Raw genomic sequence first — 72089 nt, forward strand, 5'->3', positions numbered from 1 at the left:
ATTCTTCAAGTTTGCAGTAGAAAACAAGGGCCGCTATGCATTTGCGTTTCGTACATGTTACTTCGTATATATTGTTTCGTATAAAATGTAGAAAACATAGTGAATTATTCTACAAACTTGAAGGGATCTGTCTGCAGTCTCGATAAAATGGAATGTATGTAAACCACTCCGTCACGAAAGCGCAACAGCGAAAACACCAGAAAGAAATAGTCATAAATCCCACGTATCTCATAAACCGTTCGACCTTTCGAAACGAGATTTTGGCTAATGATAGCAGACAAAGTGCAGAGTATTTTTCCATATGATTAATATGCGACACATTCATACCCGCCGTGATAATGAAGCAACTACAGATTTCTTAAGGACCTCAATTCTTAAGGACCATCGATAGCTGGTGAAACGAGAATTATTGTAGGATTTGTGACAGTAAAAATGAAGAAGTTACATTTTTATTTTATTCTTAGAATGGGCTGTTTCATAAACTCTTGAGCTGGTTGCCGTCAGTTGCTAGTTTAATAACACACTATTTCATGGTTTTGTCGCAATTTCAATAGCATCAGAATGTTAGTGAGACGGATATTTATAAACTATGTTGTGTTCTGACAAAAGAAACAGATTTTAACTTAGTAACAACAGAAGTTACGTATTGCTCGTCATAGCCCTTGGTGAATCCATCTATCCCAAACTACCTTCTTGGTATGACTGACAACTCCAGATCTCTTCCGTAGTAAGACGGCCGCTGTGACCCAGCGGCTTTAGGCGCTTCAGTCTGGAACCGCGCGACTGCCACGGTCGCAGGTTCGAATCCTGCCTCGGGCTTGGATGTATCTGACGTCCTTAGGTTAGTTAGCTTTAAGTAGTTCTAAATCCTAGGCGACTGATGATGTCAGAAGTTAAGTCCCATAGTGCTCAGAGCCATTTGAACCATTTGTCCCGTAGTGTAACATTTCCAATGGCTTCTTCTTTCAGCATTGTAACTTCACTGAGCGTATTCTCAGTCGCGTTTAAATTAGCGTGATACGGACGGAGGCTGATTACACTATGTCGTTTAGCGTATGAATGCAGAATCTCGCGGCGATAACATCGAATAAAATGTTCTCGGGTTTCCAACCGTGTCAATAGCTTAAAACTACACGAGCGTTCGCTCAAGCACTCCTTGGCCATTGTCAATTGTTATGACTGCCAGTGGGCTGTTGGTGCACCCTTATATACGCTAGCAGCCGACCATGACGTCACTGATGCCCGTGACATTGCCATATATGGGCATGTTTTGAGTCGGCGTTCGATGTGCCCTCTTCAACCGCGCGATCGCTGGATCCCACGCAACGCGGAGCTGCAAGCAAGGGTGTTTGCGGTAATTTTTATTTCAATAGCTTCCTTTATTAAACTGTCCCAGAAGTTGTTAGTGAGAGCCACGACAGAGGTATCGTCAAATTTGATATGGTGACTGTTTTCTAACGCATGCTCAGCTAACACAGATTTCTCTGGATAGCGTAGGCGATAATACCTCTAATGATCTTTCCTGCGTTGTTCCACAGTGCGCACTGTTTGTCCGATGTACTTCTGGCCACACTCACAAGGTATTTCGTAGACTCCAGATGTTCTGAGACGTGCTCTTATGGCCTGGAACATGCAGTTATCAATAACACTCACAGCTTTGGACTGGGAATGGGTCGGCGCTGCTACGGTTTCTCAGCGGACGTCTACGCAGAAACGAACAACAGAGAAGCAGAATGGAAAGTTCGGCCGCCTTTCGCAACAACGACATGGTGCGGACCACAGATCTTCAGAACGTACCGTCATCAACTTGACGGCGAGAGATACAGACGCGGGTGCAATGTCGGCACTTAAGAAAGGACTTAATTTCGCACAGGTCTGTCTGTGAAATAATAAGCTGTGTTGAACAGACAGTCCACAAGCTCCCACATGTAAATACGGTGAGAAACCAGCGGTATACTGACAAAAGCGAAGTTACCAGCATCCAACATGACCAGGGCTGAGCGCAACGGCCTCCGAGCACTACGTAATAATGAAAGCATTGTAGTACCTCCTGCTGACAAGGGCAATGACGCCGTAATTATGGATTTCGAGGACTATGATACGAAGATCTGTGCGCTACTGAACGAAGATACTTATCGGAAGCTCCCACGCGACCCGACATCAAGAATAGTAAGAAAAACATCAGAACTTCTTAAGCAATCTTCAGTGGAAGACACAGTGTTTAAGAATCTTCTTCCACAGGCGCGTAGTCCACGTACTGCTTATGGTTTACCGAAGATACACAAGGACGGGACGGCATTTCGCCTTATTGTCTCCACAGTAGGTTCTCCAACATACAAGCTGGCGAAGAACTTGGCCAAGCTCCTCGCTCCATATGTGGGACACTGCGAACATCATATAAGAAACTCAGCAGAAATTATCAGTAGAATCAACCGTCTACGCCGTAGTGAGGACGATATTATGGTCAGTTTTGATGTAGTGGCGCTGTTTACGAATGTGCCTATCAAAGACGCTTTGGACCTAATTTCCCAGTACTTTGTAAGTGACGTGGTCAAGCTATTTAGGCACACTCTTACCTCCTCCTATTTCGTGTACAACGGCCGGTATTACGACCAGACAGACGGCTTAGCAATGGGTAGCCCGTTGGCTCTAGCTGTTGCAAAGCTCTTCATGGAGAATATTGAGGATATTGACAAACATACTGCGCCACTGAAGACGAAGTGTTTCTTTCCATACGTTGACAACACGTTCGTCATTTGGCCACATGGACGCGAGAAATTAGACGAGTTTTTGGAACACCTCAATGGCATCAACAGTAATATCCAGTTCACCGTGAAGGTGGAAAAAGATAATGCATTGCACTTCCTCGACGTCCTTGTCCACCGTAAACGAAATGGGTGCCTTGGCCACAGCGTCTACAGAAAATCCACCCACACAGGCCTTTACCTGCACGCCACCAGCCATCATCATCCACCACAGAAGCGCGCGGTATTAGAAACATTGGTGCATCGTGCAAGAGTAATATCAGACGACGACAACCTGCCCCACGAACTGAGCCACCTACGCAAGGTTTTCAGGAGTAACGGATACAACGACCATCAAGTGAAAGAAGTGATCTCTGGGAAATATCAGAATAATACCACCGACGAAGAACAGGAAAAGGAACTTGCTTTCCTGCCATTCTGTGGCTCTGTGTCCGGTAAGATAAGCCGCCTGTTGAAAATACATAAGATCAAATCCATCTTCAGGCCTCCAACGAAAATCCTTCAATTACTGAGAGCAGTTAAAGACGCAGTAGGTCTCAGAACACTTGGAGTCTACGAAATACCTTGTGAGTGTGGCCAGAAGTACATCGGACAAACAGTGCGCACTGTGGAACAACGCAGGAAAGAACATGAGAGGTATTATCGCCTACGCTATCCAGAGAAATCTGCGTTAGCTGAGCATGCGTTAGAAAACGGTCAACACATAAAATTTGACGATACCTCTGTCGTGGCTCGCACTAACGGCTTCTGGGACAGTTTAATAAAGGAAGATATTGAAATAAAAATTACCGCAAACACCCTGAATAGAGACGGTGGCTTGCAGCTCAGCGCTGCGTGGGATCCAGCGATCGCGCGGGTGAAGAGGGCACATCGAACGCCGACTCAAAACAGGCCCATATATGGCAATGTCACGGGCACCAGTGACGTCACAGCCGGCAGCTAGCGTCTTAGTTTCTGGCAACCTTTGACACTGCTGAAGCACCCATACTTTCCGATCCTTCTCTGAAGACATTTCAGGCCTGAACGTCGACTGAACATGATCGCACCGAGACCGTTGTTTGTGCTGTCGTGTACAGTCTGGAAACACTACAGTTCAATTCTTTTATCTTGGCGGCTCGCGCATGCCCGCCTAGACGCGGGAGATTGCTGCGTTGCCAGTTGCACACGACGCATGCGCCAATAGAAGCAGCGCCATAGTATAGCATAGTTCGCAAGCTTACGTTTAGGGGGGTGCGCGCAGTTCGTGAAGTAAAGCCACCACGGCCGCATTAACCCTTTCGCTGCCAGAAAGACGTGCTCCCTGCATTCCGCGCTGTGAGCGATTTTGTCACTGCACTGCTCGCCTGTGCAGACACATTGTGTTCCGACTGCTTTGACACTCTTTTATCATTCGATTCCACAAAAACTATTTGGCTCAAAAATTAGATTTTTACCTATCTTCTTGACTGATACCTTCCCCCCATAAATGACATAATTTTGTTTCGATGTTCAACGCAGTTATTAAGCAGCATTAAATATAGTAAACCATTGCAGGAAATTTTGAAAAGTTTGCAGAGGTAAAAGTCCATAGAGTATACTTTCCGGATGGTCGATTTTAGTTGCCACGATGTTGAGAATGAAATGTGGACAAGATACCTATATATTTCATTTAATTTAAGTATCACATAAGTGTCGTATGTAATATTGAGAAATATTCCAACTTTCGCGACTGTAACAAAAGTTTTACTTACACTGGGCACGTTTGGCTTTATTTTAAAGCACTTCAATCAATCAAAAGGAAGTAGACAAAATACATTAAACAAAACTGTGGACTTACAAAAACATTAGGACTTGACTATACCGTCTGTCAGTGAAGTGCTCAGAGCTATGTCAAATATAATTTTTTGTGTGGCACATACAAACAGCATTTATTTGCTAAAACACTGATGAGCCAACACAAACGTTGAATATTGTGCTACCGCAGCACAGAACTACGAAAGGTGACTTGGCAATGGAGGACACAAAATACATGATGTTTCAAAAGAGAGAAACGCGTGTGGTCTAAATAAGTCGCTTATTACAGTTGCAGAAGAGGGATATATTTCAATACCATTGGTAAAACTGCGACTGTGGAACAAAAACAAGAAATATAACATGAATACCATTGTGTATGTGCCATACCTTTCACCGATGGAAGTGCTTTAAAATAAAGCCAAACGCGCCGTGTGTAAATAAAACTTTTATTACAGTCGCGAAAGACGGAATATTTCTCAATATTACATACGACACCTATGTGATACTTAAATTAAATGAGATATTGTTATACAGTAAATATTATATGAAATTTAGGTATCTTGTCCACATTTCATTCTCAACATTGTGGCAACTAAAATCGACCATGCGGAAAGTATACGCTATGGACTTTTACCTCTGCAAACTCTTCAAAATTTCGTGCAATGGTTTACTACATTTAATGCTGCACATCAAAACAAAATTAAGTCATTTATGGGAGGAAGGTATCAGTCAAGAAGACGTGTAAAAATCAAATTTTTTGGCCAAATAGTTTTTGGAAATCGAATGATGTGTCAAAGCAGTGGGAACACCATGTGTCTGCACAGGCTAGAAGTGCAGTGATGACAAAATCGCGCACAGCGCGGAATGCGGGGAGCACGTGTCTGCAGCAGCGAAAAAGTTAATGAAGAGGCAAAGCACTAGAAATTTCGTTCAAACGAATAAAATTCGTGATGTAAGCCACTCCAATATTGTTTTTAAATAAAGAAAATATTAAGCACCGCACAAGGATTGAACTCATTACCTTCCACTTGGCTGCCCAACACCTTAACCGTTCCGCTATCTCACCTCATCAGGCGGTGTAACTCCAGAAGGACTCTCACACCTCACGCAACTACTTATAAACACTGTTGGTATGACTATGAATTACTCACGCTTCGTCGAAGTACGATAGGAAATAAACAATTACCGCTGTTGTTTATTGCGAAAAAGCAGTTCGTGAGATTGAAACAAACACCTTTCCTTGCTAACTTCTGAATTGGGAGTCTTATTGCTTGTTTGGTTTAATTAATAGAATATGAAGCAATTGGTATAAAGAATGCTTTTTCCGAACTTTCTATAAAAGAAAGTCTGCTATCAAGACATTGCTTTTGTTCTATTACTTTATTTATGACTGAACGTTTCTAAAACTGAAGACACTCGTCCGTGCTCTGCACTGCAGTCGAGATGTGGCAACGTCGTTCTCTGTTCATTGGCTGACTCTGTTTTGTGACGTCAGATGCACAGAACGAACCTAAACTCGGCCGCCAAGATATATGACGCGCACTTTAGGTACTGTTAAAGGCGTTCTATGAAATTTGAAGGTGATTTGAGGCAAATAATGGTTCTGCTACACCATAGGTGGCAACCATAAACTTTTATTAAGAATTTTAAAAATGTTCTTGTACAAAACTACGTAGGTGTCTGGAGGCAGCCAACCACTTTTACAATCCGCTACTACCGGTTTCGGCTACTGCCATGTTCGGATCTGTTACAAAGAAAAGACCGTGGTGTAACCAACTAAGTTCGACTAGCTGAAGCAAAATCTATAACAAGAGTGGTGATACATGGGAAAAATAAAATGTTTGTATGATTAACAGCCATACATACCATAAAATATCCTAATGAATGTATCAACATTAGCAACTATACGTACGGATGCATACTAAGTGCTTCTGATGGCCAGGATGTGTGGTGGGGCGGCGGGTGGAAATTTATATTTCTTTTGTATTGTTGCCGTTCTCCACACAGGCTCTCTAACTACAATGTTGGCAACCAGACAGTGATTAGCAAAAATGTGATGCCTGAAATTAAAATTCACTGTGTCCTCTCTGATGGAGAAATAAAGTTATTGATCATTGAAGTTCACTACTCTGAGGATTTATGCTGAAGTCTGGGATTCATATAAAATGCAGTTTTCTATAACAATTTTCACTATATTCTGAAAACGATATGGCGTAAAGTTTCAAATAAATATTTAACCATCCAATGCTACCATCAGCTACTGTACTATCGGAGCTATTCAGAGTGTATTGCGCGAATCCTATTATCCCTAGATGACGAAACTGTTCAATAATCGTTATCGATGTAAATATTCAGAGTTAATGCTCGCCAAAATTTGATATTAATACCCATCAATTGCCACGCTAGTAATAATAGAAGGTCTGTCCAACTGCGACACGTGAAAATACGACATACTCAAACTGAGAATAAATCACTGGAGTCATTCCGCAATTAACACTTTACCCCAATGCGAACTCATTGTTACGTGCATACCGATTTACGTAATATGGCATCCAAGGCTGTTTCTCGCAACTGCACAAACACGGCGTGGGTTCTGACACGGAGTGCGTGCTGATACGAATCTAGAAGAGAACTAGGGCCTGGCTCTAGCTCGCAGCGCTCTTATTTACGAGGGCCGTTCAGAAAGTAACCTCCAGTTGATTTAGAAATATACACCAAGTTAAATAAAAATATTTTAATATATACATCTTACAACTACATCTTTGCACTATTTCTCTACATAGTCTCCATAGCGATTGAGGCACTTATCGTATCTCTTCACAAGCCTTGAAATTCCTTCTGCATAAAAATCACCCGCTTGTGCCTGGAGTCAGCCTGTGACCGCATCTTTGAGCTCTTCGTCGTCATCAAACAGCTGTGACCCGAGCCATTTCTTCAAATGCATGAAGAGGTGATAATCACTTGGTGCCAGGTCTCGGCTGTAAGGTGGATGGTTGATAACGTCCCACTTGAAGGACTCAAGAAGGGCCATTGTTCTGCGAGTAGAGTGAGGACGGGCGTTATCGTGCAAAAAAACGATACCGGAAGTCAGCATACCACGGCGTTTGTTCTGTATAGCTCATCGTAACTTCTTTATTGTTTCACAGTACACGTCTTGATTAATGGTCATACCACGTTCCATGAATTCAACCAACAACACCCCTTTGGCATCCCAAAACACCGTTGCTATCAGTTTTCTGGCAGAAAAATCTTGCGAGGCTTTTCTTGGTTTGGTAGGCGAAATTGAATGTGCCCACATCTTTGATTGTTCTTTTGTCTCAGGTTTACGTACTTAATCCAGGTTTCGTCGACGGTCACGATTCTGTTTAAAAATGGTTCTCCTTCGTCCTCATAACGTGACAGAAAGTCTAATGCAGCGGCCATTCTTTGAGTTTTGTGGTGGTCGGTAAGAATTTTGGGCACCCATCGTGCACAGAACTTACGGTAACCCAATCTTGCTGTCACTATCTCGTACAAGAGAGTCTTAGAAATCTGTGGAAAACCAGTAGACAACTCCGACATTGAGAAACGTCGATTTTCACGAACTTTTGCATCAACTGTCTGAACGAGTTCGTCAGTCACCAATGATGGTCTACCACTCCTCTCTTTATCATGAACATTTTCTCGTCCACTTTTAAATAAACATACCCATTCACGGACAACTCCTTCACTCATAACTCTTGGTCCGTACACGGCACAAAGGTCACGATGAATAGCTGCTGCAGAATATTCTTTGACTGTAAAAAACCTTATGACAGCATGCACTTCACATTTGGCGGGGTTTTCTATTGCAGCACACATTTCAAACTGCCACAAAAACTAAACTAGCGCAGGTACGACGTTCACTCGACCACGGCTTGATGCCGACTGACCTGTTGAGTGCGTGAACGCACAGATGGCGTCGCTACTCCCCCCACAACCCGCACTGTGACCAATCGGAGGTTACTTTCTGAACAACTCTCGTATATTGCCGCTGCGCGGACCGCCGAAGGTGCAGCCGACAACATTTGCCTTCCTGGCTAGCCACTGGGCTAGCAAAACATCAAGTTACTAAATAATTAATTGCTTCATTCGCGGAAAACCGATGAAGCTCTCAATTTAATTGTGCTATCAGCACACAGGTATGTATCTCCAGTAAAATTCTGATGCGGCTAGGCTAAGTACTTTTGGAGAGAGAATTATTTTTGATGCACTGCACGCAATAGATGAGCTCTGAAGTTTCCATTTGCAGAGACGCTACAGCTATAGTTTTATAGCTACCTTTTGGAAACTTCTCACATCTTTGTTATTATGGGGTCTATCTCCACTCTACCTAAATCTAAACATTCCAGCTTTATCTAATCACTAAATTAATCTATCTTCCTTCCATACTCTTAGGACACAGAAACAGAAAATCATGAATTTCAACTAAAATATTACTTTGTGAGATCCAGCATGCTGTTTCTATTAAATTACAATGAAAAAGGAATCCGAATATAAGTTTTGAAGTTTCTAGCTCTCTCCTGTTGCGGCAAAGATTTTTACCTAAAACGTCCAAATTCCGAAAACCGTTAAAGTTACTAAACTGAAACTTAACACATTATAAATTTAGCATCACTCCTGACACGCTATTAACTTTTCAGATTATTTACTTTACTTTTAAGGTATTGTGCAAGATTCGTGATGTCGTAGCTAGCTAGGCTGGACATGGCTGGCACACAATGGAAAGCATATATATTCTTGTAAGTAGGCTGTTTATGTTTTCTCTATGTAAGTAGGCCGTTTAGGTTTTTTTATTGGTAACGCCACCTCTGTATGAAAATCACTGGCTGTGCTGTGGGCAGTCTGTGTCTGCTTTGCATTGTTGTAATACTCGCCATTGTAGTGTTAGGCAGCTGGCTGTGAACAGCGCGTAGCGTTGCGCAGTTGGAGGTGAGCCGCCAGCAGTGGTGGATGTGGGGAGAGAGATGGCGGAGTTTTGAAATTTGTCATGAACTGATATATTTATATATGATGATATCAAGGTAAATACATTGTTTGCTCTCTATTAATATCTTTCATTTGCTAACTATCCCTATCAGTAGTTAGTGCCTTCAGTAGTTTGAATCTTTGATTTAGCTGGCAGTAGTGGCGCTCGCTGTATTGCAGTAGCTTGAGCAGCGAAGATTTTTGTGAGGTAAGTGATTTGTGAAAGGTATAGTTTAATGTTTGTCAGGGCCATTCTTTAGTAGGGAGTTTTGAAAGTCAGATTGCGTTGCGCTAAAAATATTGTGTGTCAGGTTAAGCACAGTCCTGTATGATTGTTCAAATAGGGGACGTTTCATATGTCGACCCTTAGCCGAGGATACCTCACTGGAATCTTCTGATTTTTCTTGTAGTTTGTGTATTTAGTGTAGCTTTTGTTTATTGCTAGCGCGTAATTGTAGAGAGAATCTCCTTTGTAGTTGTAGTTTTCATTGTTGTAGAGTAAAACAGTTGTGGCATGCATGTAGATTTGCACCAAGTATTTCGCAGCTGCAATTAACTAGACATTATTTCCATTGCTACGTTATTTTATTTTGCTCTTCAAATTGTGTTTTTCTGTGTTGTCGTGTGAAATACTGTGACAATAATGGCGTGTGAAAAACGTAATACTAGGCTCCAAAGTAAACTGAGAAATGACAGTGAAGACGAAGGCAGTGTGTTAGCGCCGCAGAGTAATGAATTAACTGATGTTCAAAGTAGTAATTTGGTAATCGTGCATAGGGAAATGGAGCGGGCGGCAAACAATGGCACGGACAGTGAAACAATTAGTGAAGAGGGAAGCATTATCGATCGATCGGTCGGCAACAGCTCGCCTCAGGAATCCGAAATGACAGGACACAATTTCGCAAATACTGTAGATTCAGGTTTTGGGTCATCACCGTTTTCTCAAATAAGTCAAGACACATTTTCTGCTTGTCAAAATGTGAATGTTGTCGGTGCAAATGCACTGCCGAAAAGCGTAGAGAAACAGATTCCAGACACTAATACATTATTATTGCAATTAATGCAACAAATGGAACAAAATCAGAGACAAACACAGCAAAAGCTTGAAAAGTTAGACACAATGGAACAAAATCAGAGACAAACACAGCAAAAGCTTCAAAAGTTAGACACAATGGAACAAAATCAGAGACAAACACAGCAAAAGCTTCAAAAGTTAGACACAATGGAACAAAATCTTAAAAAGTTAGACTCATTGGAGCAAACTCTTGAACGAACACGTGAGGATTTAACTACTGAGTTACATCACATTGAATCGAAATGTCAAAAAGTCTGTAATGACGTAAAAACTCAAATTTGTGAGCATTTTCAACCTATTTTTTCGCGGCATGAAAATGCATTACAGAAGCACGAAGCAGCCATAAAAGAACTGCAAACTATTGTTCATGAAAATCATGAGACCTTGCAAGCTAAAATTGACTCAGTTGCATCTACCGATTCGGTTAGGCAACTTGCAAGAACTCAGGAAAACTTAAAGAACACAGTAGATACTCTGAAACTTGGTTCAGAAAAACACACTGAAGAAATAAGTACACTATCGGAGAAAGTAGCCGAACTTTCGGATCAGGTCACTAACTTATCTACAAAGGTAGATGATGATCTGAATGACACAAGACCCGTAGCCTTCACTGACACAGAAGAGTATGAACAAATAAGAAAATTCAAACAGAATCAAAATCAAATCAATACACAGTACAAAAGAGAAATCCGGGAAGTACAAGATCAGCTGACACAGGTAATACAAGAATTACGTATTTCAGAGGACACTCGCGCTCCAATACGGGAAGAGGGACATAGAAATACGGAACAGCCACAAAATAATAACACAGGACACTTCGGAAATTATGAAAGAAATTGGCAAGGCGCATTGGATTTTGAGATGGAACCGCCGAAACGAAGTAACAATGACCGACATGCGACTCGCCGACATGATGATTTTGACTATAAGCTGTTCATTACTACACGTAAATTCAAAACATTTAAAAATTCTGGCAACGACATTCATCCACAAGCATGGCTCCATCAATTCTCTCATTGTTTTCCTCCCAACTGGTCATTGGAGCACAGATTAGAATTTATGTGTGGCTACTTAGAGAATGAACCAGCTGTAAGAATGCGATCGGTCATTCACGATTGCCACAGTGAAGGAGAATTTTACCATGCCTTCCTCTCAGCATATTGGTCTCAAGCCACACAAGATCGAGTAAAACATGGTATCATAATGATGAAACATTTCGAACAATCTGAATTCTCCAGTCTTGTGAAATATTTGGAGACATGTTGCACAAGAATCAGTACCTGTCAAACCCATACAGCCCCTCAGAACTCATCCGCATTTGCTTAATCAAATTACCTGAACATTTACGACATATTATTTTGGCAGGACGTTGCAAAGACGACATTGAAGCTTTTCAGGGACTGTTACAAGAACTGGAAAGTGACACTGACAATCGCGGAACGCAGGAGCACAACAATTACAGATCACATACGTCACAATTCCGTGATGACAGAAGTAATAACTGGACACGACAAGGCTATTCTCACAACACAAATCGTGACCAAAATAGACACCACCCGTATGACAACCGTTGGCAGAGTAGTAATAACTACAGGGAAAGATCACCTCTCCGTAGTAATGACTATTACAGAGACAATCAGAGAAACAGACAATATGGGAACCTAAACAATTATTATCAAGGGAGGCAGAATAACTTCAGACGCAACAGTTCGGCGCACAGTTACGATTCAGGGAGAAATTCTCCACCATGTGACCGACAAGAAAGAAACTATGGAATCTACCGACATGACGACAGACGATATGATCGTAACGACAGACCTGAATTGCATCAGAACTGGCGGGATTCAAACAGAGCAGGGCCCTCTCGTCACGGTGAATTTGTAGAAGTTAGGTCTCCAAATCCCAATAACGACGCGCGCCAACAAAGAGACAGACAATGACTCGCACCGCAGGCAGCCGCGTGCGCCGGCTGGCTCAGAGAAAAATAACAAAGACGCGAACCTTGAGAAAAGATTTAGCATTCCTTACCGACGTGTAAAACATGACAATTGCTTTGAAGTTGAAACTCTGCGTACTAGGAAGAGTAAAGGTTTACACCACATTTCTCATGTAAAACCATTTATTGACAGATAATCTGCCTTTTAACTTTGTCTTTGCCATAAAACGTTTCACTTCACGTTACTAGTATGCTTTAGAAACTGTTACCATGCAACAATGTTTGAAGTTAAATATCCAGCCAAGAACCAAGAGAAATTATTTTAACAGAAATTACGAATGCATTGTTATTGCGAACAGACGACACAGTGTAATTGTGTGTGTACATTCTTGCTTGTTAGTTGCACGATTAGAACATTTACCAGTACTGCTAATGAGATTTTAATGCAACATTTTGGTTTACTTGAAAATACATTCCGGATTTAAAGTACTTTCTGTGAGATACCAGATGAGACAATAGTTAGTTTATGTGACAGCTACACGATTTTATCACGACGCTACTAATGAGTGACAATTTACAATGTTGCTTTTGCAGTGTATCTGTTTTATATCTGCACAGTTTTCTGAATTCTTCTGGAAATCAAAACATGTTTTATTAGTAACTTTTGTGGTATAGCTACAAGGAGACAGCCTTTTCCATAGCACAACAATACGTTACAGCACAGTACTTTCATCATCACAACAATAAGCGTAATAACTAAGATATCTATACGCAAAGCATTTTACTTTTGTTTCTGATGGGGTAAGTACATTGACTTCTGCAGAACTTAGCTTTCGGAGGACGATAATTACGACACTTCCACAGAATTATCTTACAGCAAGACGCACATTTAGCGCTACAGGACACGCATTTGAAAGATTTTGTACTTAAAACATTTATTTTTAAAGATTTTTTAATTACAAAGAAAGTTTTCCGTGATATATTTCATTTCATTGCTGTAATCTGTAACACCTGAGGGTATAATTACATAAATCCTCAGGGGGGTACACACTTACTTTGTGTACCATGTGTGTGGCGACCACAAGGAACCCTAGCTAATATGGTATTTGCTTATACAACTTTACACATCGGTACCATATTTCTCTAACACAGAATTACACAGCTATCTGATTATTTGACAGAGAAACAAACATTCTTTTTACTATGTCAGTGACACATGTTTACGCAATTACACCGTTGGATAACTTCACACTTATGAAACTGTATTTTGTCTGTACTTTGTAAACTGTTCATATTTTTTCGGAATCATTGTGATACTATGAGAGCTTTGAATGATGTATTTGGTATGAGATCATGATTTTTAAAGTACGTTTGAGGCAGCTGACACTTTTACATGAGCAGAAAATTATTTTAGGCTTAGAAATTATTGGAGGAAGTTATGACGATTTTGAAATTTGACTGAAGTGTTATGATGTTATTATTACGACGACGATGTGTATTATGTTGTTGAGGAATGTTTATTATGCTACGTATTTCTCACGATGAAATATTGAAGAAGTGTCGACGAATATGTATATGTATAATGAGGTAAGGAATAATGAGTAGTGTTTAGGGACTCTGATTTATGAAAAGGATGTTGGAAACCAAGAAACGTACTTTAAGAGTTATGAAATGTGTGACTGTATCACAATGCTGACGAATATTTTTTTTTGGACACTTATATTTATAGGATTTTGTTTCTACAGATTTGCAACGCTAATTCTTGACCTGTGAAATATTTTTAAATGTGACTGCAACGGTAGCAGAAACTGCTGTCGTAAATATTTCCGTACGAAAGTTAAGTGACCACCTGCACGTAATGCGTCGCGGGCACCCAGCTGTGTCAGACGCCTGGAGAAAAAGCCATTATTGCGAGCCCTTTTCAGCGGCACAGGTAGAAAAAAAAAGGGGACGTGGGACGTGTCAAACACCTGGAGAACAAGCCATTAGGGTGTGCCTTTCATCGCTAATGCGACACCCTCGTTACTTGAAAACATATGATTACTCGCACTTTGTGCTAATTACTGAAATGCTTATGAATTGATGGGAAATATTCGTACATCTGCACACCTGATTACGACAAGCGTCTTTCTACGAGAGTTCAGAGCTACTAACTTATGAAATGTCACATGACTACTGAATGATATTTTTATGCTTTGCTTTTCATAGTTGCTTATTTCATTTGACACCTGTTTTCCAGCTGTGTTGCAGCATTGCTTTTATAAAATAAAATGCATTTGCTAATGTGAACACTTTCTGTCAACAGATCTATTAAATAATTATTTTATGATCCACATTCTTTAAAAAAGGAGCACTTGGAAAGGAAAGAACAATAAGAAGGAACTAGTAACTGCATTCATAATTTTCTTTTCAAGTAATTGGTAACTTTTTGGTAGAATAACTTCTTGTGGTGCACCACTTTAATTACTTAGACATTAAGATGTGATTATACATTTCCCTTATCTGCATTGTTATCTTTAGTGTACTATTTTCTCTGCTTGAGCTATGTCATGTTTAGGTATAAGTTACTGCTGTTTGCCAGGCATAGTGTTACTGAATTTTAATTTGTGTTACTCTGCTAAGCCAGATTTAATTTTTTGTTTACTGCGCATTGGCTCATATTAGTTGTAATGTTGCATTGCTTGTTAATTTAGATTTACTGTAGCTTGCTTTGCAAATTTCCATTTTTTTTCTCATTGCTGTTTGTGTTAATTGTTATGTGATGCTGCATTGCCTCGTCCCTTAGTTTACTATCTGAGCTCAGTAGATTTAAGTTAGCTTAAGAGGGGGTAGTCTATAGAAGAGAATGAGTTGCGATGAATTGGAAGAAATGCATTGAGAATCTATACGAAAAACGTACAGAAAGCAGGTATAGGTAGGATTTTCTTGGAAATAAATGTTGAGGTAAGAAATGTGTGAACATACAAACACAGAAAGCATGCTTAGTTAGAATTTTTTTTGGTGGAAACAAAGGATGAAATAAGAGGAAAGATATATGAAGTTTTGGGTTGGACTGCAGTACCAAATGTTACACTGAAAACGAACCCTGTCCTTTCCTATTGGTGTTATCCCACTATGTGTGTGTGTACCCTTGTGTATTTGTTTTCTTCCTGTCTCTGTGTAGTTTCATAGAATTTTTTCTTCTTTTAATATTAAGCTACATTCACTATGATGAGGAATACTGTTATCCTCAAATATAATTGGCATTCATAATATGTTATTTACCTTATAAATATGCTTACACATTATTTATTCTGTTTAATGCTCATGTGTGAAGTTGATGTTTCGAAAGTTATTGTGATCTTTTATGTATGTACTCATGTCATACTTCCTGTAACATTGATGTATATGTTATTTCGATTCTTTTGTAACGCCTGTTTTACTACAAATGTTATCTGTATTATTATGTTTTTAATTATGTATTTTGTACCTTTGTAATTGTATTCTTATGTTATAAAATTGTAATTGTCACCAGTTCATGATATTATTAACTTGTTAGTTACATTTCACTGCACACGTTTCTGTTGGTCATAGTATATGGACAATATGTGAGAAGTTGGGACTGTTAATGTTTGCACGTGTGTTACTAATTCAGCAAGGGACTGGATAACAGCATTGCTTGTTCTAAGGACAATTTCAAAAACTTTGTGAGTGCACAAGTGGTGGTTTATGGACTTGGTATATCATCCGCAAGACCCTTCAATGGTGATTGTGCACCTGCACAGTCGCCACAGATGGCTGCTGGCCATTTCTACAAGGACTGCAGTGGGTCTGCACCTCTGGTGGCCCACCAATATCGTAATCTCTACCAGGACTACGGTGGGTCTGTTCTGTGATGACCTACCTACCAATATTCTTCCAAACTTCGAATGACTCTGCTGTGGGTTTGCTCTGTTGTGGCCCATTACCTGTCAGCATGTCGAGAGTCAGCACTGTCTTTCCATTGGAAGGACAACACTACTTCTTCAAGACTGCATGGAAATCCACTACTTCCGTGTGCATTTTCTTTTACTGCTTGGACTTTGAGAAAAACTCTGCATTTTTACTGTGATGAACAATGTGGACTGTCTTTATGGACTGTGAGAAATTTTGATCTTTTGACCAACATAATATTAATAAGTGTGTGCATTTTATATCTTTGTTACTGTAATTGTGAAAAATTTTTGTCAAATCTGTATTGGCCAGTGCCCAACACCATTTGTCAAAATTTTTGTGGGGAGCATGGGGGCTATGTAAGTAGGCTGTTTATGTTTTCTCTATGTAAGTAGGCCGTTTAGGTTTTTTTATTGGTAACGCCACCTCTGTATGAAAATCACTGGCTGTGCTGTGGGCAGTCTGTGTCTGCTTTGCATTGTTGTAATACTCGCCATTGTAGTGTTAGGCAGCTGGCTGTGAACAGGGCGTAGCGTTGCGCAGTTGGAGGTGAGCCGCCAGCAGTGGTGGATGTGGGGAGAGAGATGGCGGAGTTTTGAAATTTGTCATGAACTGATATATTTATATATGATGATATCAAGGTAAATACATTGTTTGCTCTCTATTAATATCTTTCATTTGCTAACTATCCCTATCAGTAGTTAGTGCCTTCAGTAGTTTGAATCTTTGATTTAGCTGGCAGTAGTGGCGCTCGCTGTATTGCAGTAGCTTGAGCAGCGAAGATTTTTGTGAGGTAAGTGATTTGTGAAAGGTATAGTTTAATGTTTGTCAGGGCCATTCTTTAGTAGGGAGTTTTGAAAGTCAGATTGCGTTGCGCTAAAAATATTGTGTGTCAGGTTAAGCACAGTCCTGTATGATTGTTCAAATAGGGGACGTTTCATTCTATATGGCGTGAGTAGGCTGCTTCCCTACAGTGTCTCGTATTTACACAAATAACTGAGACCATAAAAGGGCACTATAGCTAATAAACATGACTAAGTTGTGTCGTAAATTTAATTGTTAACAGGTGGTGTGCGTAGTTATTAGTTAAAATTACTTCACATAACACCATGAGCGTCTGACAAAAAAACATTAACTTACATACAATAAGTGGAATTGGATTAATTCTTAAAATCCGCATAAATGGTGTAAAGAGAAGTTAAGGGGAGCTCTTAGCTGGCAAATTAAGTAACACACAATCGCGTGGAAGCCAAAATGAAAAGTCTAAAATTGGCATTACGTCTATAACCTGGTATCTTCCATCGTGGCCGAGCGGTCTGGGGCGTCTTGTCACGGTCCGCGTGGCTTCCTCCGTCGGAGGTTCGAGTCCTCCCTCGGGCATGGGTGTGTGTGTGTGTGTAGTCCTAGTGTAAGTTAGTTTTTAAGTTAGATTAAGGAGTGTGTAAGCTCAGGGACCGGTGACATCAGCAGTTTGGTCCCGTAAGACCTTACCAAAAATTTTTTATTTCCTTCCATTGTGGAAAATGAATTAAATCTTAATCGTTAGTGTAGAGTTATAAAAGAGGGACTATTAATTAAAAACTTGATTTCCCAGAATGAAATTTTCACTCTGCAGCGGAGTGCGCTCTGATACGACACTTCCTGTCAGATTAAAGCTATGTGCCGGACCGAGACTCGAACTCCAGACCTTTGCGTCAGCTCAGATGGTAGAGCACTAGCCCGTGAAAAGCAAATGTACCGAGTTGGAGTCTCAGTCCGGCGAACAGTTTTAATCTGCCAGGAAGTTTCAAAAAGTTGATTGTTTGCCAAGTAGGAGTTCCCCACTGTTTCTCTTTACACATTTTATGTGGACTTTAAGTAAGGATCTAGTTCCATATATTGTGCGTTAGTTTCTGTTTTATTGTCAGATGCGTATGTTGCAATGTGAAGTAATTTTGATTAATTTTGTGCCAGGAAGGGTCCTCAACAGCTTAAGTGTCCAGCCTTCTCGGAGTGAACCAAAGCGATGTTGTTCGGACATGGAGGAAATACAGAAAGACAGGAACTGTCGATGACATGCCTCGCTCAGGAAGCCCAAGGGCTACCACTGCAGTGGGTGACTGATATCTACGGATTATGGATCGGAGAAACGCTGACAGCAACGCCACCATGTTGAATAATGCTTTTCTTGCAGCCACAGGACGTCGTGCTACAACTCAAACTGTTCGCATTAGGCTGCATGATGAGCAACTTCACTCCCGACGTCCGCGGCGAGGTCCATCTTTGCAACCACGGCACCATGCAACGCGGTACAAATGGGCCCAACAACATGCCCAATTGACCACTGAGGATTCACATCGCGTTCTCTTCATCAACGAGTGTCGCATATGCCTTCATACCGAATTTTAACTGTTAAATTTATACACTTGCTAATCATGTTCCTTAGCTATAATGCCGTCTTCTGGCCTCAGTTGTTTGTATCAATACGAGACGCATCCTTGTCATCACCACCACTAGGTATGTGCCCACATATGTAGTTTTTGACGTTGTCAACGACACCAGACTATTTTATGGTACGTATGGTTTCTCTCATGTATCACCAGGCCTGTTATAGATTTCGATTCAGCTAATCGAACTTAGTAAGTTACATCACTGTTAATTATTTGTAATAAAATAGTGGATTGTAAAAAAAATTGTGTGATCAAGACGGACCTTTCGAAATACAGAACCACAATATGAATGTGGACTCATTTAGAGACTTTGTGTCTTCACCTGACACACTTGACACCGTTCTAAATTCAGGCGACTACCCGCAGGCACCTAGGACTACTTCTCAGGTCGTCTCTGTAAAAGCACATTTTTAAAATTTTTAATAAAAGTCGACGGGTACCCCGAGATTTTAGTTTAGGAAACACATTTTTAGCCGTAAGATAAAATATATCCAAACACAAATCACAGGCCACAACAGGATTTCAAATGAAACAAACGTCGGTTTTAACCTAAAAGTGAACGCATAGTGAAGCAAGTGAACATCGTGATGACTGTAACAGATTAGCTACACGTGTTGTTGTTGTTGTTGTTGTTGTTGTGGTCTTCAGTCCTGGGACTGGTTTCTTGCAGCTCTGCATGCTACTCTATCCTGTACAAGCTTCTTCATCTCCCAGTACCTACTGCAACCTACATCCTTCTGAATCTGCTTAGTGTATTCATCTCTTGGTCTCCTTCTATAATTTTTACCCTCCACGCTGCCCTCCGATTCTAAGTTGGTGATCCCTTGATGCCTCAGAACATGTCCTACCAACCGATCCCTTCTTCTAGTTAAGTTGTGCCATAAACTCCTCTTCTCCCCAATTCTATTGAATACCTCCTCATTAGTTATGTGATCTACCCATCTAATCTTCAGCATTCTTCTGTAGCACCACAAATCGAAAGCTTCTATTCTCTTCTTGTCCAAACTATTTATCGTCCATGTTTTACTTCCATACATAGCCACACTCCAAACAAATACTTTCAGAAACGACTTCCTATCACTTAAATCTATACTCGAACTTAACAAGTTTCTCCTCTTCAGAAACGCTTTCCTTGCCATTGCCAGTCTTCATTTTATATCCTCTCTACTTCGACCATCATTAGTTATTTTGCTCCCCAAATAGCAAAACCCATTTACTAATTTAAGCGTCTCATTTCCTAATCGAATTCCCTCAGCATCACCCGAGTTAACTCGACTACATTCCATTATCCTCATATTCCTGCACATATAACATGTAACATGTAAAACAAAATTCTTCCCATAAATTTAGCTCAAAAACTTGTACAGATATTCCACTTTAAAGGAAGGGCGTGACATAGGGGTGGTTTAAGGAAACAATTCTGTATTTAACTTGTTTGATAAATATGCAAATTTATACAATGAAGTGAACATTCCTAGCATCGAAAGTAATGGAGAATTTTTTGACGTTGAAATCTCAACACGTCATTTTTCAACAAGTATCCAACCCGATCCCTTACGCGTGAATTGTAGAATGGCCATAGAAGAAACAAAAACTGAAGAACAGGTACACGGGGCGCTCTTTCATTCCCTATTGGATGAAGTTGGCCTCTATACATGTACTTGCGTGACTCGCCATTTCTATGTTCTCCTCTGATGTCGAAGGTTGTCACTCTCCTTGATTAAATTCCGTGCGTCTGAACAGACTTGGGGCGTACCTGTAAAGGCGACATTGTTCGGCGCGTCAAGTAATTCTGTCAGCACCACCTCTACACACAATGGCCCTCTCTTCCGGTCTGAACTTTCGGTCTCTACTTGCAGCATAATGAATCGAAAGTCGGTGCAATATTCCCCGTGCACACTGCGAAATATAGGGCGCGCTTGTGTGTGTGTGTGTGTGTGTGTGTGTTTGCGTGTTTTCATTAAAGGTGAACAAAGCGAAGAGAAAAGCACGGCGCAAAAACAAAATGCTTCTTGCATAACTTCACTGTCAGGATACAAATCGTGATCAAATATTGACGGAAATTTCGAAATTCGCCTGTTCATTAGTCAGATTTACGTTATTCTTTCGTTCTCATTTTGTTAAATATGTCTGTAAATTATTTTTTACGGTTTTAAGAACGTTGGGTATATAGTCTGTTGTCATTTATCAAAACAGTCACAGATGTTTTGATAGTACCAGCGATTGTTGTTTTCTCTATAAAAATGGGTCAGAGAATTTGTTACTACACTTTGCTATAAGCCCGGATTAAAGTAAATGAACATTTTTGAACTGTTAACTGCTGATTTTCGATAGTCTGTTATAAGTAAAACGAGGATTTACGACTCTTATAAGCGTATCGAAAAAGCTGTGAAGACGTTGAAGATAACGAGCGCCCAGAGGGCTGCATCATAACATCAACGGATGAAATGGGAAGGTAATGTTTATTAGAGATCTCAAAATTTTTTTTTTTTTTTTTTTTGGTCATCAGTCTACTGACTGGTTTGATGCGGCCCGCCACGAATTCCTTTCCTGTGCTAACCTCTTCATCTCAGAGTAGCACTTGCAAACTACGTCCTCAATTATTTGCTTGACACATTCCAATCTCTGTCTTCCTCTACAGTTTTTGCCCTCTACAGCTCCCTCTAGTACCATGGAAGTCATTCCCTCATGTCTTAGCAGATGTCCTATCATCCTGTCCCTTCTCCTTATGAGTGTTTTCCACATATTCCTTTCCTCTCCGATTCTGCGTAGAACCTCCTCATTCCTTACCTTATCAGTCCACCTAATTTTCAACATCCGTCTATAGAACCACATGTCAAATGCTTCGAGTCTCTTCTGTTCCGGTTTTCCCACAGTCCATGTTTCACTACCGTACAATGCTGTACTCCAGACGTACATCCTCAGAAATTTCTTCCTCAAATTAAGGCCGGTATTTGATATTAGTAGACTTCTCTTGGCCAGAAATGCCTTTTTTGCCATAGCGAGTCATCTTTTGATATCCTCCTTGCTCCGTCCGTCATTGGTTATTTTACTGCCTAGGTAGCAGAATTCCTTAACTTCATTGACTTCGTGACCATCAATCCTGATGTTAAGTTTTCGCTGTTCTCATTTCTACTACTTCTCATTACCTTCGTCTTTCTCCGATTTACTCTCAAACCATACTGTGTACTCATTAGACTGTTCATTCCGTTCAGCAGATCATTTAATTCTTCTTCACTTTCACTCAGGATAGCAATGTCATCAGCGAATCGTATCATTGATATCCTTTCACCTTGTATTTTAATTCCACTCCTGAACCTTTCTTTTATTTCCACCATTGCTTCCTCGATGTACAGATTGAAGAGTAGGGGCAAAAGGCTACAGCCTTGTCTTACACCCTTCTTAATACGAGCACTTCGTTCTTGATCGTCCACTCTTATTATTCCCTCTTGGTTGTTGTACATATTGTATATGACCCGTCTCTGCCTATAGCTTACCCCTACTTTTATGAGAATCTCGAACAGCTTGCACCATTTTATATTGTCGAACGCTTTTTCCAGGTCGACAAATCCTATGAAAGGGTCATGATTTTTCTTTAACCTTGCTTCCATTATTAGCCGTAACGTCAGAATTGCCTCTCTTGTTCCTTTACTTTTCCTAAAGCCAAACTGATTGTCACCTAGCGCATGCTCAATTTTCTTTTCCATTCTTCTGTGTATTATTCTTGTAAGCAGCTTCGATGCATGAGCTGTTAAGCTGATTGTGCGATAATTCTCGCACTTGTCAGCTCTTGCCGTCTTTGGAATTGTGTGGATGATGCTTTTCCGAAAGTCAGATGGTATATCTCCAAATTTCAAAGAAAGAATATGCGAGCGTTATTCGGAAAGTAAGGAACGATTGGTCGCGAAATGGAATCCACAGTGAAAATCGGACGAAGTTTTGCACAGCTGTGTTGAGCAGTGTCTCTAGTATGCCCGTTGATCGCGTTACGTCGTTCGTTTTAGTTCTGAGCACACACGGAGCAAATCTGCATCTACATGTACATCTACATCCATACTCCGCAAGCCACCTGACGGTGTGTTGCGGAAGGTACTTTCAGTACCTCTATCGGTTCTCCCTTCTATTCCAGTCTCGTACCGTTCGTGGAAAGAAGGGTTGTCGGTATGCTTCTGTGTGGGCTCTAATCTCTCTGATTTTATCCTCATGGTCTCTTCGCGAGATATACGCAGGAGGGAGCAATATACTGCTTGACTCTTCGCTGAAGGTATGTTCTCTAAACTTTAACAAAAGCCTGTACCGAGCTACTGAGCGTCTCTCCTGCAGAGTCTTCCACTAGAGGTTATCTATCATCTCCGTAGCGCTTTAGCGATTACTAAATGATCCTGTAACGAAGCGTGCTGCTCTCCGTTGGATCTTCTTCATCTCTTCTATCAACCGTATCTGGTACGGATCCCACACTGTTGAGCAGTATTCAAGCAGTGGGCGAACAAGCGTACTGTAACCCTTTGTTTTCGGATTACATTTCCTTAGGATACTTCCAATGAACCTCAGTCTGGCATCCGCTTTACCGACGATCAACTTTATATGATCATTCCATTTTAAATCACTGCTAATGCGTACTCCCAGATAATTTATGGAATTAACTGCTTCCAGTTGCTGACCTGCTATTTTGTAGCTAAATGATAAGGGATCATCCTTTCCATGTATTCGCAGCACATTACACTTGTCTACATTGAGATACAATTGCCATTCCCTGCACCATGCGTCAATTCGCTGCAGATCCTCCTGTATTTCAGTACAATTTTCCATTGTTACGACTTCTCGATACACCACAGCATCATCTGCAAAAAGCCTCAGTGAACTTCCGATGTCATCCACAAGGTCATTTATGTATATTGTGAATAGCAACGGTCCGAGGACACTGCCCTGCGACACACCTGAAATCTGTCTTACTTCGGAAGACCTCTCTTAATTGAGAATGACATGCTGCGTTCTGTTATCTGGGAACTCTTGAATCCGATCACACAATTGGTCTGATAGTCTATATGCTCTTACTTTGTTCATTAAACGACTGTGGGGAACTGTATCGAACGCCTTGCGGAAGTCAAGAAACACGGCATCTACCTGTGAACCTGTGGCTATGGCCCTCTGAGTCTCGTGGACGAATAGCGCCAGCTGGGTTTCACACGACCGTCTTTTTAGAAACCCATGCTGATTCCTACAATTTCTAGTCTCCAGAAAAGTCATTATACTCGAACATAATACGTGTTCCAAAATTCTACAACTGATCGACGTTAGGGATATAGGTCTGTAGTTCTGCACATCTGTTCGACGTCCCTTCTTGAAAACGGGACTGACCTGTGCCCTTTTCCAATCCTTTGGAACGCTACGCTCTTCTAGAGACCTACGGTACACAGCTGCAAGAAGGGGCCAAGTTCCTTCACGTACTCTGTGTAAAATCGAACTGGTATCCCATCAGGTCCAGCGGCCTTTCTTCTTTGAGTGATTTTAATTGTTTCTCTATCCCTCTGTCATCTATTTCTATAACTACCATTTTGTCATCTGTACGACAATCTAGAGAAGAAACCCCTCTGTGAAACAGCTTTGGAAAAAGACATTTAGTATTTCAGCCTTTAGTCTGTCATCCTCTGTTTCAGTAGCATTTTGGTCACAGTGTGTCTGGACATTTTGTTTTGATCCACCTACTGCTTTGACATAAGACCAAAATTTCTTAGGATTTTCTGCCAAGTCAGTACATAGAACTTTACTTTCGAATTCATAGAACGCCTCTCGCATAGCCCTCCTCACACTACATTTCGCTTCGCGTAATTTTTGTTTGTCTGCAAGCCTTTGGCTATGTTTATTTTTGCTGTGCAGTTCCCTTTGCTTCCGCAGCAGTTTTCTAACTCGGTTGTTGTACCACGGTGGCTCTTTTCCATCTCTTACGATCTTGCTTGGCACATGCCCATGTAACACATATTGTACGATGGTTTGGAACTTTGTGCACTGATCCTCAACACTATCTGTACTTGAGACAAAATTTTTTTGTTGAGGTGTCAGGTACTCTGTGATCTGCTTTTTGTCACTTTTGCTAAACAGAAAAATCTTCCTACCTTTTTTAGTATTTCTATTTACGGCTGAAATCATCGATGCAGTAACCGCTTTATGACTGCTGATTCCATGTTCTGCATTAACTGTTTCAAATAGTTGGGGTCTGTTTGTCACCAGAAGGTCTAATATGTTATCGCCACTAGTCGGTTCTCTGTGTAACTGCTCAAGGTTGTTTTCAGATAAACCACTTAAAAAAATTTCACTGGATTCTTTGTCCCTGCCACCCGCTATGAACGTTTGAGTCTCCCAGTCTGTATACGGCAAATTAAAATCTCCACCCAGAACTATAACATTGTCAGGAAATCTAACCGAAATATTTTCCAAATTATCCTTCAGGTGCTCAGCCACAACAGCTGCTGAGCCAGGGGGCCTATAGAGACATCCAAATACCATGTCTGAGCCTGCTTTAACCGTGACCTTCGCCCGAATCATTTCACATTTCGGATCTCCGTCAATTTCCTTCAATACTATTGCACTTCTAATCGCTATAAACACGCCTCCCCCTTCACTGTCAAGCCTGTCTCTGCGGTATACATTCCAATCTGAGTTTAGGATTTCATTACTGTTTACGTCTGGTTTCAAACAACTTTCTGTCCCTAGTACTATATGGGCTTTGTGACCGTTTATTAATGAGAGCAGTTCTGGAACCTTTCAATAGACGTTCCTGCAGTTTACTATTAGCATATTAATATTGGTATTCCCTGTTGCATTTTGCCTACTCCTGCCTTGCCGCGTCTCAGGAGGCGTCTTGTCGGGCCTAGGGAGGGAATTATCTAATCTAAAAAAAAACCATGTGCACTCCACACGTACTCCGCTACCCTTGTAGCCGCTTCCGGCGTGTAGTGCACGCCTCACCTATTCAGGGGGACCCTACATTTCTCCACCTGATAGCGGAGGTCGCGAAATTTGCACCCCAGATCTCCGCAGAATCGTCTGAGCCTCTGGTTTAAGCCTTCCACTCGGCTCCAAACCAGAGGACCGCGATCGGTTCTGGGAACGATACTACAAATAGTTAGCTCTGATTCCACCCCGCGAGCGAGGCTTTCCGCCTTCACCAATTCCGCCAACCGCCTGTACGAACTGAGGATGACCTCTGAACCCAGACGGCAGGGTCATTGGTTTACGTCTGGTTTCAACCAACTTTCTGTCCCTAGTACTATATGGGCGTTGTGACCGTTTATTAATGAGAGCAGTTCTGGGACCTTTCTATAGACGCTCCAGCGGTTTACTATTAGTACATTAATATTGTTATTCCCTGTTGCATTCCCTGTTGCATTTTGCCTACTCCTACCTTGCCTTCCTAAAAGCAAAAACACATGGAAGAAGATACCTAGAACAATAGTGTCTCCCGCCAAGTACGAGGGCCTGGTGAGAAATTTCGCGTGAAGCTACGCAGCCAACATTACATAACTGTAGTGTGTTTTCTTCTTGAGGACAATTCTCAGCCGCATCCTGCAGGGGCAATGAAGATGCTCCTGCATCGTTTTCAGTTGGAAATGATTACCCACAATACAGCCCGTAATTGTCACCCACTAAGTTGCATCTCTGCTGACATGAGCCGCTGGCTATGTAGACAACATTTGGGCAAAGACAACGAGCTGTAGGCCAACGTTGAGGATTGGCCGAAAGTACTGGCGGCTGCCTTAATATAGCATAATTCCAATTGCAGCCGTGGTCTAGGGGCGCCGGCACGCTAGCTCAGCGTGTTCGGTCAGAGTGTTAGCTGGTCTCTGTAATAATAATAATATTAAAAGAAATGAACAATGAACCTGAACAGGTGTCATCGGACATTGGCCCCGAACATATTCCACGAACAATATAGAACAAAATGAGATAAAAAAGGGGTCGCGTCTTTGATTCATAATCAAAACGTCTTCGGTACCAGGTTCAAAGCCCGCCCGCGCTGCATATATTTTGATTTATAATCAGCATTGGCACCCGTAGATCTCCGGCATAAGAAGTCACCCCCATTCTGCCAACGGCGTTGGCCTTGGAAACCACTGCATTAAAGACACTTAATGTGTATGCACAGGACATGTGGCCTGTAGTTGAACAAGTGTCATGATGATATCTCCATTGGCCAAAGATTCCGGAATAGTCCTCCATTCGAATCTCCGGGAGGGTAATGCCAAGGGAGAGGTTACCAAGAGAAAAAGATTGAATAATCTACGAAAGGATAACGTTCTACGAGTCGGGGCGTGGAATGTCAGAAGCTTGAACGTGGTAGGGAAACTAGAAAATCTGAAAAGGGAAATGCAAGGGCTCAATCTAGATATAGTAGGGGTCAGTGAAGTGAAGTGGAAGGAAGACAGGATTTCTGGACAGATGAGTATCGGCTAATATCAAGAGCAGCAGGTGTAGGATTCGTTACGAATAGGAAGGTAGGACAGAGGGTGTGTTACTGTGAACAGTTCAGTGACCGGGTTGTTCTATTCAGAATCGACAGCAGACCAACACCAACAACGATAGTTCAGGTATACATACCGACGACGCAAGCTGAAGATGAACAGATAGAGAAAGTGTACTAGGATATTGAAAGGGTAATGCAGTATGTAAAGGGGGACGAAAATCTACTAGTCATGGGCGACTGGAATGCAGTTGTAGGGGAAGGAGTAGAAGAAAAGGTTACAGGAGAATATGGGCTTGGGACAAGGAATGAATTGAGTTCTGTAACACGTTTCAGCTAGTAATAGCGAATACCCTGTTCAAGAATCACAAGCGGAGGAGGTATACTTGGAAAAGGCCGGGAGATACGGGAAGATTTCAGTAAGACAGAGATTCCGAAATCAGATACTGGATTGTAAGGCGTACCCAGGAGCAGGTATAGACTCAGATCACAATATGGTAGTAATGAAGAGTAGGCTGAAGTTCAAGACATTAGTCAGGAAGAATCAATACGCAAAGAAGTGGCATACGGAACTACTAAGGAATGACGAGATACGTTTGAAGTTCTCTAACGCTATAGATACAGCAATAAGGGATAACGCAGTAGGCAGTACAGTTGAAGAGGAATGGACATCTCTAAAAAGGGCCATCACAGAAGTTGGGAAGGAAAACGTAGAAGGTAGCTGCGAAGAAACCATGGGTAACAGAAGAAATACTTCACTTGATTGATGAAAGGAGGAAGTACAAACATGTTCCGGGAAAATCAGAGATACAGAAATACAAGTCACTGAGGAATGAAATAAATAGGAAGTGCAGGGAAGCTAAGACGAAATGGCTGCAGGAAAAATGTGAAGCCATCGAAAAAGATATGATTGTCGGAAGGACAGACTCAGCATACAGGAAAGTCAAGAAAACCGTCGGTGCCATTAAAAGCAAGGATGATAAAATTAAGAGTGCAACGAGAATTCCACTGGAAAATGCAGAGGAGAGAGTGGATAGGTGGAAAGAATACATTGAAAGCCTCTATGAGGGGGAAGATTTGTTTGATGTGATAGAAGAAGAAACAGGAGTCGATTTAAAAGAGATAGTGTAACCAATAATAGGATCAGAATATAAACGAGCTTTATAGGACTTAAAATCAAATAAAGTAGAAGGGAGAGATAACATTCCAACAGAATTTCTAAAAGCATTGAGGCAAGTGGCAACAAAACGACTATTCACGTTGGTGTGTAGAGGTTATGAGTCTGGTGGCATACCATTTGACTTTCGGAAAAGCATCATACTCACAATTCCGAAGACGGAAAGAGCTGAAAAGTGCGAGAATTACCGCACAATCAGCTTACAGCTCATGCATCCAAGTTTTCTTGAAGAATAATATACAGAAGAATGGAAAAGAAAGCTAAGGATGCGCCAGTTGACGATCAGTTTTGCTTTAGACAAGGTAAAGGCACGAGAGAGGCAAGTCTGACGTTCGGTTAATAATGGAAGCAAGGCTAAAGAAAAATCGTGACACGTTCATAGTATTTGTCGACGTGTAAAAAGCGTTCGATAATGTAAAATGGAGGAAGATTTTCGAAATTCTGCAAAAAGTATTGGTATGCTATAGGAAGAGATGGGTCATATTTAATATGTACCTGAACCAAGAGGGAAATATAAGAGAGTAATACGAAGAACAATGTGCTCGTATTAAAAAGAGTGTAAGATAAGGATGTCGACTTTCGTCCCCATTGTTCAATCTGTACATCGGCAAAGCAATAATGGAAAAAAATAAAGGTTCAGGAGTGGAATTAAGATTCAGGGTGAAAGATTATCAGTGATATGATTCTCTGATGACTTTGCTATCTTGAGTGAAAGTGGAAAAGAATTACTTGATCTGCTGAACGGAATGAACACTCTAATGAGTACAGAGCATGGAATGAGAGTAAATCAAAGAAATACGAAGGTAATGAAAAGTAGTAAAAATGAGAACAGCGAGAAAAATAACATCAGGATTGATAGTCACGAAGTAGATGAAGTTAAGGAATTCTGTAAACTATGCAGTAACATAACCAATGATGGACGGGAGAAGGGGGACATCAAAAGTAGACTAACGATGCAAAAAGGGTATTCCTGGCCAAGAGAGGTCCACTAATATCAAATATCGGCCTTAATTAGAGGGATAAATTTCTGAGAAAGTATGTCTGAAGTACAACATCGTATGGTAGTGAAACATGGAATGTGGATGAACCCGAACAAAAGAGAATCAAAGCATTTTAGATGTGATGCTACAGACGAATGTTGAGAATTAGGTTGACTGATAAGGTTCTGCTCAGAACCGGACAGGAGAGGAAAATGTGGAAAAAACAGATAAAGAGAAGTTGGTTCAAATGGCTCTGAGCACTATGGGACTTAAAATCTTAGGCCATAAGTCCCCTAGAACTTAGAACTACTTAAACCTAACTAACCTAAGGACATCACACACACCGATGCCCGAGGCAGGATTCGTTCCTGCGACCGTAGTAGTCCGGCGGTTCCGGACTGCAGCGCCTAGAACCGCACGGTCAGCGCGGCCGGCGATAAAGAGAAGTGACAGGATGTTAGGACATCTATTAAGACATGATAAAAGACTTCCATGGTACTAGAGGGAGCTGTAGAAGGCAGAAACTGTAGACGAAGGTGGGCCGCACAAACCAAAAGACTGAAGAATGAAAAAAAAGAAACATACTTCGTAACCGCTTGCATTCGGATTGGAAGTGAGTCCACATGGTTATGCCGATGCCGATACGTTGTATTCGGGTTGAGCCACTCGCTGACGATCTGATGCCGCACCATCTCCCAAATTGCGGGGAATGCTTATCTCGACGATTTACCCGCTTTTCCAAAATAAATGGTTCAAATGGCTCTGAGCACTATGGAACTTAACTTCTGAGGTCATCAGTCCCCTAGAACTTAGAACTACTTAAACCTAACTAACCTTAAGACACCACACACATCCATGCCCGCTGCAGGATTCGAACCTGCGACCGTAGCGGTCACGCGGGTCCAGACTGTAGCGCCTAGAACCGCTCGGCCACTACGCCCGGCCCCGCTTTTTCAACATGACCCACAGATTTTCTATGGGTTTCAACTCTGGTGGTTTCACAAACTACTCCAGAAATAACAGGACGATAGACGATTCAGAAATCCAGTCACATATTCTTCCAACTCGATGATCTTTGCTGTTGTCGTCTATATGTTCCTATGTGAGTGATAACATCTTATGAGGTGACCGACTCCTAATGTTCACTGCCTTTTATTCCCCACGCAAAATTATCTTCTTAACAGGTTGCGATGGAGCTCCGTTAACTGTCCACAACAATACTTGTCTGTTTTGGAAGTGATTTTGATTGAATACCATGTCTGCTTGAAACATAAATGTCTCATTAGTCGTCGCTGACTCGTGAGTGCGTAGAGACGGTTTGCGGATGCTTAAGCACGAGACTGGATCGCTGCGCCTTTAGTAAAGGCTTAAAGATTCACCTGTGCGTGCAATCTTGGATAACTAGTTTCGTTGCTTGTTATTGAACGTTTTGGTCAGCTTTGTAACAACACCCAAGCCTCCTTGCGTTATGTTCCTAAGAATAAAGGAAAATTAAAAGAATCATCACTTCCTTGTTTTAGTCATCAATCTTCTGATTGGTGTGTTGTGGCCTGCGCTAACCTCTTCATTCTAGAGAAGTAATTGTATCGTACATCCTCAATTAGTTGTTCATATTTTGTAATATGTTTCTTCTCCTAACGTTTTTGCCATCTACATATCCCACTACTACTATGAAAGTTATACCCTGATCTCTTAACACATGTATCATCTTATTCATTCTTCTTCTCAGAGTTCTCCGTTTGCTCCTTCCTTCGGCGATTCTGTTCAGAACCAACTCAGTCCTAACCAGTCCACCGAAATTTGAGTATACTTCTGTTGCACCACATCTCAAACGCTTCGATTCTCTTCTGTTCCGGTTTCCCCACTGCCCATGTTTCACTGCCATACAATGCTGTACTCTAAACGCACGTTCTAAGAAATTTCTTCCTCAAATTAAGGCCTATGTTTGAAATCAGTAACTCTTCGCCAGTAAAGCCCTCATTGCCACTGATCATCTGCTTTTTAAATCCTACTTGCTCCGTGTTCTTCTATAACCTACTCCTATTTTTCTCAGAATTTCGAACATCTTGAACAATTTTAAATTGCCGAACGATTTCTCTAGATCAATGAATGCTATGAGAACTGCCTCTCTGGTACTCTTACCTTTTCTAAAGCCAAACTGATTGTCTTCTAACTGTTCTTCAATTTCCTTTTCTACTCTTCTGTGTATTATTATTGTCAGGACCTTAGCTGCACGAGCGCATGAGCCGTTAAGCTGATTGTGTTACAGTTATCGCACTTATGTGACATTCCTATCTTCGGAATTGTATGGATGATATTTTTCCCAAACTCTGATAATACGTCGCCAAACTCTTGGATTATTCACATCAACCTGAACAATCGTTTCGTTGTCACTTCCATAAACGATTCTCTAAATTACTATGGAGTGTTATCTGTCCCTTCACCCTTATTTGAAGGCAGGTGTTCCAGAGATGTTTTAAATTTTAACACTGGATCCCATACATCATACCTACTGACACCATTTTCTCCTTGGAACGTCCAGTCTGACAAGTCATCCCCATTTCATCGATCTGCTCGTTCTTCTGCGTTTAATAGTGGGATTCCCATTGCATTCTATTACCATCTTACTTCCAATTTCGCGAAAGGCTGTTTTGACTTTTTTGGATGCTGAATCAGTCGTGTTGACGATCATTTCTGTACGTAAGTGCCTGCAGCATATCCCCATCCGACAGAAATAATTGACTCTTCAAAGGCTCTTTTATGGGTGCGAAAGCGTGATAGTCGCTTAAGAAGAGATCAGGACTATGGGTCGGCATGACTTTTGCGGTACGATATTTGCGATGCGGAGACGCTTGTTACCATGAAATAGAAGCATCGTTTTCCCGGACGATTCGCTTTAATTGAATGCTGCAATTTCTCCAGCACTGTGCAATACGTTTCCTTAGTGATATAGACTGTGATTGATCTTAAAATCAATAAGCAATGAACCCCAGTAATCGAAGAACTGGGTGAGCATCACCTTTCCAGTGGATGGCGAATTTCTTAGGACGAGGAGACAGTACCAGCTTTCATCATATGCAACAATGACCTCTACAGACGCGTTACCATCATAATGGAATGCATCAGCGGCTTCAAGTAAACAAGACTTCGGTTTGTTTTTCATTTGGCATTCAAATGGTTCAAATGGCTCTGAGCACTATGGGACGTAACTTCGGAGATCATCAGTCCCATAGAACTTCTTAAACGTAACTAACCTAAGGACAGCACACATCTATGCCCGATGCAGGATTTGAACCTGCGACTGTAGCTGTCGCACAGTTCCAGACTGAAGATTTGGCATTCAACACCCGGGATATCCACTGGCTGCACACTGTACAGTAGCCTAACTCTTGCTGCGCGATGTGTTACACGCTACTAAAGCTGATGTCGAGTATTTCTTGCTAGGCACAAATGGGTATGCGCCGGTCCGCCCAATCGCATGATCAGTCAACTGCTTGTTGTTGTCCATAATGGACGGAGCGAGCCTTCCAGATCGACCGGTGTCTTGTGATGAATCGCGAACAGCGTGGAACTTGGTGCACCGTGCCACAATGGTCGTTATCACAGACATTCTGTTTCATACACATTCTCCTTTCTCCGACTAATATCTACCGGTGTTTGTCCTTCATCAGTCAAGAAAAGAACAACAGCATAGGTGGGCCATGTAGCCGCGTGGTCTCAGGCGCCTTGCGACGGTTCGCGCTGCTCCACCCTTCGGAGCTTAGAGTATCCCCCCGGGCATGAGTGTGTGTGTGTGTGTGTGTGTGTGTGTGTGTGTGTGTGTGTGTGTGTGTGTGTGTTGCCCTTAGCGCGAGTTCGTTTAAGTTAGATTAAGCAGTGTGTAAGCCTAGGGATCAATGTCCTCAGCAGTTTTGTCCCATAGGAACTCACCACAAATTTCCCAATTTTCCAATAACTTCTCGTTGGTCCAGCTTGGATTCATTTAGTAATAAAGTCACCATAGTCGAAGTTGCCGCACTTATTGCACACACATCTGAAACACGCGAGCGCCACACTAAATCGCCTTCCTACGTGTCGGTGCTTATATACTCGCATCTGACTCGCGCTATGTTGAGTATACGCTGCAACAGTTCTCTGAAATAAAAACTCTCTGTCAGACCCTTATATAAGCAATACTTATGTTGACACTAAAATACTGCTTAAACTGCGGCACCGCTTTGAATAGAAGAGATATAGGGCTTTTCGGGATTATTAGTATCCACGCCTTCTGAGTCAACAGATATTTTTCGTGAATTTTACGTTTATAAAGAATAAAAAACTAAAACGAGAGGAAATTAAATTCCTTGATACGGTAGCGCTGCTTTCTACGATGAACTCTGCGGTTTCTGGTCTCTGGAGTGCTTCGCTGGACGGATTCTAAGAATTAAAATTACGGATCTCAGATGGTATACATCGTTTCAATAGTTCGGTCCTAAAGAATTATTTTTCAATGTAATATTAGAGAATGGCAATGAGTGCTGTAACCCAATTCTTCTGGCTTCTTCAGGCAGTCAGCTAGTTGAGGGGATTTCAATGCATTCTGTTGATGCTCCTTGTGTGCTGTGTAGCGTCACAACATCAAAAGTCCCACACATTTTTCGCAACAGTTTTCTACACTTTTGTCTCCACGTTTCTGCTATGCTGTTAATGATACGTGTATACCCTGAGAGAGGACTCAAAACTTTTTTTTCCGCTTTCCATGTAACGTCTGATCACGGAGAAAATGTGTAACAGCTTTGAAGACAAGCATCGCTGTCGCATATCTGGTAATAAGCCGTAATGTACTGGAGATCATCGTCCCTGCGAGTAACGATCACATATTTTGTCGATGTTTATTTTCCAATGAGACTTTTATCGCAAACTCTTACTGTTCTGTTAATGGAATGGGTTTGAGTGCGGTTCTTTTTACTGTACATAGCTTACAACATCAATAACTTTTTGTTGACGTTCGGAATCAATGCAATATTTGCTCTTGACCTGCCTATATTGAGCTTTATGGAGAAGACAGAAAAAAAAATTTATCTGAAAAATATATTTCTCTATACCACACGCAAACTCGTTTTTCTGTATGCTAAAGCATCTTAAATGGTCAGGGTTTTATTTCTTACCTCTTTCTTCACATTCCTTCATACGTAGTTTATGTGGTAGATTTTCTTAGCACACAGCACTCTTACTAATTACAGAGATTTTCAAAAAACTAATTACAGAGATTTTCAAAAAGAGCGACCGAATTTGGGCGGCAATAATTACAAAATTTAGGACGTCGATCAGTTGTAGAATTTTGGAACACGTATTATGTTCGATTATGATGACTTTTCTGGAGACTAGATATCTACTAGTAGAAATCAGCATGAGTTACGAAAAAGACGATCGTTTGAAAACCAGCTCGCGCTATTCTTCCACGAGACTCAGAGGGCCATTGACACGGGTTCCCAGGTAGATGCCGTGTTTCTTGACTTCCGCAAGGCGTTGGATACAGTTCCCCATAGTAGTTTAATGTACAAAGTAAGAGCATATGGACTATCAGACCAATTGTGTGATCGGATTCAAGAGTTCCTAGATAACAGAACGCATCATGCCATTCTCCATTAAGAGAGGTCTTCCGAAGTAAGATAGATTTGAGGTGTGTCGCAGGGCAGTGTCGTAGGACCTTTGCTATTCACAATATACATAAATGACCTTGTGGATAACATCGGAAGTTCACTGACGGTTTTTGCGGATGATGCTGTGGTATATCGAGAAGTTGTAACAATGGAAAATTGTACTGAAGTACAGGAGGATCTGCAACGAGTTGACGCATATATCAGGGAATGGCAATTCAATCTCAATGTAGACAAGTGTAATGTGCCGCGAGTACATAGGAAGAAATATCCCTTATCATTTAGCTACAATATAGCAGGTCAGCAACTGGAAGCAGTTAATACCATAAATTATCTGGGAGTAGGCATTAGTAGTGATTTAAAATGGAATATAAATAAAGTTGATCGTCGGTTAAGCAGATGCCAGACTGAGATTCATTGGAATAATCCTAAGGAAATGCAATCCGAAAACAAAAGAAGTATGTTACAGTATATTTGTTTGCCCACTGCTTGAATATTGCTCACCAGTGTGGGATCCGTACCAGATAGGGTTGGTAGAAGAGATAGAGAAGATCCAACGGAGAGCAGCGCGCTTCGTTACAGGATCAATTAGTAATCGCGGAAGCGTTACGGAGATGATAGATAAACTCCAGTGGACAGAGAAGCTCAGTAACTCGGTACGGGCTTTTGTTTAAGTTTCGAGAACATACTTCACCTAGGAGTCAAGCAGTATATTGCTCCCTCCTGGGTATATCTCGCGGAGAGGATAAAATCGGAGAGATTAGAGCCCTCACAGAGGCATACCGACAATCTTTCTTTCCACGAACAATGCGAAACAGGAATAGAATAGATAGAGGTGGTTAAAGTGCCCTCCGCCACACACCGGCGTGTGGCTTGCGGAGTATGGATGTAGATGTAGACGCGCCGGCAAGGAAATGTGTTTTGTTTGAATGAGCTTGGCCTAGAGTTTCATAAAACTGCCATTACATGTCAGTCAATGCCTTTTCTCAGTTTGCAATCAGTCAGAAATAAGATGGCGTCCACTGTACAGAAGGAGTTTTGGATCCTGCAGTTCGCAAAGAGTCAGCCAGTGGTTTCGGTCCAGCGGGCTTTTCGTCGAGATTTTGGTGTAGATTCGCCTGCACCGAAAAACACTTGTCGTTGGTATCTCCAATTTGAGGAGGCTGAACGCTTTTGCTAATGTAGGAGTCTAAGTCAACCTCGCACTTCTGACGATATGGTTGGAAGAATTCGACAAACATTTGAGCAGTGGCCGCGAAAATCTACTCACCGCACAGGCCAGGGAACTAAGAGTGCCTCATACGACTGGGGAGTGTTACTGCGTCGTTTGATCTACAGGGTGTTTCAAAAATGACCGGTGTATTTGAAACGGCAATAAAAACTAAACGAGCAGCTATAGAAATACACCGTTTATTGCAATATGCTTGGGACAACAGTACATTTTCAGGCGGTCAAACTTTCGAAATTACAGTAGTTACAATTTTCAACAACAGATGGTGCTGCAAGTGATGTGAAAGATATAGAAGACAACGCAGTCTGTGGGTGCGACATTCTGTACGTCGTCTTTCTGCTGTAAGCGTGTGCTGTTCACAACGTGCAAGTGTGCTGTAGACAACATGGTTTATTCCTTAGAACAGAGGATTTTTCTGGTGTTGGAATTCCACCGCCTAGAACACAGTGTTGTTGCAACAAGACGAAGTTTTCAACGGAGGTTTAATGTAACCAAAGGACCGAAAAGCGATACAATAAAGGATCTGTTTGAAAAATTTCAACGGACTGGGAACGCGACGGATGAACATGCTGGAATGGTAGGGCGACCGCGTACAGCAACCACAGAGGGCAATGCGCAGCTAGTGCAGCAGGTGATCCAACAGCGGCCTCGGGTTTCCGTTCGCCGTGTTGCAGCTGCGGTCCAAATGACGCCAACGTCCACGTATCGTCTCATGCGCCAGAGTTTACACCTCTATCCATACAAAATTCAAACGCGGCAAACCCTCAGCGCCGCTTCCATTGCTGCACGAGAGACATTCGCTAACGATATAGTGCACAGGATTGATGACGGCGATATGCATGTGGGCAGCATTTGGTTTACTGACGAAGCTTATTTTTACCTGGACGGCTTCGTCAATAAACAGAACTGGCGCATATGGGGAACCGAAAAGCCCCATGTTGCAGTCCCATCATCCCTGCATCCTCAAAAAGTACTGGTCTGGGCCGCCATTTCTTCCAAAGGAATCATTGGCCCATTTTTCAGATCCGAAACGATTACTGCATCACGCTATCTGGACATTCTTCGTGAATTTGTGGCGGTACAAACTGCCTTAGACGACACTGCGAACACCTCGTGGTTTATGCAAGATGGTGCCCGGCCACATCGCACGGCCGACGTCTTTAATTTCCTGAATGAATATTTCGATGATCGTGTGATTGCTTTGGGCTATCCGAAACATACAGGAGGCGGCGTGGATTGGCCTCCCTATTCGTCAGACATGAACCCCTGTAACTTCTTTCTGTGGGGACACTTGAAAGACCAGGTGTACCGCCAGAATCCAGAAACAATTGAACAGCTGAAGCAGTACATCTCATCTGCATGTGAAGCCATTCCGCCAGACACGTTGTCAAAGGTTTCGGGTAATTTCATTCAGAGACTATGCCATATTATTGCTACGCATGATGGATATGTGGAAAATATCGTACTATAGAGTTTCCCAGACCGCAGTGCCATCTGATGTTGAAAATTGTAACTACTGTAATTTCGAAAGTTTGTCTGCCTGAAAATGTACTTTTGTCCCAATCATATTGCAACAAACAGTGTATTTCTATCGCTGCTCGGTTAGTTTTTATTGCCGTTTCAAATATACCGGTCATTTTTAAAACACCCTGTATCAACCATCCAGAGTACGATTAGCGCAAACTCTTCGTGTTGAAGATAAAAGAAAACGGGTTGACTCCTTCAATGCTCCTCTAGAGGACATGGAGTATGATACATTTCTACCATGGTTAATTTTCGGTGCTGCTGCAATATTTCTTATTAGCGCTAAAGTAAAGCGACGTAACGAGCGCATTGGGATTTTTAGAATCGTCATGAAAGTATTGAGCAAGAAAGAGACTCCAAAAGCGAAATTTGGTTCTGCCACTTGTCGTGAAAACGTATACGGTCCCTCTCTTTTTGAGGGGAAACAAGAGGCTGACTGGAATAAGCTTCCTCCACAAATTCAGCAGAACTCCAAAGACTTCATTTTCCAATGGGAAGGAGCTCCACCATCCTGACACAAAAACGTTCGTCACTTTCCCAATGACGGTCTGTTTCAACGCTGGAGGTGGCGCAGGGGACCCCGACATCGAAATAAGTGTCCAAGGAATAGAAAAGCAACTGGAATCACTCAACAGAGGAAAGTCCACTGGACCAGACGGGATACCAATTCGATTCTACACAGAGTACACGAAAGAACTTGCCCCCCTTCTAACAGCCGTGTACCGCAAGTCTCTAGAGGAACAGAGGGTTCCAAATGATTGGAAAAGAGCACAGGTAGTCACAGTCTTCAAGAAGGGTCGTCGAGCAGTTGCGCAAAACTATAGACCTATATCTCTGACGTCGATCTGTTGTGGAATTTTAGAACATGTTTTTTGCTCGCGTATCACGTCGTTTCTGGAAACCCAGAATGTACTATGTAGGAATCAACATGGATTCCGGAAACAGCGATCGTGTGAGACCCAACTCGCTTTATTTGTTCATGAGACCCAGAAAATATTAGATACAGGCTCCCAGGTAGATGCTATTTTTCTTGACTTCCGGAAGGCGTTCGATACAGTTCCGTACTGTCGCCTGATAAACAAAGTAAGAGCCTACGGAATATCAGACCAGCTGTGTGGCTGGATTTGAAGAGTTTTTAGCAAACAGAACACAGCATGTTGTTATCAATGGAGAGACGTCTACAGACGTTAAAGTAACCTCTGGCGTGCCACAGGGGAGTGTTATGGGACCATTGCATTTCACAATATATATAAATGACCTAGTAGATAGTGTCGGAAGTTCCATGCGGCTTTTCGCGGATGATGCTGTAGTATACAGAGAAGTTGCAGCATTAGAAAATTGTAGCGAAATGCAGGAAGATCTGCAGCGGATAGGCACTTGGTGCAGGGAGTGGCAACTGTCCCTTAACATAGACAAATGTAATGTATTGCGAATACATAGAAAGAAGGATCCTTTATTGTATGATTATATGATAGCGGAAAAAACACTGGTAGCAGTTACTTCTGTAAAATATCTGGGAGTATGCGTGCGGAACGATTTGAAGTGGAATGATCATATAAAATTAATTGTTGGTAAGGCGGGTACCAGGTTGAGATTCATTGGGAGAGTGCTTAGAAAATGTAGTCCATCAACAAAGGAGGTGGCTTACAAAACACTCGTTCGACCTATACTTGAGTATTGCTCATCAGTGTGGGATCCGTACCAGATCGGTTTGACGGAGGAGATAGAGAAGATCCAAAGAAGAGCAGCGCGTTTCGTCACAGGGTTATTTGGTAACCGTGATAGCGTTACGGAGATGTTTAGCAAACTCAAGTGGCAGACTCTGCAAGAGAGGCGCTCTGCATCGCGGTGTAGATTGCTCGCCAGGTTTCGAGAGGGTGCGTTTCTGGATGAGGTATCGAATATATTGCTTCCCCCTACTTATACCTCCCGAGGAGATCACGAATGTAAAATTAGAGATATTAGAGCGCGCACGGAGGCTTTCAGACAGTCGTTCTTCCCGCGAACCATACGCGACTGGAACAGGAAAGGGAGGTAATGACAGTGGCACATGAAATGCCCTCCGCCACACACCTTTGGGTGGCTTGCGGAGTATCAATGTAGATGTAGATGTAGTTGTAGATGTAGAGACACTACTCTGCATTCTTGGCCTCCGAGATTCTCCAGACATAACTCCAGGCGATTTTTTTCTTCTGGGCATACGTGAGACGAAGAGCGTTTATCCCCTCCGCCCCCCTTTACCTCATTAAACAGAAGAAGTGAATAACAGATCAACACCCGCCATAACTTTTGTAAAAGCAGATGCATTGTGTAAGGTTTACGCCGAACGAAGTGGCCTTAGGGTTCTAGGCGCTACAGTCTGGAACCGAGCGACCTCTACGGTCGCAGGGTCGAATCCTGCCTCGGGCATGGATGTGTGTGACGTCCTTAGGTCAGTTAGGTTTAATTAGTTCTAAGTTCTAGGCGACTGATGGCCTCAGAAGTTAAGTCGCATAGTGCTCAGAGCCATTTGAACCATTTTTGTAAGGCTTACGACGAATTTAGCTACCATCTACATGCTGTTCGCGCTATTGCTGGTGGACACACAGGGCATTTCTTGCAGCATAGCTACCTCTATAACTTTACGATTTTTCAGCATTTTGAAATTCATCCCTTTTTGTAGAATGTTTTTATCAATAAATATAGAGTTTTGAATTTAGGTCTTTCCTTTGATGCACCCTGTTTATTCACTTTGTTATTGTGAAGGACCACTGCTATCTCGTCATTTCGTATACTTTGGTTTTGAAAAAACAATGTACCCATAACTCAGAGATGACATTGAACATTCACAACAACAACAACAGAAAAAGAGAAACGTAAATATACAGGGTTAGTCACTCAAGGCGTATAAGATCCGTTTTATTTTTGGAACGGTTACACAAATCTAACGGTAAATAATAGAGACACGAGAGGCACACGTTCTTTTCAGCTTTTTATTGTCTGATTAACGTTTTTAGCACTTGTATCAGCGGAGGTATTTAAGCAAGTAGGTTTTTTAGATGAAACCGTATACATTTTATAGCTGCATCCGAGAGTGCTTGCTTGAGAAGACAATTACTGTGATATTGCGTTTGATATTCACGCTGAAAGCTGTCGTAAAAATTCGAGATATGTCCTAGAATTTGAGAGCACAGTGGCAGAAATTTGCATTAGCGGTGCAAACACCGCCAAGCAAAGCTCTCACGCTACGCTTTGTCAGAATTTTAACACAGTTGCCTGTTTACTTGTCTGTAGTGTAGACCACTCATTTCTGCTCAAACTTTCGTTGCGTTCATACACGTGGACCATTGAGAAGTTGGATTTATTACTTTTATATGATGAAAGTGTAAGAAATTCGGTAAAAACAGTACAGTGGTAGAGGGCTCTCTACTCGAATCGCCAGGGTCCGACGCGCCAGGGAACTGCACGAATTATTAAGAGAAAAGACTGCAAATGGAAGAGAAGACGAAGAAGCGGTTCTGGCTACGATGGTAATGAATCCTCGCACTGGTGGCCAGGAATGTGGAATCAGCCAGACGGGTGTCATTTGCATCCTGCAGCGACAGAATTTTCATCCTTATCATGTGTCACTACATCAGGCAATCCATGATCGTGATTTCTAAGGTCGTGCAGAATTCTATTGGTTCGCCTTTCAGCAACTGAGAGATGACACTGCTTTTCCAACGTGTGCTCTTTACCGATGAAGCAACGTCTAGTAACCACGCTAATGTAAATTTGCATGACATGTTCTACTGGGCAACCCAAGATCCACGTTGGGTTCGTCAGGTGCAACACCAACGGCAGTTGAGCGTAAGCGAATGGTGCGGCATCATAGGGAATTACATTGTGGGACATAACTTCATCTCATACGTTCTAAACGGACATTCGTACCATCAATTTCTGTCGAACATTCAATCGGTTCCTCTAGAAGAGGTACCACTGGACATTCCACAGTCAATGTCGCAGCCACACGACGGATGTCCAGCACACTCGACCCTGTTGCAGAGCAAATATTGAATAAGAACTTTCAAGGACGTTGGATAGGACAAAATTCTGTTTTAAATTGTCTTGTGAGGTTCTCCGCCGTTACTCCTCTAGATTTCTTTCTTTGGGGAGCACTCTAAAGATGCAGTCTATGAAGAAGCCCCCACTGCGCCACACGATATGTGTCGCCGAATCTGCAGTGCATCCTCAACCATATAATCCACTATAATTTCGAATGGAGATTGCAACAGTGCCTTTCAGTCCATGGTCAACAGTTTGAACACATTCTTAAGTAAAGGATATTGTTAATTTTTCGAAGACAAAATTGTTTAATGTCCTGGGTGACTACCACATCATGGTCAGTAAATTGTTTATTTCGTGTAGGTTTGTTCGAAATTGGATTTCAGTGTTAAATAATTCGACAGCACGTATTGGACGTAGCTGGGTAGCATCCCCATTACGCGCTTAGGTTCAGGATGAAACGATGTTTCGTTAAAAAGAATATTTATTCTGTGGTCAACATGTGTTCACCAAAGTATTGTTAATAAAGTATTTAATTTAATGAATGTCGCCCATAGAATATAATTTAGAGCATTGTAGAGAGAGAGGGAGTGAGAGAGAGACAGTTGTCCGACGGCAACTATTTTACCTCTAAGACCCAAACAGCCAGATAGTCCTAACATACAGACATTTAATATAGTGGTTGCTTTACGCAGAGTTCAAGTCTTCTTTGTTCCTGAAGAATGAACAGCTGATTTCTCTGCCTCAGCTCACGTAAATCTGGCTGGATACAAATATGTGTTATAGGTCTCCTACGCCCTTTGTGGTACGCTAGACTCTAGTCAATGTCGTATTTCCATTGCAACATTCGTAGGTGAACCTGCATATAGGTCGCAAGTTGGTTCAAAGAGAAATAAAGCTTTATTCTCGTAGCGCAGTCCTACCTTACGGTAAATAACTATGAAGCCAGGTTTGAGACGCCTTCTTGGGAGTGTTTTCACCGCAAATGCCGTTTCCGGCCACCGTACTCTCACATTATGTGATATTTCTCGATTTTTTTAACGATAGGTTTCTACTTTAACACTAACAGACGATATGTCAGTGTAATTATCTTCTCAAGAACTACCGAATGCAGTTGTAAAAAGTGTAGGGTGCCATTTAAAAAAACGTTCTAGCTTCAATACCAGCACTACAAATATTAACGAAACAAGAACATACATGCTCCTCGGCACTCCAAAGTTTTCCGAATACCGCGTTTCGATATGTGTAACCGTTCGCAAAATAAAAGGAATGTTACGTCTTACGTGACTCACTAAGTACTTGGTGTGACTGAAAGTGCTGCCTAGTGAAATCTACCACAGATGCGTAGAAGAAAGTGAAGAACGACACCAGAAGCAAGGAAACCTTACCACTCAAGGTACTTTAAAATATAGAGAAATGCACTTGGTCTCAACAATACCTTTATTACAGTTACAACAGACAGTATAACCTATATAATTTGTAATATTTTGACTGCGGAAATGATTGGTCACAAAACAAATTAGATAACAGATAGTGTACTGTTTAGAAATTTGAACACAAATTTAAGAGAGAAGGATTTGATTTATCTGACATTCGGCAAGCCGTTCTACTTGTCGCTTTACATTTATTGATAATAAGTTATTCGACTGCAAATATAAAACTTATGATTGATTAATGAGATTAAAGTGATTGTATGTACTCACCGTTATTTTTTCTTTGTTTAACATTCTTTTATTTTACCGGGTGCTGGGTGTATTCACTGACCTTCTGGGTAACGTTTATAACTAAGGATCACTGTGCTTATGGGGCAGGAGTCGCAAATGTCATGGGCCCCTGTGAATTGGTAGAAGGCGTCCTTCACATAACTGTTAGCGGGCAGTGAAAGGTTTAGCTTCCCTTACGTAGCCTTGCAAAAATTCTCTCCGCTGGCATCATACAGGCCCCAATCATTCTGTGCAGTTTATTGCCCACAGGCATGTCCAGTTTGTATAGTCAAGCTGCAAGCATTCATTCCAGACTACAGAATTCAGCCGACAGGAGGTAGGCATTCGGACAATGTTAACGAAGATGCATTCAGATGATTAACATCCGGTGAATTTCCAAAAATCTGGCGAACAGTTCTGTCGTGCTACAGGTTCAGAAGGCACAACATATTTCGTTGCTAGACTCAAGCACAGATCTTTAAGTTTCCCTAAGGTCTGTGACACGAGGCTAGCTGCTGCCTGAGTGGGCACCAATTGGTGAAATTTATGTGGTGTCACGTAGTGCGAAGTTTTATTTTGAAAAGTGGGAGGAAATCGAGATTTCTTAAATGTTTCACCTGTTATTGGCGGGATATTTTGCTAAGGAAACGGTCACACCATTGGCTGGATGATACAACGTCAAAAATAATTGGTTGCCGAGATTCTTGTTGGGTAGAAGGATGCTGTCTGTTCTCTTCTAACCACAGAGAAGGACTTTTTCTCTGGACTTGGCGCTGAACACATCAGTACTTAGCAAAAAATGGTTCAAATGGCTCTGAGCACTATGGGGCTTAACTGCTGAGGTCATCAGTCCCCTAGAACTAAGAACTACTTAAACCTAACTAACCTAAGGACATCACACACATGCATGCCAGTGGCAGGAATCGAACCTGCGACCGTAGCGTTCGCGCGGTTCCAGACTCTAGTGCCTAGAACCGCTCGGCCACTCTAGCCGGCAGTACTTAGCAGGCTGCAGTATTAACTGGAACAGCAAATACAATCAACAGAGTGGGGTCCAAAGTTTAAGTCCTACTCAAAATGATGACAGCGTCATACTTGATTGCAGTCAACAATGGTGTCACTGTTCTGCTCATATTACACCGACGATTATGGTGACCAGAATTACCAGCTCTAGCATGTTAGGTCATCACAGAAAATTTCAGATTCGTGATTGGTTACCCTTTCCCTCATTCCTCACGAGATACTCACTTGCAAAGTTTTCTTCTGCTTTCCACATCGTCAATCAATCACTATAATGGTTGAGTAGCTGGGTCGACAAAAATGGCTTGAAGTCAGATGTGGTACAAGATAAAATTAACTAATTAACTAATTCTGACCCCCGAACGAGTAACATAGCCAAACGAAAGCTCACTTTTCTGTCATAGTACATATTACAGGCTTGTAATTATCATAATTTCTTGATTTATTTAGTTGCTTGTCCATTCTAACGCTTTTTGTAAGAAACTCAATCAACCCTTTGATTGTAGTATATGATATCTTCCTTATTATGTATGATATGTTTCAATGAAATGTAAATTCCCCGCCTTAAGATTCACTGTTGATGCCACAATGTTTCATAGCTGTAATCAACCCTTTGACGCTTGAGAGCCCGTGTCTTGTTCGCGCGGGGTAGGCGCGCGGTTTCGGGCATCTTGTCACGGTACGCGCGGCTCCTTTCGTCGCAGGTTCGACTCCTCCCTCGGGCATGACTGTGTGTGTTGTCTTTAGGGGAAGTTGCTTTAAGTTAGATTAAGTAGTGGGTAGGCTTAGGGACCGATGACCTCAGCACTTTGGTCCCATAAGACTTTACCACAAATTTCCAATATTTTTCCGTGTCTTGTGGCACTGGGTCTCACGTGTGTGACTGTATCACGATTAGCTCTGATTCAAATCGAGGCTTTTACATACCAACCATATCTAGAAGTTCTGTGCTGATCAATGGCGATTTAATGAATGTTACTGACGACAGATATACCTAAATAAGAATGTAAAGCTACAAAAGTAATTGTTCAAAACTTCAAATAATAAGGTAATTTTATGAGGATTAGGAAAAATGAATGCAAATAAAATCTGCCATTAAAAATAGCAACGAAGAATAAACCAGTTATTCCAAAAGAAACATAATAACTAAGTGCAGTTGTAGAACAAGCTCGAACTCCTATTGGGATCGGTGGATTTCCTTGAGTAGTGAGGATGGAAGGCAAGAGGCGTTACCGCAGTAGTGTGTCAATAGGTTCAGAATTTAACGGGAGGTGTTTTAGGGTAGTCCTTACAGGTGGAATGACTGCGCATTACCACCATTCTGCTCGAAGCACTTGCAACACACTCACAGCACCAACCAACTTTCAGACGTCCCACCGCCCTTCTTTTACTTCGGCCACTTTTTCCTGAAACTGAAGAACGTCTGCACTGCTATGCTGCCAACGTTCTTGGTATGAAGAAAGACATCTATGGTTTACTTCAGCAGCACAGGTCACCGAGTGTGGTTGAGGCGAAGCATGACCAAGTCAACTGGCGTGTAGTAGTGTAGTATGGCGATGAGTATGCACTCTTTATCTTGACACTGACGTCCAGTCTGCTCGGAACCTTACTGTCGGTGGGAAGCAAAAATGCCGGTCATGCATTCACCGGATTAAGCTCGCAGACACGCTGTTGTGTGTCGCCTGTGATGATCTGGACACGGACGAGAAACTCCTAGTGTACCGATCGGCGACAGGTGTCTGGTTCTTTGGTGCTACAGATCTGCCCCCTAATTACCCGTACGACTCGTCATCAGATACCTACTCAACTGCTTCTCGCCCCCCGAGTCGAGGGGTTAGAATAGGTCCGAGGTATCCCTGCCTGTCGTAAGAGGCAACTAAACGTCACAATTTTTGGCCCTGTAAGTTCAGGTCCCATCTTATGGTTTGACTGGCCACTTTCCAACTTCTGCAGGCCATATGGGGAAGGACACATTATGTGGTGCATGAGTTCCCCATAGCGCCCTTATATTCGATCTCCTGAACCTCTTATCATGGCTTTGCATCTCCACCTGCAATTCAACTATTCTGGGTCATCTCATCTTCTTCCGTTGTCTCCTGTCCTCTTCCGCGCCAATGACAACATTGGATTTCTCTGCACCCTATATCCAGCACAGCAGCCTGACAGTTGTGGTGGGGCCGTCATGTACCCATTTGGTGTTAGACCCCTGACAACACAAGGATTGCACTGCTGATGCCTGAGCTGTAAAATCCCCACATATGCCAAGGAATAGACACCTGCCTTCCTGTGGAATCAGACTCCTGGCGTCAGCCATCATGCCAGGTGGCCTTTGCTGTGGCTAGGTGGAGCTCATGGGCAGAGCCCCTGATCGAGGTGGGTGGCATCAGGGCGGATGACCTGCCATGTAGCATACTAAGTCATTTACTGGTGACCACATGGCGCTGGCAGACTCTAAGAAGGGCAAGATCAAGTACAATGCTGACAGATAAGACCCTGAATCGTTTCCCTCCCTCACTACACCATGGAAGCAATGCAGTGCTACAGAAAGGAGAGTGCCATACTTGCCTCGGTATGTAGCCTGTTGTAGAATGGACGGGGACTCGTATCTACCTAAAAAGCCTCAATTTAGGGTGTTCATTTCAATCGACGCATTTACAGGGAAACCAGAGACAACAGGGTTGCTACTGTTGCCTTTATCTTGGCAAATTGAGGGTGATTCATTGCCTGGAAAGGTCAAGGTGATGGTTTACTGCTGTGACGTTAAACCATACGTTCACCCCCCCCCTCCCTATGTGATGCTTTAAATGCTCGAAATTTGGGCAGAAGTCTTCCCAGTGCACATCCAGCGCCACATGTCGAGACTGCGGATGTCCACTGCCACCAGATACTCCCACTTGTATCAACTGAGGAAATGGCACTGTACTCCAAAAGGAGCTGAAAATCGTGAAGTACAAGACCTGGAACCGTTGACATACCAGGACGCTAAATGTAAATTTGAATGATTACTCCCCATTTGGTTGATGTACACATATACTGCAGCTACATTAGGACTGCCATCACAAGTACCAGTCATACCACATCTGTGCCATTAACAGTAGACCCTCTGGGCCTCCAGAATACATCTGCACTCTTGGTGGTAGGGGAAAAATCTCCTTCCGTTGCCTGTGAAGTACCTACTTCGGGAGCAAAGCCTCACATAATGGAGGGGAAATCAGTTCTATGCCCCCCCCCCCTCAGCCCCATCCAGCTCCTCTCATGTGAAAAGGGTCCCTTGGGACACTCTCTCCCAAGGTCTCTACTAACGCCACAGTACACAATCACCAATGGCTAAAGTAGCCAAAATCTGCTGGATGAAGAGCTTCACATTCCTCCTCCCACCTGAAGTACTCTGGAGAAGTCCTCGCAGCAAGCCTGGAACAGCTTGCACCATTTTATATTGTCGAACGCTTTTTCCAGGTCGACAAATCCTATGAAAGTGTCTTTATTTCTCTTTAGCCTTACTTCCATTATTAGCCGTAACGTCAGAATTGTCTCTCTCGTCCCTTTACTTTCCCTAAAGCCAAACTGATCGTCACCTATCGCATTCTCAATTTTCTTTTCAATTCTTCTGTATATTATTCTTGTAAGCAGCTTCGATGCATGAGCTGTTAAGCTGATTGTGCGATAATTCTCGCACTTGTCAGCTCTTGCCGTCTTCGGAATTGTGTGGATGATGCTTTTCCGAAAATCCGATGGTATGTCGCCAGACTCATATATTCTACACACCAACGTGAATAGTCGTTTTGTTGCCACTTCCCCCAATGATTTTAGAAATTCTGATGGAATGTTCTCTATCCCTTCTGCCTTATTTGACCGTAAGTCCTCCAAAGCTCTTTTAAATTCCGATTCTAATACTGGATACCCTATCTCTTCTAAATCGACTCCTGTTTCTTCTTCTATCCCTTCAGACAAATCTTCACCCTCATAGAGGCTATCAATGTATTCTTTCCACCTATCTGCTCTCTCCTCTGCATTTAACAGTGCAATTCCCGTTGCACTCTTAATGTTACCACCGTTGCTTTTAATGTCACCAAAGGTTGTTTTGACTTTCCTGTATGATGAGTCTGTCCTTCCGACAATCATATCTTTTTCGATGTCTTCACATTTTTCCTGCAGCCATTTCGTCTTAGCTTCCCTGCACTTCCTATTTATTTCATTCGTCAGCGACTTGTATTTCTGTATTCCTGATTTTCCCGCAACATGTTTGTACTTCCTCCTTTCATCAATCAACTGAAGTATTTCTTCTGTTACTCATGGTTTCATCGCAGCTACCTTCTTTGTTCCTATGTTTTCCTTCCCTACTTCTGTGGTGGCCCTTTTTAGAGATGTCCGTTCCTCTTCAACTGTACTGCCTACTGCGCTATTCCTTATTGCTGTATCTATAGCGTTAGAGAACTTCAAACGTATCTCGTCATTCCTTAGTACTTCCGTATCCCACTTCTTTGCGTATTGATTCTTCCTGACTAATGTCTTTAACTTCAGCCAACTCTTCATCACTACTATATTGTGATCTGAGTCTATATCTGCTCCTGAGTAAGCCTTACAATCCAGTATCTGATTTTGGAATCTCTGTCTGACCATGATGTAAGCTAATTGAAATCTTCCCGTATCTCCCGGCCTTTTCCAAGTATACCTCCTCCTCTTGTGATTCTAGAACAGGGTATTCGCTATTACTAGCTTTAGTTTTTCTCCTCTTTCATTCCTTGTCCCAAGCCCATATTCTCCTGTAACCTTTTCTTCTACTCCTTCCCCAACAACTGCATTCCAGTCGCCCATGACTATTAGATTTTCGTCCCCCTTTACATATTGCATTATCATTTCAATATCCTCATACACTTTCTCTATCTGTTCATCTTCAGCTTGCGACGTCGGCATGTATGCCTAAACTATCGTTGTCGGTGTTGGTCTGCTATAGATTCTGATAAGAACAACCCAGTCACTGAACTGTTCACAGTAACACACCCCCTGCGGTTAAAGGGCGCCGCAGTCTGGAACCGAAGACCGCTACGGTCGCAGGTTCGAATCCTTCCTCGGGCATAGATGTTTGTGATGTCCTTAGGTTAGTTAGGTTTAACTAGTTCTAAGTTCTAGGGGACTAATGACCTCAGCAGTTGAGTCCCATAGTGCTCAGAACCATTTTTGAACACCCTCTGCCCTACCTTCCTATTCACAACGAATCCTACACCTGTTATACCATTTTCTGCTGCTGTTGATATTACCCGATACTCATCTGACCAGAAATCTTGTCTTCCTTCCACTTCACTTCACTGATCCCTACTATATCCAGATTGAGCCTTTGCATTTCCCTTTTCAGATTTTTTAGTTTCCCTGCCACGTTAAAGTTTCTGAAATTCCACACCCCGACTCGTAGAACGTTATCCTTTCGTTGATTATTCTATCTTTTTCTCATGGTGACCTCCCCCTTGGCAGTCCCCTCCCGGAGATCCAAATGGGGGACTATTCCGGAATCTTTTGCCAATGGAGAGATCATCATGAGACTTCTTCGATTACAGGCCACATGTCTTGTGGATACACGTTACGTATCTTTAATGCAGTGGTTTCCATTGCCTTTTGCATCCTCATGTCGTTGATCATTGCTGATTCTTCCGCCTTTAGGGGCAATTTCCCACCCCTAGGACAAGAGAGTGCCCTGAACCTCTATCCGCTTCTCCGCCCTCTTTGACAAGGCCGATGGCAGAATGAGGTTGACTTCTTATGCCGGAAGTCTTCGACCGCCAATGCTGATTATTTATCAAAATTTAGGCAGTGGCGGGGATCGAACCCAGGACCGAAGACGTTTTGATTGTGAATGACAGACACTACCCCTAGACTCACGGTACTGAAGATAAATCGATTTTTAGGACTGGTTTTTGGCGCCCTCAGCGTTGCATTTACTCGACCCAGTGCACCACTGTGGCGTTCGACTGTCAACAGAAGGTTTTTAGGTCGAGTCCAGTGACCAGCATCCTTTGGATGCTGGAGTACCTCCATTGAAGGTTAGGAGTGCACAACTGCTCGTCAGGTACATTGCACACATTCGTCGTTCTCCTGAGCATCCGAATTACCATCTCCTTTTCCCACCAATGGCAGTCCATCTCCCACATCGGAGGCACAGGTCAGGGCTTAGGATTGCTTTTTGCGTCCGATCTCTGCTGTCTGAAGTGGAGTCCTTGCCGTTACCACCTATACTTGAGGTCCATTCACGTATGCCTCCATGGTGTACACCTAGGCCGAAGCTTTTCCTGGACCTTTTACATTGTCCTATGGACTCAGTTTAACCCACAGCACTCCGTTGTCACTTCTTCTCGATTCTTGACATGTACTGGGACCATGAAGTGGTTTATACCAATGGCTCTATGGCTGATGGTCATGTTGACTTCATGTATGTTCATGGCAGACTTATTGAACAGCACTCCTTGCCAGATGGCTGCAGTGTTTTCATTGCAGGGCTGGTGGCCATTTCTCCTCGAGCACTTCCACTCGTGCCCTAGCGAGTCGTTTCTTCTCTGTACTGACTCCTCGAGCAGCCTACAAGCTGTCGATCAATGCTGCCCCGACTATCCTTTGGTAGTGATCATCCAGGGGTCCGTCTATGCCCTGGAACGGTCCAGTTGTTCCGTGGTGGTTGTATGGACCCCAGGCTTCGTCGGAATCCCAGGAAATGTAGTCTGGCCAAACAGTCTACACGGAAACCGCTTCCGGAGATGCCATCTCCGTATCCGACCTGCGATCATTATTACGCCACATGGTTTCTCTGCTTTGGGGAACGAAATGGCATAATCTCAGTACGTACCACAAACAGCATGCCATTAAGGAGACTACGAATGTGTGGAAATCCTCCATGCGGGAATCTCACAGGGACTCTGTGGTTCTCTGCTGACTCCGCATTAGAAATACATAACTAACACATGCTACATCCTCCATCACGAGGACCCACCTCGGTGTCACTTAGGCTCACATATGACTGTCGTCCACATCTTGCTGGACTTTTAACTTTCGATGTTGGGCAACAATGCCTCAACAGCAGACTTAGTTTGGCATTTTATTCTTGATTGGGGTTTTTATTGTACCATTTAAGGGTGGCCATTTATCCTTCTCTCTGAGGCTGCCACCCTCCCTCCATTTTAACTCTGTCACACTTTCTTTGCATTTGTTTGTCTTGGTGGTCGTCTTTTCCCTACATGTGTTCATCTTGCCTTGTCTTTTTGGGGTGGACATTTTAAAGTGTTGCAGAATGGCTGGCTCATCCTCTTTCATTATTGTGATCAGCCAGCTCAGACCATCTGCGCTATGGTTTTAATACCTTCTACTTTTCCTTGTGGTGTCTGTTTTCCTCGTTTTTTTGTATCATTCGTTTTCTTTATACATGTGGTACCCCTTTCCTTTTCCCCGGTTTACTTTCTCAAACGTACTTTAGTTGTTTTTGTATCTTGAGCCTTGCTTGAGTCAGGAAACGGGACTGATGACCCCTTTACACCCCAAACGTATCAACCAATCAACTGCTTCTCTCTCCAGGCGCGGTATACTTCCCTCGAAGGAGATTAAATCCGTGAAGGGGATTTGTGTACACGCTGTTCACTACTTGTTTGCTTATGGCGAGAAAAATATCGCTGATTTTCAGCACTTCCTTAATGAACGCCACTGTGCAGATGTCCACAATCCCAAATACAGAAAATTTTTCTCCAGTCTTTCTTTACCCAACCCAGATTTGGGGGTTACTACGCTGAGGAGTTAAATCACGACTTTTCCACTCTTAGAAGCGGTTATTATCTATTCACTGGAATGTTCTTTTCTGAAACACTACGTGTCGGTAATGTCGGAGAGTCTGGCAACTTGTCGCTCCCTCCTCCTTGGAACGCCGATTTCCTGGTTTTCTCGGAAGTATCAGTAATAATTTGCAGAAAAAAATGAAACAAATAGATCATTGATGTTCTTTGTACCTCTACTACAATTACACTACATTTTCTTGGTTCCTCGGGCTGTGACTTCTGCTCACTTTGACCTCACTCCTCCATTTGGGCTCCAGGAAGGTAAGATTCTTTAAAAAAGGGGGTTAGAGCATCTGCCTAATAAGCAGGAGACCGAGTTCGAATCCCAGTCCAGGACATATTTTCAAGTGTTTCATTGATTTCAATAAAATCGAGCTGGTAACCAATGTCTGCAGTTTCTTAGTGTCTGAATTCATAATGGGTTGCAGCATCCAAAATCTGTCTGTCCATTCAAACATGTCCAAAAAGATTGACAAAATAATATATATATATATATATATATATATATATATATATATATATATATATATATATATATTTGTGTGTGTGTGTGTGTGTGTGTGTGTGTGTGTGTGTGTGCGCGCGCGCCGTGTTACGCGCTACAATTTGTAGTTATCTAACGACAGATGGTTGTAAATTGCGACAGTGAATTAGGAAAGTCGACTGTGTAATATGCACGATGTAAAGAACAGAATAAAATATTTGAGGCATTACTTTTCAGCACACACTTGTAGTAGCAAAATTTTACGGCATGGCAGAAATGTAGCTCGTTCCAGTACTATCTGTCGGTCCATTGTCGCCAGCACCAGTGGAAAGAAAAATCTGCGCCAGGAGAAACCGCCATGTGACTGCTGGGGGTGGGTGGGGCAGTGTGATGAGCAGGTGGCAGTCCATTAGCAGGGCAGTATTACAGAGCCGCGAACTTTCGCTGGCTCGACGTCGGTGATAAGGTCGGCAGAGACTGTTCGCAGCAGGGTTGGCACCACTGGCTGGTACTTACCCCTGCGACACAGCTTTGTCACGCCCGCTGCGCGCGTCCAGGAAAGTTTTCCCTTGCTGCGCTGTCGTTGGCTCGAGGACCAGGGAAAAAGGGGCAGAGGCGCTGAAGACGCACGGGGAGAGGAGGAGGGGGAGGGGGAGGAAGGCCCGACAAACAAGCGTAAAAGTGGCAACAGCTGTGCTTCAGGGTGAGGGAGAAGTGGGAAGAGTGGCAATAAAACCTTGGCCTCCAGACGCCTAGTCGCATCTGCGTCGCGGCGAGTGTAGCGCCTCGCGAAATGTATGCCGGGGCTCTTTCTCCCGGTGCGAGCGGAGTTCCCTGTGAAGCAGTAGCACGAAGTTTATTAGCTTAGGCTTATACGCACGAAGCCCAATCCAGTAAATTTTCTGTGGAGTTCTGACTGATTCACGTGATAAAGTAAAGCAGACACCGACGCTCTGTCTCGACTGCAGGCTCGAGACAATTTGATTGGTGAAGGGGATTTTATTCATACGTGCGTGGAACTCGTGGGAGAGTGGGAGATTATTTGCTTGAAAAATACTGATGGCCCGCAGATGAAGTGATGGAGATCCACTTTATCTACATCTACATCATACTCTGCAAGTCACCTAATGGTGTGTGGTGGAGAGTACTTTCTGTGCCACAATCTGATCTATCCAATCCTATTCAACTCTCGAATAGTGCATGGGAAGAATCATTGCCGGTAAGCCTCCGTATTGACTCTAATTTCTCTAATTTTCTCCTCGTGGTCAATACGAAAGATGTATTTGGGGGGGAAGTAATACGTTGTCTGACTCCTCCTGAAAAGTTCTGTCCCGAAATTTCGACAGCGAATCTCTCCGTGATGCACAACGTCTCTCTTGTAACGTCTGCCAGTCCGTAACGCTCTCTCGCTAGCTAAACGATATCGTGTCGAAATGTGCCGCTCTTCGTAGGATCTTCTCTGTCTCATCTATCAATTCTATCTGATAGGGATCCCGGGCAGACGAACAATACTCAAGACTCGGGCGAACAAGCGCCTTATAAGCCACTTCTTTCGTGGATGAGTTAGATTTCCTTATGATTCTTCCGATGAATCAGGGCCTGGTGTCTGCTTTTCCCGCTACCTGTTTTATATGGTCATTCCACTTAAGATAGCTCTGGATAGACACGCCTAGATATTTCAATGCAGCCGCTTGTTCCAGCTGTTTGTCATCAATAGCGTAGCTGAACTGTAGTGGATTTCTTTTCCTATGTATGCGCAATATGTCACATTTACTTACGTTCAGGTCCACTGCCAGAGCAAGCACCATTCATCAGTGCTCTACAGGTCGTTCTGAAAATCCTTATTTTCTTCCAGCATCGCTACTTTGGTATAGACAACTGCATCGTTTGTGAATAGCCTTAAATAGCATCCGCCGATTTCTGCTACATCATTTATATATGCTGTAAACAGCAACGGTCCTATCACACTTCCCTGTGGTGCTCCGGATACTACTTTTACATCTCTCGATTTAGTCCCGTAAAGAGAGATATGTTGAGTTCCATTTGCAAGAAAGTCTTGAATCGAATTGCAGGGCTGCTCCCATACTCCGTAAGCTCCTATTTTTTTCATTAAATATAATGTTAAAGGTCAATTACAATTTCTTTAAAAAAAATAAAAAATGCCGAAACGGAAAACTGCTACTCCTCTGTCACTTTTAGAGTTTTGTCTCAAAACATCTTTATGAACACATTCCGTGATAACCAAGAACTCCACGTATTGGTTTGAAAAAATAATCATTTTTTCAAAACTCAAAAACTCCAACATGATGAAAAAAATTGTTTAGCAAAGTGGATTAAGAATACTTTCACTGAATTCAGCAAGCCAAGATGTGAAAAAATTTTCAGCTCCCTGCGAGATTTTTATAGTCCTGGTCTTTAGGTGTGACTGTGACTTCGAGGTTATGGATATATTTCTCTAACAATAATCAGTATTTAGTCAGAATATTTTTAATTATTGCCCGTTCCCTTATGGCGTTTCAGTACCAATTTCGAAGACTGTATAAATATACTGGACTTTACATCTGTTTCAGTTTTTTACCTAGAAGGAAGGGAATGATAGAACTTTTAGAATTTGCACAGGCGCGATTAATGAGAGAAATGCTAGAGAAAAGGGAAATATTACCAACTTTTGACCACATTGCATACGACTTCTGTTGTTGCTGTCGTTGTTGTCTTTAGCCCCAAGAGTGTTTTGGTGCAGACCTCCATGCTGCTCTATCCTGTGGAAGATTCTTCATCTCCAATAACTACTGCAACCTACATCCTTCAGAATCTCCTTCGTGTATTCATCTCTTGGTCTCCCTCTGCGATTTTTACCCTGCACGCTTCCCTCAAATACTAAATTGATGACCCATTGATGCTTCAGAATCTGTCCTACCAACCGATCCCTTCTTATAGTCAAGCTGTGCCGCAAATTTCTCTTCTCCCCAATTCTCTTCAGTACCTCACCATTAGTTAAGTGATCTACCCATCTAATCTTCAGCATTCCTCTATAGTACCTCATTTCAAAATCTTCTGCCATCTTCTTTCCACCGTCCATGTTTCATTTGCATACATGACCACACTGCATAAAAAATACTTTCAGAAGAGACTTCCAGACACTTAAATCTATACGCGATGTTAACAAATTTCTGTACTTCAGAAACGCTTTTCTTGAAATAGCCAGTCTTCATTTTATATCCTCTCTACTCCGACCATCAGCTGTTAATTGATGCCCAAACTGCAAAAGTCATCGATTACTTTAAGTAATTCCGAAAGCATCACCTGATTTCATTCTACTACATTCCATTATCATTTCATTGCTTTTGTTGATGTTGATCCTATATCCTCTTTCAAGACACTGCCAATTCCGTTCAATTGGTCTTCCAGGCCCCTTACTGTCTGACAGTATTTATTCTCTGTGGATTTTAATCCGTAATCCACATTTTTCTTTTGTTTCCCTTACTATTTGCTCAATATAGAGATTGACTAACTTCGGGTTAGGCTACAACCCTGTCTTACTCCCTTCTCAAACACTGCTTCCCTTTTATGCCCGTTGACTCTTACAACTACCATCTGGTTTCTGTACGAATTGTACAGACACTTTCTCTCCCTGTATTTTACCCCTGGGACTTCTACATTAGTGGAAAATCTTTCACAATTGCATTTACATTCTGAACGGTTCAACATGTTAATGATTATACTATTTGATACAGATGATCCATACGTAATTTTTGCCGTGTGATGTGATGTATCATTTAATTTCCTATAATTCCCGCTTACAGAGGTTCATGAAATAAAGTAAGAAATTGAAAAAGTTCTTAAGGGGTAGACAGGTAACAATTTTATTTTAACAATCTTACATACTCAACATGGGATATGACATGATTTTTTTAGACAATATTGGAATATCAGCGATCTCAGTGCAAAATTTTAAAGTTGAAAGTTAAAACAGTCTTGATCGCACAAAAACATTGATTGCAATAGTGACTGGTTTGTCTATTTTCAGATCACCTTCAACCCATCCATTGGTAGCAGGTGGAGGTGGCAAACGGACCAGGTCTCGTCTGTTGCTTCATCTGATGACGTTCAACACACAGTACAGGCTTCGTTTACGGTTATTGACGTACAGAGTGCCTCAAAGTACTCGTTACAATGTAGTGCTTCTATTGCTAAGTATGTATTTTATATTTATTAAGACTTTAACATAATAATGACGTCATATAGTTTTAGTTACGTATAGAAATGAAATGAAACAACCCACGAAGTGTACGATTTGTTGTCTGTAGTTGGGAGGAAGGGTGTAGGGTAGGGGTGAAGGGGAGTGGAGAGAGAGAGAGAGAGAGAGAGAGAGAGAGAGAGAGAGAGAGGGGGGGGGGGAGTGGGGTAGAGAGAGAGAGAGAGAGAGAGAGAGAGAGAGAGAGAGAGAGAGAGAGAGAGAGTGGTGGGGGGGAAGGGGGGGAGAGGGGGGACGAGGGCAGAGGGAGAGAATGATGACGGAATATAATATAATTTCGTTGTTTGGTAAGAGATATCCATGAGAAGACCTTTCGTAAAGACGAAATTACGTGTGAAGTCTATCAGAAGTAACTAGGTTCTATCATCTCAAGTACTGTGTAATTTGCATGCCATGAGTTAGGCTGCCTCAAGACATAAGGTTCCAACATTAGTACCTCCCTTAGAGTGTTTAACCTTCAACGTAAGATTATAAATCTTAATGGCGTATTTTAATTTTTAATTCAGTCAATAATAATGTGAAATACTGGCAACAAAATATTAATTGACCCTGGAAGACATTAGATACGCAACCTGCAACTGGGTCGGGGACTGTGTCACGACATGGGCATTATAGTCGTTTGACAACATGGATGCGTGTATGTTACAGGAGAGAGAATTTAGATCATGCAGCAAGATCATAACTCTCAAATAATTAACTTCAGTGTCGCCAAAGGAAATAGGTGTTAACCTTTTGTGGGTGTAGCATCTCAGCAAGTACAGATTTGCCATAAGTTTTTGGGGTGGTTTTCAATGCCTGGTTGACTTGGCGGCCTCATATTCGGCATCTTAACGCTCTTCGTTGCTTGAGTCACACCAGCTGGAGTGCCGATCGGTTTACCCTTCTACGGCTGCCTGATACGCTTCCTGCACTTTTATCAGATGACGTTGCGGTGGCCGATTTAGTTCTGAGTTTTATTCGTGCAGGGGTTTCTATCGCTTGATCTACGTGTTTTTCCCTTTTTTTGTGTTGAGTCTGGTCTTTGGCCTACGGTTTCTACGATTTTAGACTGGAATTATTAGTGCGTTTCTTGGTGGATGGCTTTTCACTTTTTTTATGGTCGGCCAACCACTGTCACACTCGGAGTGATTTTAATTCCTTTTCTCTGGTTTCCACATGTGTCCTTGTCCTGTGTCGTCTCTTGTCATCTCTATTGTTTGCTTTTATTCCACGTGGGTGTTTCAAGTTCATGGAGAAAGGGACCTATCGCCCTAGTAGTCAGTTCCTTCAATCTCACAAACCAATACCCATAATGAAAGTGAAGTCCTCGAAGGTGTTCTTTGAGTTTGGGAAAGAGATGAAATTCGGTAGCACCCAGATGGAACTGTACGGTGATCGGTGACAACAAACTCGAGGCGTAGGACTGTTGCAGATGCAGCGCTCGTGTGTGGTCTGGCATTCTCATGCTGAAGGAGAGAGGGTGCTTCATATGGCAACAGTCAGAAACTCTGTTACAGCAGCTCTCTCTCGTAGCCATGTTAAAACACTTCAATTCTCAGCGCTCTACCGACAGAAACCAGTAACTTGCATCAGCGAAATGGGAAAGTTGACTCAGTATATTGACATGATATTGTGAAGAGATTAACAAATTCAGAGGAATTATTTTTCAACAAACCGTCGCATTGTAAAACAAATTTATCCCCACAGATAGAAAAACTACTCATTAAAATATAGTTACCAAACCAGACACCCTGTACGCCAGCCAAACTCCCACACATCACAAGAAGGACGAGACGGAAACATGCGGGAAGGGCAATGCGAACTTTGGTTTGGAGGAGAGCATTGTGCAAAGTGGTATAAAGCTAACTTAGTGCTGTGGTCCTTGTGGCGTTGCTGCGATATTTGCATGCATGTCCGAAAGAATTTCGCATCGTATTTAGGAATAACACAGCCACTGCAATATAGTATTTATCCGCCGACACCGGGCAAACGAATTTCAAATAAAAATTCTCCCTTGTACGGGAATATACATAACGGAGGTACGAGCAAAGGTTGTAGAGATACGGTTGACGACGTATGGAAGGTTGGGTCTCACCGTGAGTCGGTCTGGGATAGCCAAATCTCCTAAGCGGGAGATCCGGTTTCGATCCCAGTCCGACACAATTTTCTAGTATTTTCATTCCATTGTACACCCTATGGTAGTCCATATTCACAACTTCGAATACTACATTTAATTTATTTAATGTGTTCCTGTGTTTGGGTGAAAAACGTTCGCAGTCAATAAAATATTCCGTGCTATTATGCCGTAGTCGAAGCGATATAACTTTAGAACCGGATGTTTCGTCCCCATCTGCTGAGGACGTTTTCAAGGGGTGATCGTAGCTTTGCTGAATGTCCAATTCACACCTTGGCTCGCTGCTGACTTCAGCAAAATTCCGCTCCCGCGAGTTTCCGTGCAGTGGGGTGACGTCAGAAGTTTTGAATACGCGATGATGATGCTGATGTTTGTTTGTGGGGAGCTCTACTGCGCGGTTACCAGCGCCGCTACAAATTCCCAACCTTTCCTCAGTCCAATCTCGCTACGTTCATCAATAATAATATTGAGTGTATGGCATTGGTGGCCGGGAGACCCCTCGCGGGCCGGTTCGGCCGCCGCTCCACAAGTTCTTTTAACGCCACTACGGCAGGATGAAATGATGATGAAAGACACACAACACCCAGTCATCTCGAGGCAGAGAAAATCCCTGACCCCGTCGGGAGTCGAACCCGGGACCCCGTGCTCGGGAAGCGAGAACGCCAAATTAATTTTGATCGGACTCAAGGAATTTTAATAGGAAGGAAGAGGGCGTGAAATTCAATAAAATTAAGATTCCCAAGTATGGTAAGATGTGAACCAGTTTTCTACCATGGGATGATAGTAACAGCGGACGAGGGCAATCGAAACGGCCAGTTGCGCTCGCGTACTCGAAACGAGGCCCACGAGAAAGATAGGCTGCGGCGCGTATGTCACGAAGGTAGTCCTGAACGCGATCGCTCGCTCGCTCATATCAGCAGACAAAAATTCAATACTAATGCTGTTAATCCGCAGCTGGGTGTGTAAGTACTAACGAGAATTGCTTCTTCCGTTGCAATCTGCTATTATAGAGAGCTGCAACAAACCAGTGTCAGGACTGAAGACCACAACAACAACAACAACAACAACTACTGATTAACAGTACTACAGCAAAATTTAATTTACGATCAGTATTCGATATAAATGGTATAATGGCGTGTTTATAATATTTAGTCTCTTCTGCTTAACAGTACTCATTACATGCTGGAAGTGGTGCCTTATGAAACTGATCATCATTTTAGAATGATTTTATATCATTGTCCGCCAGTACAGTCGTAACAAATCGTAAGTAGGCCCATGGCCTTCCTATCATTATAGGACTAAAAACAGTAAGATTCCATAATAGTGGATTCCAGTAGAAGATTCCGTTTTCGTTTGTACGGACACGCCAAGTTACGATTTAACAGGTGCAGAAACGTAGTCTGTCTGCTGATTTGAGCGAGCGAGCGCAGGATCACCTCCGTGACGCAAGCGCCGCGGCCTGTCTTTCTCATAGGCCTCGACTCGAAACATGTGACGTCACGCCATTGCGCGGAAGCGGGATTTTGCTGTAGTCGGTAGGGAGCCAGGCTGTGAATCGGACATTCACCGAAGCTACCATCCCCATTGAAAATTTCCACCGCACATGGGGACGAAACGTCGGCTTTTAAAGTGAAATCCCTTCGACCACGGCATGATAGAACGAAATATTTTATTAATTGTTACTATTCCGGCCTTGAAAGTTTACATTTTACGAACAACGTTGGGCATACTTGCAAATCACACAGTGCTGACTAGTTTGTCGGCGTGTTTCATGATGTGCAGTTAAGATGATGATGCATTAGAATTACTTGACGGTCTCGTACAATTTAAAGACGAAGTCATGTTTCTATTTGAGCAGATTTTTCTGATGTACCGGGTGATGAAAAAGTCAGTATAAATTTGAAAACTGAATAAATCACGGAATAATGTAGATAGAGAGGTACAAACTGACACACATCCTTGGAATGACATGGGGTTTTATTAGAACCAAAAAAAAAAATACAAAAGTTCCTCTGATCAGAATAGCAATAATTAGCATAACAAAGTAAGACAAAGCAAAGACGATGTTCTTTACAGGAAATGCTCAATATGTCCACCATCATTCCTCAACAATACCTGTAGTCGAGGAATAATGTTGTGAACAGCACTGTAAAGCATGTCCGGAGTTATGGTGAGGCATTGGCGTCGGATGTTTTCTTTCAGCATCCCTAGAGATGTCGGTCGACCACGATACACTTGCGACTTCAGGTAACCCCAAAGCCAATAATCGCACAGACTGAGGTCTGGGGACCTAGGAGGCCAAGCATGACGAAAGTGACGACTTAGCACACGATCATCATCAAACGACGCGCGCAAGAGATCTTTCACGCGTATAGCAATATGGAGTGGAGCGCCATCCCGCATAAACATCGTACGTTCCAGCAGGTGTTTATCATCCATGCAGGGGATGATGCGATTTTGTAACATATCGGCGTACCTCTCACCCATGAAGGTAGCAGTTCCAAAAGCAGAATCACGCATTTCCTCGAAGAAAAAAGGCCCGATAACGGTAGATGTGGTAAATCCAACCAATACCGCAATGGAGTTTCCACGACAGTTCTAGGATTTTCGGTAGCCCAAATTCTGGAGTTGTGGGCGTTGACAGACCCTCGGAGCGCGAAATGAGCTTCGTCGGTGCACAACTCGTTACTCAACCAGTTACTCATCTCCCGCCATCTTTTGAAACGGCCACACCACAAATGCCCTCCGCTTCACTAAATCGCCAGCTAACAGCTGAAACGTCCCCTTAGAAAAATTAATTAATGACTGTGCTGATAAACCTCTTACATTATCTGATTTTCAAACAGCTGAGCAGAACTGAACGCAGTCAGACATTTCGCTCTTTACCTATTCTAATCAACACTAAACTGACACAATATTTTTAGCGCAACGCAATCTGACTTTCAAAAGTCCCTACAAAAAGTGGCCCTGACTAACATTAACCTATACCTTTCACAAATCACTTACCTCCCCAAAAATCTTCGTTACTCGAACTACTGCAATACAGCGACCACCACTACTGCCAGCTAAATAAAAGATTCAAATTACTGAAGGCACTGACTACTGATAGGCATGGTTAGCAAATGAAAAATTTTGATAGAGGACAAACAATGTATTTACCTAAATAGTGTTCAAAAGTCTTAATATATATATATAGCAGTTCATGACATCCAGTCTAACAAATTTCAAAACTCCGCCATTTCTCTCCCCACATCCACCACTGCTGGCGGCTCACCTCCAACTGCGCAAACCTATGCGCTGTTAACAGCCAACTGCCCAAGAATACAACGGTCAACAACAATGAAAACCAGCCACAGACTGCACACAGCATAGCCAGTGATTTTCATACAGAGCGCTATGTGGCGTTACCAATATAAAAACCTAAACAAACTACTTACATAGCCCCCATGCTCCCCACAAAAAAATTTACAAATACAGATTTGAAAAAATTTTTCATAATTACAATAACAAAGAAATCAAATGCACACACTTATTGATACAATGTTGGTCAAAAGCTAAAATTTTCTCACAGTCCATAAAGACAGTCCTGATCATTCATCACAGTAAAATTGCAGTGTTTTTCTGAAAGTCTGAGCAGTAAAAGAGAAGGCACATGGAGGTATTGGATTTCCATGCAGTCTTGAAGTAGTGTTGTCCTTCCAACGGAAAGACAGTGCTGACTCTTGACATGCAGACAGCTAATGGGCCACAACAGAGCAAACCTACAGCAGAGTCAGTTGAAGTTTTGAAGAATATTGGTAGATAGGTCATCACAGAGCAGACTACTGAGGTCTTGTTAGAGATTACGGCATTGGTGGGCCACCAGAGGTGCAGACCCACTACAGTCCTTGTACAGATAATGGTACTGGTGGGCCATCAAAAATTCAGACCCACTGTAGTGCTTGTAGGGATAATGGTATTGGTGGGCCACTGTAGTCCTTCTACAGACGGCCAGCAGCCTCCTGTTGCAACTGTGCAGGTGCACAATCACCATTGAAGAGTCTAGCGGAGAATATAGCAAGTCCATAAACCACCACTTGTGCACGCACAAAGTTTTTGGAATTGTCCTTAGAACCAGCAGTGCTGTTAATCAGTCCCTTGCTGAATTATTAACACACGTCCAAACACTAACAGTCCTCTTTTTTTTCACATAGTGTGCATATACTATGACCAACAGAAATATGTGCAGTGAAATGAATGCTTACAAGTTACTTAATTTGATGAACTGGTGTCAATTACAATTTTATAACATGAGAATACTATAACAAAGGTACAAAATGCATCATTAAAGAACATAACAATACAGGTAACATTTGTAGTAAAATGGGCTTTACAAAAGAATAGAAATAAACATATACATCAGTGTTACAGCGATTATGACGTAAGTATATACATACAAGATCAGAATAACTTTGGAAACATCAACTTCACACATCATTAAAACAAAACAGAATAAATAATGTCTAAACATCTTTACGAAGAAAATAACATAGTATTTGAAAAATTCTACAACATAAATCTTATTAGCTAAACAAATAAAGACAGGAAAAAAACAAATACACAAGAAGACACAAACAAATAGCGGAATAACAGAAAGGGAAAGGACAGGGTTTGTTTAACTGCAGTATCTTGCAAACAGAACTTTCTTTACTTCTTGGAGAACTCCCTTCGATCTTCATTATTTCAAAAAGTGCTATCTATACCTGCTATCTGTATTTTTTTCGTAAGACTTCTCAATGCATTTCTTCCAATTCATCGCATCTCATTCTCTTTTATAGTCTACCCCTCTTAAGCTAACCTAAATCTACTGAGCTCAGATGCTAAACTAAGGGACGAGGCAATGCAGCAGCACAAAACAATTAAGGCAAACAGCAATGACAAAAAATGCAAATTGGCAAAGCAAGCAACAGTAAACCTAAATTAACAGAGCAATTGCAATATTACAACTAATATGAGCCAATGTGCAGCAACAAGAAAAATAAATCAGTAGTAATACTGGCTTAACAGAGTAATACAGAGTGAAATTTAGTAGCACTATGCCTGGCAAACAGCAGCAGCAAATGGAATAACTAATATCTAAACATGATAAAGCTCAAGCAAAAAAAAAAAAAAAGTTACAGTAAAGATGACCATGTCTAATACCAATGTCACATCAATCCTTTATGCAATTCCTGTGAAGGGCAATTTCTAACTGCGTTTTTTTTTTTTTTTTTAAGAATGTAGATTATAAAATTACTGTTTAATGGATCTGTAGTCAGAAAGTAAATACATTAGGAAATCTATTAAATTTTATATTAACCAATGCTGCAGTGCAGCTAGAAACTAGATATTAAACAAAATAAGCAATCTCTCAACTAGAAAGACAACAGATGTAAAATGTTTCCCTTCATTTCATTAGGCATTTTAGTAAATATCATAAATTAAGAGCTCCACAGTGTAATCATATGTTTTCAAGTTTGAGCGTGTCGTAACTGCGATGCTTTCTACAAAGGAATGTCAATAGTGAGGCTAATGGCCTCTTTTCTTTCTCCACCTGTGCCTCTGAAAGGCACACACTAATGGCTTTTCTCAGGTGACTGTCTCACAACTGGGTGCCCACAACGCATTATGTGAAGGGTGTCACTTAACTTTCTTACTGAAATATTTACGACACCAGTTTGCACTACAGCGAGCATGTGGCCCTTATCATGACGTCAACGTCCGGCCACAGTGCGCGCGCCTTATCAGAGTCTTGCGCAATCAACCGGAAGTGAATTTTCAAGCAACATGGGCCTAGTAATACTAGGGCCCGTGTTGCCTGGATTTGAATGCCCGCCACGATTCGTATTGTGCGCCACAGGCTACTCAGTTAATCACAAGCCGCGCAGCAGCCACCGCTGCGGATAATCTGTAGAAACATACATGGTTCCTTTTTTGTCTGTCATGTGGTGGAGAATTTCTCCCGGAATCGTAACTGCGCAGTGGACCGTTGCGTCTGGAATTGTTCTGTTTCCCTTGATAATAATTATTTTGGTTCCCATATTTGCTGTTTCTCTGATTGTCTCTGTGATAGTCACTACTGCAGACAGGTGATCTTTCCCTATAATTATTACTACTCTGCCAATGGTTGTCATACGAGTGGTGTCAGTTTTGGTCACGATTTGTGTTGTGAGAATAGCCTTGTCGTGTCCAGTTATTATTTCTTTCATCGCGGAATTGTGATGGATGTGACCTGTAATTGTTGTGTTCCTGTTTTTGCATCCCGCGATTGTCAGTGTCGATTTCCAAATCTTGTAACAGTCCCTGGAAAGCTTTGATGTCATCTTTGCAACGTCCTGCCAAAATAATATGTCGTAAATGTTCAGGTAGTTTGATTAAGCAAATGCGGATGAGCTCTGAGGGGCTGTATGGGTTTTACAGGTACTGATTCTTGTGCAACATGTCTTCAAAATATTTCACAAGACTGGAAAATTAATATTGTTCGAAATGTTTCATCATTATGATGCTATGTTTTACTCGGTCTTGTGTAGCTTGAAACCAATATGCTGAGAGGAAGGCATTATAGAATTCTCCTTCACTGTGACAATCGTGAATGACCGATCGCATTCTTTCAGCTGGTTCATTCTCTAAGTAGCCACACACAAATTCTAATCTGTGTTCTAATGACCAGTTGGGAGGAAAACAATGAGAGAATTGATGGAGCCACTCTTGTGGATGAATGTCGTTGCCAGAATTCTTAAATGTTTTGAATTTACATGTAGTAATGAACAGCTTATAGTCAAAGTCATCGTGTCGGCGAGTAGCATATCGGTCATTGTTACTTCGTGTCGGCGGTTCCATCTCAAAATTCGGTGCACCTTGCCAATTTCTTTCATAATTTCCGAAATGCTCTGTGTTATCATTTTGTGGCTTTTCCGTAATTCTAAGTTCCTCCCCCCGTGTTGGAGCGCGAGTGTCCTCTGAAATATGTAATTTTTGTATTAATTGTGCCAACTGGTCATGTACTTCCCGGATTTCTCTTTTGTGTTGCGTATTAATTTGATTCTGATTTTGTTTGAATTTCTTAATTTGTTCATACTCTTCTGTGTCAGTGATGTCTACAGGTCTTGTGTCATTCAGATCATCATCTACCTTAGCAGATAAGTTAGTGAACTGATCCTAAAGTTCGGCTACTTTATCTGATAGTGAAATTATTTCCTCAGTGTGTTTTTCTGAACCAAGTTTCAGAGTGTCCATTTGTATTGAAATCGTATCTACTGTGTCCTTTAAGTTTTCCTGAGTTTTTGCAAGTAGCGTAACCGAATCGGTAGATGCAACTGAGTCAATTTTAGCCCACAAGGTCTCATGACTTCCATGAACAATGGTTTGCAGTTCTTTTATGGCTGCTTCGTGATTCTGTAATGCATTTTCATGCCGCGAAAAAATAGGTTGAAAATGGTCACAAATTTGTGTTTTTACAGACTTTTTGACATTTCGATTCAATGTTACGTAATTCAGTAGTTAAATCTTCACCTGTTTGTTCAAGTGTGGTGTCTAACTTTTGAAACTTTTGCTGTGTTTGTCTCTGATTTTGTTCCATTGTGTCTAACTTCTGAAGCTTTTGTCCCATTTGTTGCATTAATTGTAATAACAATGCACTGGTGTCTGAGACATGTTCCTCAGTGCTATCCGGCAATGCATTTGAACCGGCAATATTCGCATTTTGAAAAGCAGAAAATGTGTCTTGACTTATTTGAGAAAACGGTGAGGACGCAAAACCTGGATCTACAGTATTTGCAAGATTGTGTCCTGTCATTTTGGATTCCTGAGGCCAGCTGTTGCCGACCGATCGATCGATAACGCTTCCCTGTTCACTAATTGTTTCACTGCCAACACCATTATTTGCAGCCTGCTCCATTTCCCTGGGCACAGTTACCAAGTTACTACTTTTAACATTAGTTAATTCATTACACGGTGGCGCTAACACACTGCTTTCGTCTTCACTGTCATTTCTCAGTTTACTTTGGAGCCTAGTATTACGTTTTTCACACGCCATTGTTGTCACAATATTTCACACGATAACACAGAAAAGCACAATTTGAAGAGCAAAGTAAGAAAACACATTAACATAGCATTGAAAATGATATCTCGTTAATTGCAAGCGCAGCGGCGAAATACTTGGTGCAAAACTACATGCATGCCACAACTGTTTTACTGTACAAGAATGAAAACAAAGGAAATTCTCTCTACAATCACGCGCTAGCAATAAACAAAGGCTGCACTAATTGCACAAACTACAAGAAAATATCAGAAGATTCCAGTCAGGTATCCTCGGCTAAGTGTCGACATATGAAACGTCCCCTTAGAAAAATTAATTCATTACTGTGCTGATAAACCTCTTACATTATTTGTTTTTCAAACAGCTGAGCAGAACTGAACGCACTCAGACATTTCGCTCTTTACCTATTCTAATCAACACTGAACTGACACACAATATTTTTTGCGCAACGCAGTCTGACTTTCAAAAATCCCTACAAAAGAATGGCCCTGACTAACATTAACCTATACCTTTCACAAATCACTTACCTCACCAAAAATCTTCGTTACGCGAACTACTGCAATACAGCGAGCGCCACTACTGCCAGCTAAATAAAAGATTCAAACTACTGGAGGCCTAACTACTGATAGGCACAGTTATCAAATGAAAGATTTTGATAGAGAACAAACAATGTATTTACCTTAATAGTGTTCAATAGTCATAATATATATAGGAGTTCATGACATCCAGTCTTACAAATTTCAAAACTCCGCCACTTCTCTCCCACCACTGCTGGCGGCTCATCTCCAACTGCGCAACGCTACGCGCTGTTAACAGCCAACTGCCCAGCGCTACAATGGCCAGCAACAATGCAAACCAGCCACAGACTGCACACAGCACAGCCAGTGATTTTCATATAGAGCTCTACGTGGCGTTACCAATATAAAAACCTTAACAGCCTACTGACACAGTTCGTGATGCCGATGGATTTTGTATGGATAGCATCGGAGCGTACGCCTAAGTGCCAACCAAACAGTAGTGTATGGAATGCCGGTTCAACGTGCGACTGCACGAGCGCTGACTTCTCGACGCATAGACGAACCCGCTACAGTCTCCATTTCTTCCTGAAATGTCCCAGCAGCATTATGCCTTGTGCGCGGTCGGCCACTACGGGGTCTATCGTCTAAACAACCCGTGGCTCCGAACTTCAAAATCATTCTCGCCACAGCTGCATTTGTCAATGGACCTTTACGCGTTCGAATCCCCTTCCTATGGTGATAGGATCGTTAAGCTGAACTAGCACATTCCCCATTCTGATAATACAGCTTCACTAAAAGCGCCTTTTCAGGTAACGTCAACATGCTGCTACTGCTGGCGCATCTGATTCTCTCTCTCATTACTACTCCTTTTACACACGATTGTCATGCGCAGTAACTGATGTTTTGCTGTCCTGCGCCATCAGTCGGACATTTTGTGAACTTTGTTTTTCTTTGTTCTAATACAACCCCATGCCACTCCAACCATGTGTGTCAATTTTTACCTCTCTATCTACATTATTCCCTGGTTTATTAAGTTTTCAAATTTATACTGACTTGTTGATCACCCGGTACACAACTCTGCATTTTAAAGGCTCTCTGTTGTTAAGTACTGCAACGAAAGCGTTGAGCGCGCGTTCCGCACCGGCAACGTTTCGGTGTCTAAAAGTCCGCACATCTACAGGGCGTCATAAAAGTGAACGCCTGGCCGAGTTTCCGGCCGCAGTATCGACTTCCGGCGCCACTCGCGCCCACCACCCCCTGCACGTCGATCCGGATTCCAATCTCCTGTGCGTATTTGCCTTGCGTGCGCCGAACTCCCACGGGACTCTGTTGCGAACGCTGCAATTCCCATGGGAACACAGGGGCTCCCCCGGATACTCGCTCTCCGGCCCTATCTACGGCGTTATTTCTCAATATGGAGCACAGGTACGTACCTACTCGTTACACAAGTTTCTGATTGAGTAAATACCATCCGTTGCAAAGAAGAAGGGCCCCATTCTTTTCTTCCTTTTTTTTTTTTGATGAAAATGCTTCGCTGAGGAAAAGTCTGTCTAGCAGGATCAGTATTCATCAAGTAGCCTTTGAAATACGAGGGTCGTCCACAAAGTAAGTGATATATGTGCGTAAGCAGAAGAAACTAACGATCAACACAACTGAAATAATTTACTACTTGTCTCCGCCAGAGACTTCTCCGATATACCAAGCCTAATCCAGAGATCAGCGAGAAGATCCAAGCCGAGCTGCCGGGGCGGCAGGTATCACAATCTCCTGGCAGTCGATGAATTCCCGATGTTCGGCCGAGCGCCGGCCTTTATAGCGCTACGTCGGATGAGTACCTCGGAACTATTTTCTATCACGTGGTTTGATGTGTGAAAATAGTTCCGGGATCTGCATCGACCTCTTCCTTATGTTTATGTGGGCTGGTAGTGGCCCCTGGTGTCTTTACTGTGGTGTTGCTGTTGTGGTTGTTGATGTGGCCGTTCATCAATATTGCCTGTCGGTTGTGTAGTGCTTAGGTGTCTGCGTGCGGGCAACCCGCGGCTGCAGGCTGTCAGTTTGGTTGCCGATACCATAGGCGCCGTGATGTCTGCCACAGCAGTAAGTTCCGTTTCTATATCTATCCGCGGCAGCGCTACGATCGCAGTTCCGAACATGCGCGGCAGTTACTCTGACTCAATAAGACATGTACGCCATTTTCAGATCGCTGTTGCCGACGCGTGCATTGTAGTGCTTCTTTATAATGTCAGCCGTAATTGTGAAATGCCACCGTGTGTGAAAACAGATCTGTGATTCGTTTTCTAAATGCAAAGAAAGTTGAACCAAAGGAAATTCATCGGCAAATCTGCGAAGTTGAAGGCCAAAATTCTATGAATGATTCAATGGTTAGAAGATGGGTCAGACTCTTCAATGAAGGACGTGATCAAGTGCACGATGAAGAACGAAGTGGACGCCCGTCTGTGGATACTGATGAACTAGTTCACACAAACGGAGAGAAGATTAAGCACAATCGTAGGTTTATTAGTGCCCTTGCCATGGAAGTTCCGCAAATCTCACGATCACTAATTCATGAAATTGTTTGTTACGGAAAAACTGAAATTTTGAAAACTTTGCTGAGCCTGGGTACCCAAAATTATTACTGAACAACACAAAAAGCCACGGACGAGCAGTGCATTTCAGTTTTTGATGCGCTACAATGAAGAAGGCGATGGTTTTCTATCTCAGATAGTCACGGGGGATGAGACTTGTGTATCGTACGACAACCCTGAAACAACAAGGCAATCAATGGAACGGAGGCACACTTCATCCCCAACGAAGGTTGAGCCTAAGCAAATCTTGACACCTCGAAAATCATCTGCTCCGTCCTTTGGGACAGAAAAGACATTTTCCTGATTGATTTCTTACAACAAGGCCAAACAATCAGTGCAAATGGTTACTGCGAGACCATTAAAACAATTGCGCTGTGCAATACTGAACAAGCGTACTGAACAAGCGCCAACTACTGTCAAAAGGTGCTGTTCTTTTCCACGATAATGCCCGACCTCACAAGGCGAATGTGACCAGACAAGTCTTACGGGAATTTCACTGGGACGCGTTTGATCATCCTCCGTACATACCGTACTTCGCTCCTAGCGACTTTCATCTCTCTTTTTACACCTAGAATCTGTCCAGTGTGGTCAACACTTCAACGATGATCACGAGCTGAAAGAACATGTTACCACATGATTGAATAAGGAGGTAGCAACCTTCTATTAAGAAGACATACAAAAACGCTACGCTATGACAAGTGCCTACAAATTTTCGGAAGCTATGTAGAAAAGTAGTTGAACAGTTTTAGATTTTTGTACAATAAATATTTATGTATCTGTTCACGTTTGTTTTATATAACAAAACGGAACTTACGTTGTGGACATACCCCATCTATACCCGGGGCCCAGGTAAAGTTCTGTTACTGTACTAGAAGAGAGCAATGTTTGCAAAAGTCCTAGATACTAAGTTACCAGCGCGTGCTTAACAGTGAATCTTTCTTCTGTTTTCAATATCGTTTGAAATACGCTACTGGCCATTAAAATTGCTACACCATGAAGATGACGTGCTACAGACGGGAAATTTAACCGACAGGAAGAAGATGCTGTGATATGCAAATGATTAGCTTTTCAGAGCATTCATACAAGGTTGGCGCCGGTGGCGACACATACAACGTGCTGACATGAGGAAAGTTTCCAACCGATTTATCATACACAAACAGAAGTTGGTTCAAATGGCTCTGAGCACTATGGGACTTAACATCTGAGGTCATCAATCCCCCAGAACTGACAACTACTAAAATTAACTAACCTAAGGACACCACAAACATCCATGCCCGAGGCAGGATTCGAACCTGCGACCGTAGCAGCAGCGCGGTTCCGGACTGAAGCGCCTAGAACCGCTCGGCTACACTGGCCGGCCAAACAGTTGTTGACCGGTGTTGCATGGTGAAACTTTGTTGTGATGCCTCGTGTATGGAGGAGAAATGCGTACCATCACGTTTCCTACTTTGATAAAGGTAGGACTGTAGCCTATCGCGATTGCGCTGTATCGTATCGCGACATAGTAGCTCGCGTTGGTCGAGGTCCAATGACTGTTTGCAGAATTTGGAATCTGTGGGTTCAGGAGGATAATACGGAACGCCATGCTGGATCCTAACGGCCTTGTATCACTAGCAGTCGAGATGACAGGCATCTTACC

The sequence above is a fragment of the Schistocerca serialis genome, chromosome 10 (genome assembly GCF_023864345.2).
Source record: "Schistocerca serialis cubense isolate TAMUIC-IGC-003099 chromosome 10, iqSchSeri2.2, whole genome shotgun sequence".
Lineage (NCBI taxonomy): Eukaryota > Metazoa > Arthropoda > Insecta > Orthoptera > Acrididae > Schistocerca > Schistocerca serialis.